Source organism: Camelina sativa, chromosome 5 (assembly GCF_030686135.1).
Source record: "Camelina sativa cultivar CO46 ecotype springtype chromosome 5, ASM3068613v1".
NCBI lineage: Eukaryota > Viridiplantae > Streptophyta > Magnoliopsida > Brassicales > Brassicaceae > Camelina > Camelina sativa.
The window spans coordinates 32,625,066-32,689,572 of record NC_141884.1 but is presented as its reverse complement, the minus strand read 5'-3'; the positions used below and the strand labels follow the sequence as shown (position 1 = coordinate 32,689,572).

Genomic DNA, 64,507 nt, shown 5'->3' with positions numbered 1-64,507 from the left:
AGAAAAAATAATATAGGAGGATCCTGGATAAACAAGATTCATGGTCTACTTCTGAAAATTAATTATCACAAATTTGAGCAAACAATAGAGTAAATGTTGCTGTCTCCAATGGTCTCCCAAACAGCAAAGAGCTCTTCTCTTGGTATCACCATGCTCCTCTCACTACCAACTTCAAAGCCAAAGATATTGGCTATCTTCTTCAATGAAAGCTCATACTTCTTTCCCTTGATAGTGAACTCACAATGACCAGGTCCAAACTCCTTATCCTTCTTTAGGTAGCAGTGCAACTTGATAGTGGCTAGAAACTCACAGCTTTCTTCTTTATACCCTTCCATGCAAAGCCCCATGAACTTACTTAGGCTGCACTTCTCAAAAAGAAATTCCACATCTTCATCAATGCCCAACCTCTCCATGGTTTCCTTGTGTGGGTATCTAGTCCCCAGGAACTGCATCCTCATGAAAGCTTCATAAAGCTGTCTTGGAGTTAAGCCACAAGATTCTTCTTCTCCATCATCTTCTCCCTCTTCTTCTTCATCTTCTTCTTCACTCTCATTTTCAACCTCTTCTTGTTCAACCTCAACTGCTGGCCTCTTCCCCTTTGCCTTGTTTATTCTCATGTGCTCCCTAAGAGTGAACTCCATCTCTTCTTCACTCTCAGTTCGCTCAGGGTCTTCCTCAGCTGACTGGTGTCTCTGACTCGGTACTCCACTCGACTGCTTACTCGAACCAGCACTCGGTCGAGTGACTGCTCAAGTAGGGGGTCAAGTGCTTCCGCCAGCTTCTTTTCTTGATGCAAGATGAGCATCACGACGATCTAGGGAGCTATCAGCAGGTTTTTGAGATTTCCTTGTTAACCTTGAAGACATTTTCAAATAGAACTGAAAGAAATAGACTCAAAACTTAAAGTTAATAGGTTAGTGACCTAAATACCAAAATAACTAAGCTTTGAGCAAAAAGATGAACTTGAGAGAGATTTTAAGCTAGATTTTAATTGTTTTGAGCAAATGAGAGAGTGTGAGAAGCATAGGATCGAGTTTAGCTTTATATAAAAAAGCTAAGGGGACAAGTAGACAAGGGTGGAGCATCCATACCATTCAAATTTGAAATGAGAATCTTTGACTTGCTTTTTCCTGCCACTCAACCCCACACTCGACTGCACGTGGTCGAGCTCCTTGACCAAAGTTTGAAATTCAATTTTTTTTTCTTTTTCTCCCCCACTCGATCATTCAAAAGAACTGGGAATCGAGTGGGCCTTAGTTTATTCACAACTCGGTCGAGTACCTCTCGTGGGCCGGTCGAGTGGTCTTGCGAGTCCACTTCCACAAGTCCAAATCTCTCAAAAACCATCTACACTTTCATTAAAAAGCATGCCCAACACAAACATAAAAGAAAAGAAATCAAAACTACAAAGAAAATTAAGCATATGTACAATGATACCTTAGGGACTTCCTCCCTAGTGAGCTTGTTTAAAGTCACTAAGCTTGACTTTTGATGCATTTTCAGGTTTGGTTTAAAGACCAAGGAAGTAATGAAATCCTCCCTGGTACCACTTGATCAATGTGAAAATGATCCTTGATCATTTCACCCTTCACACATAACCCTTGTTTCTTCTTAATCTTGAGCCTTGGTCTTGCCTTCTTCAAAGACCTCTTGTTTAGCTTGACTTGGAGATCCTTCACCATATCAGTCAACTCTTGAACTGAACCCTTGAGTTTTTCCACTGATTCCTCTTGAAGGGAGAGCTTAACTTTTGGAGTTGCCACTTCACTTGAGACATCATGACCACCTTTGCTTTTGATAGTAAAAGGTTGATCATCAATGGTAGGCAGGTTGGTTGGGTTATAGATGTCAAACTTCATGGTTAAACCCTCAGCAATGTTCAAGGTTACAAGACCTTTCTTGACATCTATAACAGCTCCAGCAGTGGCTAAGAATGGCCTCCCTAGAATGATAGGGTCTTCAAGCTCCTTATCCATCTCTATAACCACAAAGTCTATAGGAATTCTTGTCTTTCCTATCTTGACTGGAAGGTTTTCCAACTTACCAACCACCTCCTTGTTTGATCCATCAGCTAGACATATGTGAAAGTTGGTGGACTTGAATTCAGTGTGCCCAAGCTTTTGTGCTATAGAGTAAGGCATTACACTGATAGATGCTCCCAAGTCACATAAGCACTAGTTGTAGTGAAGATAGCTAAATGAGCAAGGCAGATAGAATGAACCTGGATCCTCAAGTTTAGTTGGGATGATAACTCCCTCAATCTCTTCAAGATCCTTCTTGTCTTGATTTGAGCCTTCTGCTTTGACATCTCAAGCAAAAAATCCTGATAGAGAGGATATGGAGCATACTGTTCCAAGGCAGGTCCTTTCTCTTCTTCTTGGTAAGCAATGATAACCTCTTGTATGGCCATCACTTCCTTATTCTCAATGACAGCTTCTTCCTTTAAAGCTTTCACTTCCTCTTGTTGCAAAGCCATCATTTCTTTTTTCTCAATGATTTCCCTTAGTTCCTTCAGCTTCTGTGCCTTGAAACGTCCTGGGAATGGTAGAGGCAGTTTGTAAGCAGGAGGAATGTACTTGACAGGCTTAACAACTTCAGATTCTTCAACTCGATCGACCACTCGAGCTGACACTCGGTCGAGTGCTAGCACGAGTATATGGTCGAGTGCGTTACCGGATTCAGTCTTCTTTGCACAATCTTCACTCTGGGCTTCAAGAAATGACCAATCCTCCCCAGCTTGAACTTCACTGTCCTCAGTGTCTTCTTCCTCATGGATATGAATGGCTTTTGCAGTGAACTCTCTTGGGTTTTGAACAGCTTTTCCAGAGAGTTGAGTAGTCTTAGGAGCTGAAGTAGAAGCAATGTTGCTCTCCATATACTTCACTCTAGAGTTGAGACCTTCAAACTTCATGTTGAGATCATTATACTGGGATGTTAGCCTTTGGTTCAACTTAGCAAACTGTTTTGCCTCCTCAATCTTTCCATTGGTTTGCCCAATCAACAGTTGTTGCATCATGGCTCTTAAGTCTTGTTCCTGGCCTTGGTAGGTTTGAAACCCTGGAGGGGGACACAATTGAGGCTGGAACACTTGATGTTGTTGCTTGGGTGCATAGTTGTTACCACGAAATTGGCAGGAAAAAGCAATTGAGGCTGGAACAGTTGTTCCATCAAGCTACGTTTCGTTGTAAGATTGCCAATGTCATGGACTTTCGATGCTATTTGGGTCATTGTGGACCGGTTGACTAAGTCAGCACATTTTCTGGCCATTAAGAAGACTGATGGAGCAGCGGTCTTGGTTAAGAAGTATGTGAGAGGGATAGTCAGCTTGCATGGGGTGCCAGCGAGCATTGTGTCTGACAGGGATTCTAAGTTCACTTCGGTGTTCTAGAAGGCATTTCAGGCAGAGATGGGCACTAAGGTGCATATGAGTACAGCTTATCATCCCTAGACCAATGGACAGTCAGATAGGACGATCCAGACGCTGGAGGATTTGCTGAGGATGTGTGTGTTGGATTGGGGTGGCCATTGGGCAGATCACATGAACCTGGTAGAGTTTGCTTACAACAACAACTATCAGGCGAGTATTAAGATGGCTCCTTATGAGGCTTTGTATGGGAGGCCATGCCGTACACTGTTATGCTGGACTCATGTGGGGGAGAGGAGCATGTTCGGGGCAGATTTTGTTTTGGAGACCTCAGAGAAGATTCAGGTTCTCAAGCTGAACATGGAGGAGGCTCAGGATAGGCAGAGGAGTTATGCTGATAAGATGAGGAGAGATCTTGAGTTTCAGGTAGGAGACAGAGTGTACCTCAAGATGGCCATGTTGCGGGGTCCGAACAGGTCATTGACAAAGACTAAGTTGAGTCCGGGGTTTATGGGTCCGTTCAGAGTGATTGAGCGGGTGGGACCGGTAGCATATAGACTGGAGTTGCCTGAGGTTATCCGTACGTTCCACAAGGTATTTCATATTTCTATGTTGCAGAAGTGTCTCCGTGAGGATGATCAGTTGTTGGCTAAGATTCCTGAAGATCTTCAGTATAACATGACTTTGGAGGCGAGACCAGTGAGGGTTCTCGAGAGAAGGATCAAGGACATTCGGAAAAAGAAGGTTCCTTTGATGAGAGTCCTTTGGGACTGTGATGGTGTGGAGGAGTAGACTTGGGAGCCTAAGGCGAGGATGAAGGCAAGGTTTAAGAAGTGGTATGAGAAGCAAGCCGCGACTTGAACTTGTCTAGCCTGGTCCCATCTGTAATCCATGGCTGGAGCGGTGATGGAGTATTTCAGCCCATCTCTCTTGTTTTCTCGGTCGCTTGGGGTGGTTGGTTGTGCGACTCAGTAACAAGATGATGTGGTGCTCGGGGTACAAAGTTTCTGTGAGGCGGACTTTTTGGGGAAAGTTTTTTGAAATAGAAGTTCCAAAAGTGGAAAGTTTCCAAAAATGGAAAGTGCTAAAAATGGAAAGTTTTATGTGAGTTAGAATTTGTCCATTTTAGTGGTGGAGAGCCTTTGAGGGGCTTGTGTGGCCTTAGTGTCAGACTTTTAAGTCATTGTGCCCGTGTGTGGCAGTCTTTTGAGAGATTATTTGGTCTTTGTGACGGTCCTAATTAGGACAGATTGTTTGGTTTTTGTGACGGTCCTGTTTAGGACAGATTGTTTGGCCTTGGTGGCGGTCCTGTTTAGGACATTTGTTTGGCCCTTGGGGCATGTATATGATCATTGTGTGGTCATGAGGTATTCCAGTGAGGGGATATGCGGTTGGTAGGACATTGAGATGTTTTGTGCGAGCTACTGGAAGGAAACCTGGATAGGGATAGGACTCAGACGTATTCCGAATTGTTTGCTCACGACTATTGGGGGACTTAGTTTCTCCTAGTACTGCCATATTCTGAGACTTTGTGGCTTGGGAGTATGGTTGGTATATCGACTTCGGATGACGATCCGGGGGCGCGCTGTAGGGTGGCAACCCGAGAGACGAGTATTGGATTTTCCTTATATATTATGGCATGCGGGCTTAGGTGTAACGCCCCCAAACCGTTCTATGACCACGAAGGCCATCGGACAGCCACGGGACGCCACTATGGGAACTATACCAAGGTGATCCAGTCGAGGGATGGAAGCTGCAGACTTCCCGACCGGTCCTTCTTAGCACAATTCCACCCGCAACCGAGACTACTTAGGCTTTGCAGCCCTTGCGGCCTGGTGTGTTGTGTTGGCCCGGACGAGGCTGAGTACCATTTGCAACTTGCCATGTTTTCTCCGAAAACCGAATATATTACTTTAATAAATTATTACATTGTAAATAAGTCATCAAAGCAATATACATAGATAGTCAGAAAAATTTTACAATAATCCTTTAGGAAAATATAGGTGTAAAACCCTATCCGGTACCCTAATGTTTGCTCCAGCTGTAGACTCACTTAAGCTTCCTGCAAGACAAAATAATATCATGAGTAACTTAAGATTACTCAGTGAGCCTGGGCACCTCTTTCTCCTAAACAGGATTCTACTTCCCAAACCCGACTACCCCGACAGGCAAAGAAAACAGGCAAGGCAAACTAGCAAGCAAGTAATCAAAGCAACGCAATAGAAGCAAAAGCGGAAGCAACTTAACAACAAAAAAGCGAGAGAGGTTAGATCAACGCGACTCGACTCGGACGATCTAGACTCGCTACTCACGGAGAAAGACGACTAAAGGGAACAAGGACTACTTGGACACTTTAGACTCTTAACTCTTACACGACTCGCAAGATGACTAGAATAAAACAAGGGGCACTTGAATACTCTAGACTCTTACCTTCTATCAAACAAACAAAGACATCTAGAATACAACAAGGAATACTTGAAATACCCTAGACTCTTTCACCTAAGGGCCCTCGATAATCTGTTCCATTCCACAACGTTTCCCATGTCGAGACCACCAAGGTAACCGGCATGAGCCCACATAAATGCTACATCGTCATGTAGCGGTCACACTAGTAGCTAGCTAATCGTGACATTGTCCTGCGCGAGTGGTCATCGGGAACTCTTGCGAGACAAACCGTATTTGGAACAGAAGATTGACTTTACTATTCTAGCTAAGACTCGAGAAACAAATTCAAGAGACCTTGCTAAAATACACACAACAACTCAAGCAAGAAGATCAAGTAAGACAAGCAAGAAATTACAAGCAAAAGAACATGCAACAATCAACAAGCAACAAGAATGATAATTCAAGCAACTTATGATTATTCTACATGCATGCAACCAATTATTCAACTTAAGCAAGTTAATGCAACAAGTTCATTTACGCATGCAAGCCAGTTTGATTTAACCGTTTAAATCCTTTAAGTTCAATTAAGCATGCAAGCTAACCTCATCCGATTTTAAGCAAGAAATAATGCTAGAAAAATCCGCTAAGTCTCAACATGCATGCAATCCTCTTAACCAAATTTTAAGCGATCCAAATTACTTAAAATGCATCCAAATTCATCTTGCATGGTGATTCCTAGCTCAAGTTTGATGTGCATTTAAACATGAACCTAGCACGAATCCTACCATATTTCGCATGCACCAAATTTAAACCGATTCTAACATAAATCAAGTCTACATGCAACAAACAAAAGGGAAACTTGCGAAGATCAAAAGATCGATGAAGCCCCTATATGCATTACCGCAGAACTCACCCATACGCAACCGATGATGATCGGACTCCACTGCACCACCGATAAGACAATCTTCTTCTTCTTCGCGTCTACAGTGTACCTCTCTTCGTCCGCAACCACCGTCTCTTCTCGATGATCTCTCGACACAATCACCGTCTTCTACTCGGTGATGATCTCTCCCTCGTCTTTCTCTTGGCGAAAACGGTATCTCTCGATGATCTCTCTCTCGTTTCTCTCTTGGCGATCTCTCTCTTGTTTCTCTCTCGGTGTTGAGAGAAACAAAACTTTTGTGTTTGAGTGTTTGAGAGGAATGAGAGAAAATGAACAATGAAGTCCCAAGCCCTCTATTTATAGGCTCGTCCTATCCCTCTTCTTCCTTAGTGCGATTTGACAAGTGGCTTGTTCCTTGTTTGCATGTGGCGGATGCATTGCACCCCCCCCCCAACCTCCATGCGATATTCCATCCTTAAACACAAAATCCTTTATGCATGTTGGGCATGTAATTTGATTGGTCAATTCTTCAAAGGAACAAAGATTTCCGCTTCTCTCGGCAAAACCCGTCTTCTCGTCCGATGCTCTCGACGTTCCTTGGCATTTCTTGGTCTTGCTCTAACACTCCTCTCGGTCATCGCTCGGACATTATCGGTCCTCTCGGCATTTCTCGGACAGTTCTCTCGGTCTATCAGAGACTATCGGTTTTCTCGTCAATACTCAGACAATTGTCTCGGTCTCTCGGACACTATCGGTCCTCTCGACAATACTCGGGCAATTCTCTCGGTCTCTCTGACAGTTTTCTCGATCACTTCCAAACATCTCGCAATTTCTTCGGACATCTCTCGGACAACTCGATCTTCTCTCGGACATCACCCGGACATCTCTCGGGCGTCTCGGTCTTCTCTCCCGGTACTTGACCGTCTCTTTCTTGGATGCCGTTTCCGCATAAACTGTTATTGATAGGTCTTCAGGCCTTGATCGCACCTCTAGTTACTTCGGTCTTGGCTCGGCCATCCTCCGACTCATGAATATTTCCTCGGACTTCCTTCGGTTGTTCTTCTTTGTTTTACTTCCTCTTCATTCTTAAGTCTTTTCCGGGCCATTTCTTTGAATTTTTATTTTGAGATTTTTGCCCTTAGTGAGGGTCATTACATTAGGCCTGATGAGGAGCCAACATTATGGCATGCAGACTTAGGTCTGATGAGGAGCCAATAAAAACTCAAGGTTTAGGCCTATGAGTAAAGGAAAGTCCAAAAGTCGAGAGCAAATAATGCCTGGAGCGTGAGTCTATCGCCTAGAGGTGACCTTCCGTACATCAGTCAGATGAGTGAGGGCCGTGGAAACGGTTGCACGGGAGTCCTTGGCTGACGGTTGTTCGAGATTTGAGGACGAATCTAGATTGGTGGGGGACAATTGTAACATCCGTGAACCGAAATCCTGGTTTAGGGGATTGCATTGGTCGATGCATATAGTGCATCGGTCAATGCAGGTTCAGTTTTCTGCGTTTTGACTTAAGTTAAACGCTGCATTTTGGGTTAGGAAAACCCTTAACAAGATTTTTGTCTCATTCGACTTGTTTTGGCCGTTTTGGAGAAATAGAAACAGAGAAAGAGTTTGTGAGAGTTCTTGAGCGTTTTTGGAGATTATTGGAGGTTTGTGGCGGTTTCTTGTGAGATCTGAGGTTTAGAACTTTGTAGGAGCTTCCTAGGAGCGTTGTTCTGCTTGTTAGGTTCAGAATCTTCTTGGCAAAGGTAAGTGCATGACCCTGGCTTATCTAAGCTAGAGATCTCTCTGATTTGCTTGTTATGTGTTGCTAGGCTTGTTGATTGATATTTGGGACATTAGGAAGCTTTCTTGTGGCTTGGGATCGAGTTTTGTGGTTGTAGGAACGAAGATCCGGCGAGAAGCTTTGGGGGAAAATGATGCTTGGTATTGCATCGGTTGATGCACTTTCTGCGTCGGTCGATGCAGATGCGAGGACGGCGCGTAAAACTCTAGGGTTTTCGTGCTATGTCGAGCATGTGTCGGTCGCAGATCTTGCGTCGGTCAACGCAACCCTCAACTGGTGTCGGTCGATGCATGCTTGATGTCGGTCGATGCAGTGTCCTGGTTTGTTATTCTTGATTGTTGATTGTTGATTGATGGTTAGAGATATCTCTATTGCTTGTGTGTATAGCCCAGTAGATGGGAGGATTGCCTTACTGAGTGTTTGTAAAATACTCATGCACTGCAATTTATGTTTGTGGTGCAGGTAAAGGCAAAGTGTGATCGTGGAATCAAGGCAATGAAGAGGAGGATGTTCTAGGGACTCGGTTGGTTGTTGTCTGGCATTGCTAGGTTGCTAGAGTTGAGTAATTAGAAACATTGCTAGGTTGCTGGTTATATGATTCATGTGGTTTGGTTATTGGTTATTGGTTATGTTTTAAATATTAGTTAATTATTATTGGATATCTAATGGTTATTGGTATTGTTTAATTCCGCTGTTGGTTGTGATTGTGATTAGGTGGCTAGTGGGTATGGGACCACTAGTTGTAGTTTATTATTATTAACCTTATGTAGTTGTAATACTTAAGGTGTAAATCCAGTTGGGAAACTTTACTAACAATTTAGATGCAATCAAGAAATCACAAGTCAAGCCAATTCAAAGAGAGTGTTTGTCTAACAGTCCTAGAATGATGACAATACAAAATGGAAATGAGTCACCGAACTAGAAAGGAGAATGCATGACGAGAAACTAAAATGAATGAAAACGGAGACGAGTCTAAGCATGAACTAAAAAGCAAGAAACGAAACAGTCTCAGGAATGTAATAAAATCAGAAAGAAAGAAGTCCTAAGGATGGGAGTCATTGATGTCGGTGGAGTATTCTAGTCTATAGAGTGTTTAACATGCCACAAGCAAACCATCCCACAACAATGAACATAACTTCTTAGCTAATCCAATCTCTTGACAAAAGCTACTCAAACTCAACCACTTCCAAACCTAGCTCTCGCTAGAGAAACATGATCAAGCATGGCATGAAAAATAAGTTCATTCACGTTCACAAACATCCTAAACAACTAATCTCTTAGGCTAGAAACGTAAGTCTCTAGCACTAGTTGGTCAAACATTTCATCGAACACCTTTTGGGTGCGGAAATGTCTAAAACCTAGTTCCAATTGATCAGAGAGAAACTAGTATTTCTAACTCTAGTCCAGAAGGGAATCATACAATCAAAGCTTAAACACTCTACATCCTAAAATCCTTCACCTAATCTATTCCATCCTCAAGGAACTACCACACTACTCAGATATGAAAATCATCATCAAGGATGCAAACACAGAAAACGTTGAAACAAGCATTATTAGGTAGATAAAAATAAGATGAACAACTTTGTAGAAGGAATCAAATGCAAAATCTGAATAAATCTCAAGGATATCGGAAACAAGTATCAGAACGTATTTTGTGGCTAGGTTAAAACCTTCTGGGAAAGAAAACAATACGAGATAAAAGATAAGATGTCTCAGCAAAGACTTAGTAAAATGTATATATAGTAGTCCAACATGGAAAGCCCTAAAACTTAAAACGACAAGGTAAAGTGTCGGTTCGGTAATCTCCTGAAGCGTATAAAACCAAACGTCTTTCTTCCGGACATGTGCGATCGAGTCCGTGCCCGTCGAATATAATGCAATGTCATCATGGCTCGGACGGACGCTGGGAATCATGGCTCGGACGGACGCTGGGGAGCATGGCTCGGACGGACGCTAGGGAACATGGCTCGGACGGATGCTAGAGAGCATGGCTCGGATGGATGCTGGGGAGCATGGCTCAGACGGATGCTGGGGAGCATGGCTCGGACAGATGCTGGGGAGCATGGCTTGGACGAATGTTGCGGAGCATGGCTCGGACGGACGCTGGAGAGCATGGCTCGGACAGACGCTAGGGAGCATGGCTAAGACGGATGCTGGGGAGCATGGCTCGGATGGATGCTGGGGTGTGTAGCAAGTGAGAGTGGCTCGGACAGATGGCTGGATTGTGTGGCGAGTGAGAGTGGCTCCAGCGTGGTGTATACGAATCCACTAAAACAATGATAACTCTTGAACCACACCTCCGATTGGCTTGAAATAAACGGCGTTGGAAAGATAACTCAATTTGCTACAACTTTGATAAAGACGTCAAAAGCTAAACCCGACTCGAGTGGAACGGATCGAACGGATTGCTCGATCGAGCGGATGGGACTGGCTCGAGAGAGGTGCTCGATCGGGGTTGTGAGATTGGCTCAAGAGAAGGTTACGGGAGTGTTGTGAGATTGGCTCGAGAGTCGGTTCCGGGAGTGTTGTGAGATTGGCTCGAGAGACAGTTCCAGGAGTGTCGTGAGATTGGCTCGAGAGACAGTTCCAGGAGTGTTGTGCAGCGGATGGGTCGAGCGATGCGTTCCCAACGTCTCCTAGATACCTGAAATACTCTGAAATGCACAATGTATTCAAGGATGATGCAATAACTACCTAGACATGCAAAGTGTATAGAAATAACTAGAAAATGAAGCAAAACAATGAGTTATCCGAGCTAAATGCATGATAAATATATGCTAGGGAGAGACAAAATATAGACATATCAACTCCCCCAAACTTAGTCTTTGCTTGCCCTCAAGCAAACGATCAAGAACAAAGTATGGACCAGAGGTGTGAAGATGGGGTCTCAGAACCTAAATCATGCTGAATAGAGTAGTTAGAATCAAGGTCCTTCTTTTTAGTTCTATGATTCATGGTGATGGAACTTTATTTCTTTAATCTATACATGCAATCCTATCAATCATTCCCTTTAACATTCATTAACTGAGAACCGTGAATCAAGCTAAGCAATGTCACTGAACTCATTTGGCTAGGGTAAAAGGTCAGAGACATAGATTGATGTGATCACGGGATCGGTCCTTCGGCCAAGAACACTCGCAGCCCTCGGACACTACCCGGCCACCACTCGGACGCCTCTCAAACTCTCGGACAACCTGCACTGGCGCCCAGGAGCTAGCGTAGGCGACCAAAGAGGCATCATTCAACCCCCAGGGATCATCAAGGCGGAGCAAAACAAGTCACCAAGGACATATCAACCCAAGCTCACCCCCCCCCCCCCAATGGCTCATGGCTAGCATCACCAATGAAGAGCATTGAGTCTTGACCAGCTTTGGGAAGCTTGATTCGCGTGTCTTCACCATCACACTAGTGTGAAGACACCCCTAAGCCATTAGAAGGAGCTGTACTCTTTTTCCTACTTTGGGTTTGTCCCAATGGGTTTACCAAAGAGGTTTTAACGAGGCAGCGACTCTAGTGCATCTCCACTTCGTTCCCACTTGGCTCGTGAACTTGAAACACCTAAAGAAAGACTTAGGAGCCAAGGAAGTGAAGATTCTTTCACCACGTCCCAGCCAATGACGTGGCGACCCTATCCCCTTCCTTTTGAATTTTGTCTAGATCTTTCTATGACGTTGTTTGGTCATTGCCCTTACTTTACTTTTGCTTTTGCTTTAGGATAAGTGTGTGGTTTAGATCAAGGCCACGTTTCTAGGGTTTTAGAGTCTCCCATTTGTAAGCCTTCCTATATAAAGGCCTCAACCCTCATTGTAAAACTTAGACCTGAAGTATTGAATTAAATTTCACAAGAGAGAATCTTGTTCTTGTCTCACCTCTCTCCTTAGTCCAAGTCCGGGACTTGACTACCGACAAACCCTAGCCGATCTCGAACCGGGTTCGACATCGACTAGTTGACCGTATCATGGGCCGAGCCATTTCCCGTGTGTAGTTGCATCAAACCACCTTCGCGTCCATCTCTACCGTATCACGTCCGGTTCCTGCCGTTCGTTGTACTTCAGTTTTGACCCCACCTGCCATAGTGAATCGAGGTCGAGTTTCTCACCTCTATTCATCACTCCATCTCGTTCGCTTCCATCATCGCTTCATTTCGTAAACCCATTCTTCGTTTCCGCAACCTTATCGCATCACCAAGAATCCTTACCCCATCACCGAGGATTCTTATCGCATCACCGAGAACCACATCCGTGTTGCCGAGAGCCGTTTCCGCAGTTTACCTTTAAACTCTGGAAACCGACTTCCGCATCGTCCGTACCGCATCGCGACCGAGGCTGCTCGACCGAAGCCGAGACCAACGGCTGGATCTTCCGATCCGCTCGTCTGTTTACCGTCAAACTCAGGTTCCATCGTTTGTTTCCTCTCTAGACTCGAGTCACCGAGCCTTGTCCGAGGAAAACCGCTTCTAGTCCGACTTGGCCGAAGACGTTTGGTTCTGTCCGAGCCGCATCGCGTCCGCCGGTCACATCAGCTTGGTATCAGAGCTCTAAAAGCTCCTGACTCAAAGGTTGTGTCAGCTTGCTTTTTGTGCGTGAGTTTGCTTTTAGGCGCATGTAGTCTCTTTTTGTTAGTCTTAGGTTGTCGTTTTTGCCTTGCTGTCCTCAATCATTGACTGCCTAGAAAATATCTTATCTGCTTGTTTTGGACGCGTTTTTGCTCACGAATATTCGCTTTTGTTTTGACGAGGTACCATTGCCACGTCACGACCGATCCACCGATCGAGCTATCCGCGTATCACCGTCCAGCGCACGTATCATCTCCCGCGTATCATCGACCAAGCTCTTATCGCGTATTGCGTATCATCGTCCGAACACCATCGAGTCACCGGACGAGACATCGACCTAGCTGTCCTTACCGACGACCGCAGATCATCGTCTGTCTGTAACGACGACCGCAGATCATCAGCTTTCCCTACCATTGCCGCACCAGCCGACTGTATCATCGACCGACCCCCGTCGGCAGTCTGTACATGATCGGCCATCTGTATCAGCCGATCGCACCGGCTATCTGTGCCGTCATCCGAACATCGTCAGCTGCCGTACCAGCCGTCCGTCTCAATCGTCAGTACCGACGTCCGACCATCGTTGGCCATCCTTACCAGCCGTTTGTACCAGCCATCCATCGCATCGGTCGACCATACCTCGTATCATCGTCCGTATCCGCCGTCTGTACCATCGACTGTACCGAGTTCCAAGTCCGCGATCGATAGCCAATGCTTGAATCACCTTGATCAAGTATGCAGCATGACGATCCTTATTCCAAGGATGAGCCATGGTACGACGAACACTATGGAGCCGATCCGGAACCAGCGGCTACCGAAAGCGAATCATGGTACGCCGAGGATTATGAAGAAGGCCCGGAACCAGAGGGACACGAGCATGGATCATCGGACTATTACTGGCCGTCTACTTCACAAACCGCACTTCATCGCGAGCCATGGCCAGCTAGTGACAAAGACTCCGATGGAAACCACTTGGGACGTTACTACGCACCACCCCGGTATCACCGAGAGCAGCCGAGAAATACCCGAGTCGCACCCATGGATTTCCGACCTGGCCACCGTATGCATCGACGAGAAAGACAAGCGCCTACCGCACTCGGAACCAAAGTCTTCCGAGCTGGTCACCACGCGCATCACAGAGTCCCAGGTCAAGTCGTGGTCAAGACAATGCCAAGGCAAGCCACGTGGAATCACGGACCAAGTCAAGAGAGCGAGCCGCAAGAAAACCAACGCATTCTCCCGGAGCACCAAGTTTCACGGACAAGTTGACCGGTATTCAAGCTCAACTCCGACACCTTGGAGAACTGTTGGACCAAGTCGAGTCATCTTACACGCAAGGAGAGTCATTGCGGCAGCAACATGCGGCCTTTGTGATGACGCCAACGCCGGAACCGCGAGCTCATCATCGGCCGGAGCAAGATGAGATGACAAAGGATAGGCCGAGGCATAAGGTGATTAAGACCGACGCACAATTGGCGCAAGCAGACCCGGAGCTGAGCATAGGACTAGAATTCGATCATCAAATCGGTTCTAAGGGAGTCATTGGCCTGGGAGGGATCGTAGAGAAGCCAGCCGAGCCTCCAGACCAACAAGTTCATACACTCGGAGGTACAAGTTCGAGGTCTCAGGCGGTTCACGATCAATTCCTTACCGTTCCCGATCAAAACCGAGCCGACACTCAGACGCAATGCTCGGATCATTGCACTGTGCGCGAGTCCTCACCCGATACGCGTACCAAGGCATTAGGCGAAGTCAATAAAGTGTCTTCCCGCGCGATCAACTTCTTACCCGGAGTTTGCTCGGTAATGGGGAGTTTCAAGCAAGCTAGGCCACAGGAGATGGCCATTGATGGATATTCTCACTCGGTATTATTCATGACTACTTCAAGTAGTAAGCTCCAGCTGGGAGTCGCCTATACCAAGCCATCCTTCTCCACTCTTAGCGCCAAGACCTTTACCGCACATGGTCCTATGGCGACGTGTTTGTTCAACATTGATGCGGATCAAACCTTTGTGTGGCATCCTGGAGAGCTTCGACAACCAACCACGGTTCATGAAGGGATCGCAGAGCTCAATGCCACTGGCCTTACCGGGGAAGTCTTATCCTTTTCTCTTAAGGCCTTACTGTTTCCTTTTGATCCCGGTAAAATTAAACCGTGGTTGAACTTTTGATGCTGCTGATTTTTGGGTTTTTCCTTTTTGATCTAGGTAATGAGCACAGTTTTGAGGACAAAACTTCTATAAGAGGGAGGGAATAATGTGATCACGGGATGGGTCCTTCGGCCAAGAACACTCGCAAACCTCGGACACTACCCGGCCACCACTCGGACGCCTCCCAAACTCTCGGACAACCTGCACTGGCGACCAGGAGCTAGCGTAGGCGACCAACGAGGCATCATTCAACCCCCAAGGATCATCAAGGCGGAGCAAGACAAGTCACCAAGGACATTTCAACCCAAGCTCACCCCCCCCCCCAATGGCCCATGGCTAGCATCACCAATGAAGAGCCTTGAGGCTTGCTTTGGGAAGCTTGATTCGCGTGTCTTCACCATCACACTAGTGTGAAGACACCCCTAAGCCATTAGAAGGAGCTGTACTCTTTTTCCTACTTTGGGTTTGTCCCAATGGGTTTACCAAAGAGGTTTTAATGAGGCAGTGACTCTAGTGCATCTCCACTTCGTTCCCTCTTTTCTCGTGATCTTGAAACACCTAAAGAAAGACTTAGGAGCCAAGGAAGTGAAGATTATTTCATCACGTCCCAGCCAATGACGTGACGACCCTATCCCTTCCTTTTGAATTTCGTCTAGATCTTTCTATGACCGTTGTTTGGTCATTGCCCTTACTTTACTTTTGCTTTTGCTTTAGGACAAGTGTGTGGTTTAGATCAAGGCCACGTTTCTAGGGTTTTAGAGTCTCCCATTTGTAAGCCTTCCTATATAAAGGCCTCAACCCTCATTGTAAAACTCAGACTTGAAGTATTGAATTAAATTTCACAAGAGAGAATCTTATTCTTGTCTCACCTCTCTCCTTAGTCCAAGTCCGGGACTTGACTACCGAGAAACCCTAGCCGATCTCGAACCAGGTTCGACATCGACTAGTTGACCGTATCACGGGCCGAGCCATTTCCCGTGTGTCGTCGCATCAAACCACCTTCGCGTCCATCTCTACCGTATCACGTCCGGTTCCTGCCATTCGTTGTACTTCCGTTTTGACCCCACCTTCCCTAGTGAATCGAGGTCGAGTTTCTCACCTCTATTCATCACTCCATCTCGTTTGCTTCCATTATCGCTTCATTTCGTAAACCCATTCTTCGTTTCCGCAACCCTATCGCATCACCGAGAATTCTTACCCCATCACCGAGGATTCTTACCGCATCACCGAGAACCAGATCCGCGTTGCCGAGAGCCGTTTCCGCAGTTTACCTTCAAACTTCGGAAACCGACTTCCGCATTGTCCGTATCGCATCGCGACCGAGGCCGCTCGACCAAAGCCGAGACCAACGGCCGGATCTTCCGATCCGCTCGTCTGTTTACCGTCAAACTCGGGTTCCATCGTTTGTTTCCTCTCTAGACTCGAGTCAGCGAGCCTTGTCCGAGGAAAACTGCTTCTAGTCCGACTTGGCCGAAGACGTTCGGTTCTATCCGAGCCGCATCGCGTCCGCCGGTCACATCATAGATGGTCTCCTTCTCAAGTGGTTTTATCAATACAGAACAAGGTTCTCTCACGAAAAGGAGTTGAGCTTAAAAGAAGGCTAAAGGTTGAAACCAACTGATACATACAAGAGCAGCGCCCTGTCTACCCAAAGAACATTCCAAACCGAAGTTGGTCCTTTCTCTACCCTTCATCAGAAACTTCATCTCAAACCCATTCATTCAAACTTTAGACTTGGTCTTAGGAGGAGTTCACTTCTTACCATTCTAGCGGATTGGGAAATCCTTATTATCAGTAAGGTTCTTTTTCTTTTCTTCTAAGGACTCTAGACATCTTAAACATTTTACTTTATTTTCTTTGTCTCATCTTTTCATTTTGTGCCCAGAACCAACAACTCATTATTTTGCTCAACCCAAATCTTTTACTAGACTTGTAAACTTTGAAAACACATCCCACTCCTAAAGACTTTCTACCCTTTACTGTCTTTTTACATTTCACATTTCTGTACAAATCAATACCCAATGCCCAAAATCGGGTTCTCACCTAGTCCTTCCTACTCTTGTCGGTTTGAACCTAACACTTTCTAACAAGCTCAACTCGGAAAAAGGCCTGACACTCAAGAATACAATGGGCTTGAAAGAAGGGTTGGTTAAGGGTGCAGGGAACTGTTCCAAAGATGAGAATCAGCTACTTGGATTGACAAGGGTGGTAAAAATGTGAAAGACAATCCAAGTATGTATATGGTATCCATGAGTTCAACTTCAATGCATAACAGGATAATTGCAAGTCAGGATTAGGTTTAGGTAGATAGGGAATGATATCAATTCAAAACATGCTTCAATCAAGACTAGAATGCAATTTCGAGAATTCAAAATCTGGTTCAGTCTTACATTTCAAGTTCAATTAACTAGCATCAAAGAACTAAGAACAAGGGCCTTGATCCTATCCTATTGAATCCAGCATGCTAACAAGGTTACAATCATCATCAACGCCTATGCTAAATCCAACAACCCTATATGAATAAACCTAGACTCAATCCTAATATGCAAGTGCAAACTACATGAACACTCTGTTTTTTGTGAAAAATTTTCGATTTTTTTTTTTTGTCAAATGTTTTGGTTTTTCTATGCAAGTAGATGGATGCAAACTCAAACATGATATTATGCAAAATTTTGAAATAAGAATCACAAAACACAACATCAGATACATCATCTCAAACCCTCCCCCAAACTTAAATTACACAGTCTCCTGTGTAAGAAAAATTTGCAAAAGGATTTAAGAATCACAACACAAACAATGCATGAATGAAATGGTATAGACAAAGGGAAGGTAGGCGTACCTCAGTAGTAGAAGAAGGAGTCTGTGCTCGCCCAAGGAGGAGTGTGAAACTGACTATGTCCTTTGCCTTGTTCGGGATCCGCGGGAGTGACCTCAGCTGGTTGGTCAACGTGCTGCTCAACCACTTGCGTATTCTGGTACATGTTTGGCTGCTCGTCACACTGCATGTCATCGACTCTGGACTCACCATGGTCCGATACCAATACAACAACCTCCGTAGGTTGATAATCACCATGAGCTTCAACTCGCTGCTCAACCTCAACCTCATGCTCATCTCGAGCTGCAAAACGACGCTCTGACCGACGACTTGAGGAGGCTCTGGAACCACGCGAACCTTGTCTCCTTCTCTTCCTGGACTCATGTGACGAGTGGCGTGAAGGAGCGGGTGAAGTCTGACGCTCCCGTGGCACATATGAAGATTGACGTGTTGGGGAGAGAACCAGAGAGAGTGTTCTCTGACGTGTTGGCTCGATGGAGACTTCGTGTGTGGCTCGAGAGAGGGGCTCGATCGGGTGTTGGTTTGAGTGGCTCGAGTGTGGTAATTGGAGCGTGTACGGAGTGAGATTGGCTCGAGTGTGACAGCGGAGGCGTGGCTCGAACGAGTGCAGAGTGATGAACCTCTCAGGATGGGTTGAGTCTGATTCCACGCCGTTGGTTGGATCTTGCTCGAGTCAATGATGGTTGAGAACGCACGGTGGTGGTTGAACTCTCTAGGTTGCGTCGCAGCGCCTTCTTTTGACTTATACTTTCACCTTTTTTTTTTGTTGCCCATACTCCCTTCTGCAGATTCCTGAACACCAAAAAACTAAAAACAAAAATCAAAAACACAAGGATCCTAAAAAATATTTATGGTGATACCTTTGGGACTTCCTCCCAAGTGAGTTTGTTTAAAGTCTCTGAGCTTGACTTTGCATAATCCTTATGCTTTGGGAGGTTCATAGAGAGGCTTCAGAGACCCCTTTAGAATGTCTTGTCTAGCCAGATACTCTTTAACATTTTGCCCAGGTTCAACAACAAATGAACTGCTCTTCTTCATTATCCCAAACCTCTTCCTTAATTTCCTTGGAGGAGAACTTCTCATTGTACCTTGGAGCTTCTTAATTTACCCACTCATCTCCTTCACCATAGCTGTTAACTCTTTCACTGAATCCCTTAAAATATGAGTATTTTGGAGTTCATACAAACTGTCAAGCGCGGGAGGACTTGACTCTTGCAGTTGGTGAGGTTTAGGAAGCAGATCTTGACACTTAGGGAGGGTAACGACTGCACTCGACTTGGAGAATGGTCGAGGGACACTTTGAGTTTTCTCTATGGTTACCAAAACCTTAGTTTCTGCCTCATTCACACTCTCAAAGATGTCAAACCAAGCTCTATGATCTTTCTCTTCAATCACGAAGGTCTGCCCATCAATAGTTGGTTTCTTATTAGAATCCTTGATGTCAAACTTCATCTTGAAGTTTTTACCCAGATTGAGATCAATCATCCATTTCTTGACATCAATAACTGCTCCAGCTGTAGCTAAGAAAGGTCTTCCCAGGACTAGTGGATCTTTAGGCTCTTCATTCATTCCCAGCACCACAAAGTCAGTAGGAATCTCAGCTTGTCCAATTTTGATGGGTAAGTTCTCTAGTAGACCATGAGGCAATATAGTAGTCCTATCAGCCAATATTAAGCGGAGGTTGCATGACTTGTATTCATTAAATCCTAGCCTATGAGCTACAAATAGTGGCATGAGGCTTACTGAAGCACCAAGGTCACATAGGCACTTTTTGAAGGCCAACGGACCTAGAGAACAAGGCAAGGTGAAAGAACTAGGGTCATCTAGCTTCTTTGGGATAATCATCTTCTGAATAACAGTTTTGCATTCATGAATAACCCCACCTATGTCATGCACTACCCTCTCATCTTCCAGAGCCTTAGCTTGAGCTCCTTTAGCTATCTCCTCCTTCTCTTTGGTCCTTTATGTTACCAAATCAGTTAAAAACTTTTGATATTGAGGCACAAGTGCAAATGCATCAAGCAAAGGCATCCTATGTTCAATCTCCTTGACTTGGTTTTTGAACAGAGTTTTATACTTCTTAGTAAGCTGCTTCTTAAACCTCACTGGAAATGGTAGAGGTGGCTTGTATGGTGGATCCTTTATCTGAACTTCATATTGAAGAAAATCCTGCCCATCTAAACTCTCAATGTCCTCAGTGAGCCGTACATCTACAGCTTGGGTGGTGATGGCATGGATAGTAGCATAGTCCTTGGGGTTTTGAACTACTTTTCCAGGTAGTTAGCCAGTTGTTGGGGTAGAAGTAGAAACAGTCTTGCCTTCCATATACTTCATCTTGGAGTTAAGAGCTTCAAACTTGACATTCAGATCATTGTAAGAACATTCCATCCGCTGACTAAGTTCAGCAAACTTCTTAGCAGTATCCATAGAACCACTAGCTTGACCTTGAAGAAGTTGTTACAGCATGTGCTTCATTTCTTGATCTGGAGCTTGAGTAGGTTGAACTTGTTGAGGTGAAAATCCTGGTGGTGGTCCGGAAGGAGCGTGAGAACCTTGCTGGAACTGTTGCTTAGGCACGAATCTTAGATTGTAAGGAACAAAAGGTTTTTGCGGACCTTGTTGTTGCTGCTGAGAAGGGGTACACCTGATCATGTGGATTTGCAACATTGGTGCTCTGGTAAGACAAATTGGGGTTTGTCTTGTAGGGGTTATAACCCTTGTTGTATCCACCTTGATTCTAGACGTAGTTGATTGCTTCAGACTGCTCACCCTTCCCATCCTGAACTTGAAAAGGGTCATCCTAAGATACGAAATGGACCGTATGCTGCTGACTTAGCAAGAGGTCGTCAAGCTTGTCATTGACATTCTTAAGGTCCCTCTTGTACTTCCCCTCAGACCCATAGTCACCTCTAACTGTGTGGTCGTAGTCTTCATTGTAGTTACCGTCAGACTGGGCGAGATTCTCAACCAGTTGCCATCCTTCATCAATGTCTTTGTTCAGGAAGTTACCGTTAGAAGCAGTGTCAAGCAGCATACGTATCTTTGGTAGTACACCACGGTAGAGAGTGCTCAGCAGTGACTCGTTGCTGAAACCATGGTGTGGACACTGGCTGTGGTAACCCTTGAAACGCTCCCATGCTTCACAGAATGATTCTGAGTTCTTCTGAGTAAAGCTAAAAATCTCATTCCTAAAACGTGATGTTCTGGAGTTGGAGAAGAACTTGGCCAAGAATGCTTTCTTGCAACCATCCCAGGTGGTGATTGATCCCTTGGGAAGGTTTTCCTCCCATTGATGAGCTTTGTCTCCCAGGGAGAATGGGAAGAGGCGCAACTTGTAACCATCCTCACTTACGCCGTTGATCTTGGTGAGACTGCACAAACGGTCGAACTCGTCCAAGTGGTCGAGTGGATCCTCCATAGGCAACCTGTGAAACTTGTTTCCTTGGATCATGGAGATCAGACCACTTTTGATTTCGAAGTTGTTGTTCTGCACGGCGGGAGGGACGATTCCAGCACGCTGAGTATGAGTATTCGGTGCATCCCTAGCACCAATGTTTCGCAGTCTCGGATTTGGTTCATTATGTTGTTCCATAGTGACTAGTGCGGGATGATCAGTGAGTTGTCGAGCTTGTCGTGGTCTTTGTAACCGATTGATGTCGTCGATAGCAGGAAGGAGGTTCTGATGTCCTCTTGATCTGGTGAGCATGCAACGTTGCAATCAACAGGTTCCTGAGATGCAAAACAAACAAGCAAACAACCAAAACAAGTCAGTACTCAGAATGATAAGTGTAATAGAACTTGATCTTGCAAAACTTGAAATCTTAAATGTAGCAAAATGAATCCCAAATGGCAACGGCGCCAAATTGATACTAGGATTTTGTATGTCCTAGCAGGTTCAATTAACCTTATGCAGTTGTAATACTTAAGGTGTCAATCCAGTTGGGAAACTTTACTAACAATTGAGATGCAATCAAGAAATCACAAGTCAAGCCAATTCAAAGAGAGTGTTTGTCTAACAGTCCTAGAATGATGACAATACAAAACAGAAATGAGTCACAGAACTAGAAACGAGAATGCATGATGAGAAACTAAAATGAATGAAAACGGAGACGAGTCTAAGCATGAACTAAAAAGCAAGAAACGAAACAGTCTCAGGTTTGTAATAAAAATTAGAAAGAAAGAAGTCCTAAGGATGGGAGTAATTGATGTTGGTGGAGTACCCTAGTCTATTGAGTGTTTAACATGCCACAAGCAAACCATCCCACAACAATGAACATCACTTCTTAGCTAATTCAATCTCTTGACAAAAGCTACTCAAACTCAACCACTTCAAAACCTAGCTCTCACTAGAGAAACATGATCAAGCATGGTATGAAAAACAAGTTCATTCACGTCAACAAACATCCTAGAAAACTAATCTCTTAGGCTAGGAACGTAAGTCTCTGGCACTAGTTGGTCAGACATTTCATCAAACACCTTTTGGGTGCGGAAATGTCTAAAACCTAGTTCCAATTGATCAGAGAGAAACTAGTATTTCCAACTCTAGTCCAGAAGGGAATCATACAATCAAGGCTTAAACACTCTACATCCTAAGATCCTTCACCTAATCTATCCCATCCTCAAGAACTACCACACTACTCAGATCCGAAAATCATCATCAAGGATGCAAACACATAAAACATTGAAACAAACATTATTAGGTAGATAAAAATAAGATGAACAACTTTGTAGAAGGAATCAAATGCAAAATCTGAATAAATCTCAAGGATATCGGAAACAAGTCTCAGAACGTATTTTGTGGCTAGGTTGAAACCTTTCTGGGAAAGAAAACAATAAGAGATAAAAGATAAGATGTCTCAGCAAAGACTTAACAAAATGTATATATAGTAGTCCAACATGGAAAGCCCTAAAACTTAAAACGATAAGGTAAAGCGTCGGTTCGGTAATCTCCTGAAGCGTGTGAAACCAAATGTCTTTCTTCCTGACATGTGCGATTGAGTCTGTGCACGTAGAATATAATGCAATATCATCATGGCTCGGACGGACGCTGGGAAGCATGGCTCGGATGGACGTTGGGGAGCATGGCTCGGACGGACGCTGGAGAGCATGGCTCGGACGGATGTTGGGGAGCATGGCTCGGACGGATGCTAGGGAGCATGGCTCGGACGGATGCTGGGGAGCATGGCTTGGACGAATGCTGGGGAGCATGGCTTGGACGGATGCTGGGGAGCATGGCTCGGACGGACGCTGGGGAGCATGGCTTGGACAGACGCTGGGGAGCATGGCACGGACGGATACTGGGGAGCATGGCTTAGACGGATGATGGGGTGCGTGGCGAGTGAGAGTGGCTCGGACAGATGGCTGGATTGTGTGGCGAGTGAGAGTGGCTCGAGCATGGTGTATACGCATCCACTAAAACGATGATAACTCTTGAATCACACCTCCGATTGGCTTGAACTAAACGGTGTTGGAAAGATAACTCAATTCCCTACAACTTTGATTAAGGACGTTGAAAGCTAAATCCCACTCGAGTGGAACGGCTCGAACGGATGGCTCGATCGAGCGGATGGGACTGGCTCGAGAGAGGGGCTCGATCGGGGTTGTGAGATTGGCTCGAGAGAAGGTTCTAGGAGTGTTGTGAGATTGGCTTGAGAGACGGTTCTGGGAGTGTTGTGAGATTGGCTCGAGAGACGGTTCCAGGAGTGTTGTGAGATTGGCTCGAGAGACGGTTCCAGGAATGTTGTGCAGTGGATGGGTCAAGCGATGTGTTCTCGACGTCTCCTAGATACCTGAAATACTCCGAAATGCACAATGTATGCAAGGATGATGCAATAACTACCTAGACATGCAAATTGTATAGAAAAGACTAGAAAATGAAGCAAAACAATGAGTTATCCTAGCTAAAAGCATGATAAATATATGCTACGGAGAGACAAAATATAGACATATCAATTATCTATCCTTCTAAAACAATTTCTAATAAACAATACTTGTAAGTTGTTAGAAAACTCTTCCTAAGCTTCCTTGATCTTCCTTTTTCTTGATAAGCATATGAGAGATTAAGTCATGAATCCAATTAATATTCTTTCCTTCTTCTTTCTATCAATTTAAGAAGAAGAAGAATATTAGTCACAAACGTTATATTATTTTTGTTTTAAAATTAACATAATTATAATTAAAATTCTTTCTTCTTTCTATGTATTTTAAAAGGAAAAAATTATTAGACACAAATATTATATTATTATTGAATTAAGCAAACAGAATTTAAACTATTTGTAGACAGAAGAAAATCAAAGTTTTTAAAAAATTACCAAAAAAATTCCATCAGAAGAATCCACCATAAATTGGATTGTTCTTCTCCGTGTCGTGATGATTGAGTTGAAATTCTGTCCTGTATGACTTATAGTGTTAGTCGGTTTGTTTTACGTACGTACTAATATTGAATATATATGTACTACTTTTGAGAGTTTCTTTACACTATTACACATCTGAGCTCTTGGAACGAAATTCATCTCAGAGTTTACAGAATATATATTTCATTATGATCACTTGAAGATTATATAGCACAAAAGGTTAATAAAACAGAGAAGATATTATCAATCTTACGATACAAAATTATGCCATATATATAGAAGAAATAAATCAACCAACCAACCACCAACCAATCACGCCTCTAAAAAACCTGTTCTAACCGGCCAATCTGATAAGCACCTTCAACGTTTCAAGCTGACTTTTTCTCCCAGGCACGAATTTTGCGGAAAATCAAAAGAAGCATTGAGTGTCCCATGAACTAGATCTCACCAACCTCCTTTTCCTAAAAGAAGCAATATCCATCAGACCGTTGGTAGGAATGTCAAAACCCACTAGTCCGTCAAACTCTCCAATCAACGTCCAACCTCTCGCCTTGCCGCTAAACTCTGTCTTTCTAGTCAACAAGGAAGCACGCTGGTAATCTCTCAACTTTCTTGTTTAAGCCTTGTTCACCTTTGTTAACCCCTTGAATCCCTCCTTCAACCGGTTAAATCGCCTGAAAACCCGTATCCTCCCAAGTTGTACTACCTTTAAGCCTGAACCTGCAAACCCACAATGACCAACTGTTACTCATCCCTCCAAAAAGGGAAAGGCCTGGAAAGAGGCTACTCTCCTCCTCCCCGAAAACGCATCAGAGCCCCAGTGAAAGACCCGACCCGTTTTTTTTTTTAATAAATAATAATAATAATAATAATCTAAGCTAGTGGTCCCATACCCACTAGTCCTAATTACACACAACCAACAGCGGAAATAAGAATATCAATAAATAACCAATAACCAATATCATATAACAGTATTAATTCCAAAACCATAAACTAATATTCCAATCAACATGAATCATAGAACCAGCAACCTAAATCACATTCTAATGACTCAACTCTAGCAACCTAGCAAGCCAGACAACATCCAATCGAGTCCCTAGAACATCCTCCTCTTCATTGCCTTGATTCCACGATCACACTTTGCCTTTACCTGCACCACAAACACTCAATAAGGCAATTCTCCCATCTAATGGGTTATACACATAAGCAATAGAGACATCTCTAACCATCAAACAACAATCAACAATAACAAACCAGGACTCTGCATTGACCGACACCAAGCAGGCATCGACCGACACCAAAAGGGGTTGCATCGACCGATGCAAGATTGCATCGACCGATACAAGCTACATTGCATCGACCGATACTCCAACTGCATCGACCGACGCATGCTCGATATAGCACGAAAACCATAGGTTTTACGCGCCATCCTCGCATTTGCACCGACGGATGCACATGTCGAGCATCGCTATTCCCCGAAGCTTCTTGCCGGATCTTCGTTCCTACAACCACAAAACTCGATCCCAAGCCACAAGAAAGCTTCCTAACGTCCCAAATAACAATCTAAGAAGCCACACAACACATAACAAACAGATTAGAGAAATCTCCAGCTTAGATAAGCCATGGTCATGCACTTACCTTTGCCAAGAAGTTTCTGAACCTTAAATAAGCAAGAACACGCTCCTAGGAAGCTTCTACAACGACCTCAGCTACATATCTCTACAGGAAACGCCTCCAATCACCAAAAATCACCAAGAACACTCAAGAGCCAAAAACTCGAGTAAAGGGTTTTCCTAACCCAAAATGCAGCATTTAACTTAACTCGTCCGCATAAAACCAACCTTGCATCGACCGATGCAATCCCTAAACCAGGATTCGATTCGTGGATGTTACAATTCTCCCCCACAAACCTAGATTCATCCTCGAATCTCGAACAACCATCAGCCAAGGACTCCCGTGCTACCGTCTCCACGGCCCGCACCACTTCTACCGATCTACGGAAGGTCACCTCTAGGCGATAGACCCACGTTCCAGGCATTATTTGCTCTCGACTTTTGGACTTTCCTTAATTCATAGGTCTCAACCTTGAATTTTTATTGGCTCCTCATCAGACCTAAGTCTGCATTCCATAATGTTGGCTCCTCATCGGGCCTAAGCCCGCATGCCATTTATATAAGGAAGTCCAATATTCGTCTCTTAGGTTGCCACCCTACAGCGCGCCCCCGGATCGTCATCCGAAGTCGATATACCAACCATACTCTCAAGCCACAAAGTCTCAGAATATGGTAGTACTAGGAGAACCAAAGTCCCCCAAGAGTCGCGAGCAAACAATTCTGAACACGTCTGAGTCCTATCCCTATCCAGGTTTCCTTCCCGTGGCTCGCGTAAACATCACAATGTCATAACAACCACATATCCCCTCACTGGAATACCTCATGACCACCCAAGGATCATATACATTCCACGAGGGCCAAAAAAATGTCCTAAACAGGACCGCCACCAAGGCCTAACAAATGTCCTAAACAGGACCGCCACCAAGGCCTAACAAATGTCCTAAACAGGACCGCCACAAAGGCCTAACAAATGTCCTCAACAGGACCGCCACCAAGGCCAAACAAATTTCCTCAACATGACCACCACCAAGGCCACCTGTCCCAAAGGACCGTCACAAAGACCATACATCCTGAAGGATCGCCTCAACAGGCACATTGGCTAAACAGCCTGCCACAAAGGCCTATTTCAGGAAACTTTCCTCAAAAACCCTGCTTCACGAAAACTCTGTACCCCGAGAACCACCTCATCTTGTTACTTAGTCATATAACCAACCACCCCTAAGCGACCAAGTAAACAAGAGAGATGGGTTGGAATACTCCAGCCACGGATTACATATGGGCCCAGGATAGACAAGCTCAAGTCGCGGCTCGCTTCTCATATCACTTCTTAAAACTTGCCTTCATCCTCGCCTCAGGCTCCCAAGTCAGCTACTCCACACCATCACAGTCCCAAAGGACTCTCATCAAAGGAATCTTCTTCTTCCGAAGTTCATTGATCCTCCTCCCGATAATCCTCATTGGTCTCGCCTCCAAAGTCATGTTAGGCTGTAGATCCTCAGGAATCTTAGCCAACAGCTGATCATCCTCACGTAGACACTTCCGCAACATAGAAATATGGAAAACCTTGTGGAACGCACACATAACCTCAGGCAACTCCAGCCTATATGCTACCGGTCCCACCCGCTCAATCACTCTGAGTGGACCCATAAACCTTGGACTAAACTTAGTCTCTGACAATGACCTATTCGGACCCCGCAACATAGCCATCTTGAGGTACCCTCTGTCTCCTACCTGAAACTCAAGATCTCTCCTCCTCCTATCAGCATAACTCCTCTGCCTATCCTAAGTCTCTTTTATGTTCAGCTTGAGAGCCTGAATCTTTTCGGAGGTCTCCTGAACAAAAATAGAACCAAACATGCTCCTCTCCCCCACTTTTGTCCAGCATAACGGTGTACAACATGACCTCCCATACAAAGCCTCATAAGGAGCCATCTTAATACTCGCCTGATAGCTATTGTTGTAATCAAACTATACTAGGTTCAGGTGATCTGCCCAATGGCCACCCCAATCCAACACACACATCCTCAGCAAATCATCCAGCATTTGGATGGTCCTCTCTAACTGTTCATCTATCTGGGGATGATAACCTGTACTCATATGCACCTTAGTGCCCATCTGTGCCTGAAATGCCTTCCAGAACACTGAAGTGAACTTAGAATCCCTATCAGACACAATGCTCGCTAGCACCCCATATAACTTGACTATCTTCTTCACATACTTCTTAGCCAAGACCGCTGCTCCATCAGTCTTCTTAATGGTCAGAAAATGTGCTGACTTAGTCAACCAGTCCACAATGACCCAGATAACATCAAAAGTCCGAGACACAGGCAATCCTACCACAAAATCCATCGTGATCATATCCACTTCCACTCAGAAATGGGTAGACTCTTCAGTAACCCGCCAGGAACCTGATGCTCAGCCTTCACTAGCTGACACACATCGCACCTAGCTGACACACATCACATCTTGCAACCCAACTAGCTACATCCTTCTTCATCCCGACCTAGTGATAGTACCTCTTGAGATCACGGTACAACTTAGTCGCTCCTGGATGAATAGAAAACTTGCTCGCATGAGCCTCTCCCAGGATCTTCTGCCTCAACTCCTCATCCTTGGGCACACAAATCCGACCATGCACCAAGATAGTACCATTATCTGAGACCTGATACTCTGAATCCACGTCCTTTGAGGCATTCACCAGCCCCAAATACTTCTCCTGAGCCAACCGCATCCTACTCAGAAGATCTGCTCTATCAACTGCCTCCAAACCCAACGGTTCCTGTGAAACGACACACAACCTCAAAGCACTAATCTCTCCCACCAGAGACTCCATCTCCTGCTCCTGAGCCAAAGCTACCCTCTTCCGACTCAGAGCATCTGCAACCAAGTTAGCCTTACCAGGGTGATAAGCTATCTCCAAATCATAATCTGCCACAAGCTCCATCCACCGCCTCTGTCTCAAATTGAGCTCAGGCTGAGTGAATATATACTTCATGCTCTTATGATCTGTAAACACCTACACCTTTGCACCATAAAGATAAAATCTCCAAATCGTTAGGGCAAAAACTACAGCAACCATCTCCAAATCATGAGCAGGATATTTGCCCTCATGCTTCCATAACTGCCGCGAAGCATAGGCAATCACCTTCCCATGCAGCAACAGCACACACCCCAAACCAACTCTAGATGCATCAGTCTAAACCACATAGGGTTCTCCCTGCTCAGGCAATGCCAAAACTGGCATAGTAGTCAACATCTCCTTAAGACTTGCAAAGCCCTCCTCACACTCCTTTGACCAAACAAAAAGAACATCCTTCCATGTCAACTTAGTCATAGGGTGTGCCCTACTTGCAAAACCCTGTACAAACCTCCTGTAGTAACCTACCAAACCAAGGAAACTCCTGATCTATGTGGCATTCTACGGTCTAGGCCAATCCATGAAAGCCTGAATCTTCTCCGGATCTACATAAACCCCCTCTTCAGAAACAATGTGACCCAGAAAACCCATCTCACGCTGCCAAAAACTGCACTTGCTCAACTTAGCAAACAACTTATGCTCCCGCAGCTTCTCCAGAATGGCCCTCAAATGCACTGCATGCTCCTCGGGACTCTTAGAATATACCAGGATGTCATCGATGAAAATGATGACAGACACGTCTAGAAACTCCTGAAACACACTGTTCATCAATCTCACCACAAACTCATAATGCCCATACCTCGTTCTAAAAACCGTCTTCCTCACATCTGCCTCATCTGTCGGTATCTGATGATAATCTGACGCCAGATCTACCTTGGAAAACCAAGTAGCACCCCACAACTGATCCAACAACTCATCGATCCTGGGAAGACGGTACTTGTTCTTCACAGTGACCCAGTTCAAACCCAGATAATCAATACATATCCGAAAACTACCATCCTTCTTCTTCACAAATAACACCGGCGCTCTCCACGGTGATACACTAGGACAGATGAATCCCTTACTCAACAAATCCTCTAACTGCTTCTTCAACTCTGCCATCTCTGCTGGAGCCATTCTGTAAGGAGCCTTGGATAACGGCGTCGTCCCCGGTTCTAGTTCAATAGTTAAAAGATTATACCGAGATGGTGGTAATCCCTGCAATGACTTAAACACATCCTAAAACTCCTCAGAACCCTGAATACCGCTAACCGTAGACTTCCCTACTGACTCTGGCATTGATATAGTAACCAAATAAGCCTCACGGCCCTTCTCGATCATCTTCCCAACCTGAATAGCTGTGATCAAGAGACTCCCTGAAGTCGGTATAATACCCTGAAACCCCAACTTCCCTCCTGGATGCTCTAACTCAACTCTACCCCGATGGCAATCCAAATGCACCATATGCCGATGCAACCAATCCATCCCGAGAATAACATCATACAACTCCACTGGACTGATTAGCAAATCCGCTGGCTACGACTCTCATGCGATCTGAATATTTAACTCCTCTAACCCGTCCAATAACTCTCAGGAACTTGCCTCCCGCAACTCTAACAACTCCTGTACGTTCTCCGGGATCCCCTCTGATTCCCGCGCTCTCTACACACTCCGGAGTAATGAAGCTATGAGATGCTTCAGAATCAAACATAACGTGGGACTTAAACCCGCCCAACAACAAGGTCCCTACACAAACCTCATGTGTTGAGAACCTAACACTTTATCACAGGAAAAACATAAAATCTGAACCTACTGAAATTCATAAAGTTTAAGTACCATAAATTATACATGTGATCGCCCCGGCACTGGTTCCACCAGTCTCTGCAGTCGTGTACACCTGTGGCGCCTGCTCAATCCATGCCATATGCTGCCCTCCCGGCTGCACCTGCTGCAACGCTGCCACCGCCACTGGCTGCAACTTGGAACATAAGGGGCTGATGTGCCCTGGCTCCCTACAATGATAGCATACACGAGCCGCTGCCGTTGGAGCACTCCTCTTAGTACAGCTAGCAACCTTGTGATCCTTGCTCCCACACCCAAAGCAACTCGCACCACTCGTCCTCTGCATAGCCTCCCACTTCCTCTTGGTTCCCTGCGCAAGCTTGCCGCCCCTGCTTGAACCTTCATGATTCTGAGCCTTACTAGGCTGAACTGCTGGACTAACCGCCACTGTATGTGCCTGGATGTCCTCCTCGATCTTTGAAGCAGTCTTAACCAGCTATGCACGCGTAGCATAGCTCTGCCCTCTACAATAAACCCTCAAATCATCACGTAGGGCCCTCAAAAACCTCCTGATCTGAGCCTCCTCAGACTCCATAGCCCGACTCCCATAAGATAGAAGTTGACTGAACTCCAAGTCCAGCTCCCGCACTGACCGCGTTCCCTGAGATAACTGAAGAAACTGCACCTCCAACCGGTCCATTGCCTCTCTCGAAAGTACTTGTAGTTGAACTCCCCCACGAAGTCAGCCTAAGTCATCTCCCTCTGCACTCTCCTAGCAGCCATTGATCTTCACCACACTTGAGCATCACCAATCAAGTGGTGGACCCCTATGTCCACCCAAAACTCCTCAGGACATCTCAGAGTCTGGAAGCTATGTTCCACACTCTTCCTCCACGCATCTGCAGTAGTAGGATCTGTACCACCCGAAAACCACACATTCTCGATGCTCTTCATCTCCTTGAGCATGAACAAATAACGTCCATGTGCTCCTTCATCCGCAGCCACTGGCTGCCGCTCCTCCGCCACCACTGGTGGAACTACCTGAGCCTGAGCCGGTACCACTGCTGGCAACCGCTCCAACAACTGTATTAGCAAAGCCGCAAAATCCACACCAGGGACTCCACCCGCTGGGACTCCCAAACTCGGGACCCTAGCATCACTGGCCACTGGAGCATCAACACCGCCTCCTCTGGCCACACTCATGGAATCCTCCTGGACACCCTACGACTCGCCAACACCCTCAGCTGTCACACACTTCCGCAGTCTCACTCACTGTTGGGCCTCTGCCCCCTACCACGACCACGTCTGTGTCCATGACCACGTCCGCGTCCACGACCAGCAATATCACCATCTCTAGCCATCTGCACTACCATGAACAGAAGACTAAGCAAACAATTTATATTATAGCACAAAAACATAAACTCACCGTGGAATCAAATAGTAGTCTCGAAGAGGATGTTCTAGAACTCCATGCCACACACAATTGACTAGCTCACATAATAAATCAAAGCATGAAAATCCCAAACATCTACAACACAAAGCCTAGTGAACCCAAACCTAGAACCGTAAGGGCTCTGATACCAAACTGAAAAGACCCGACCCGTTTTTTTTTCTTAAATAAATAATAATAATAATAATAATAATGATAATAATAATAATAATAATAATTATAATTATAATTATAATCATAAATAATAATAATAATCATAATAATAATAATAATAATAATAATAATAATAATAATAATAATAATAATAATAATAATAATAATAATAATAATAATAATAATAATAATAATAATAATAATAATAATAATAATAATAATAATAATAATAATAATAATCATAATCTAAGCTAGTGGTCCCATACCTACTAGCCCTAACCACACACACAACCAACAGAGGAAATAAAAATATCAATAAATAACCAATAACCAATATCATATAACAATATTAATTCCAAAACCATAAACTAATATTCCAAACAACATGAATCATAGAACCAACAACCTAAATCACATTCTAATGACTCAACTCTAGCAACCTAGCAAGCCAGATAACATCCAGTTGAGTCCCTAGAACATCCTCCTCTTCATTGCCTTGATTCTACAATCACACTTTGCCTTTACATGCACCACAAACACAAATTGCAATGCATGAGTATTTTATAAACACTCAGTAAAGCAATCCTCCCATCTACTGGGCTATACACATAAGCAATAGAGACATCTCTAAGCAATCAAACAACAATCAACAATCAACAATAACAAACCAGGACTCTGCATCGACTGACACCAAGCAAGCATCGACCGACACCAAAAGGGGTTGCATCGACCGACACCAAAAGGGGTTGCATCGACCGACACCAAAAGGGGTTGCATCGACCGACGCAAGATTGCATATCGACCGATACAAGCTACACTTGCATCAACCGACGCATGCTCGACATAGCACGAAAACCTTAGGTTTTACGCGCCATCCTCGCATTTGCATCGACGGATGCACATGTCGAGCATCGCTATTCCCCGAAGCTTCTTGCCGGATCTTCGTTCCTACAACCACAAAACTCGATCCCAAGCCACAAGAAAGCTTCCTAACGTCCCAAATAACAATCTAACAAGACACACAACACATAACAAGCAGATTAGAGAAATCTCCAGCTTAGAAAAGCCATGGTCATGCATTTACCTTTGCCAAGAAGTTTCTGAACCTTAAACAAGAAAGACACGCTCCTAGGAAGCTCCTACAACGACCTCAACTACAGATCTCAATAGGAAACGCCTCTAATCACCAGAAATCACCAAGAACACTCAAGAACATTTAGGGAACTTTTTCTCTCTTTTGTTTTCTCGGCTAAACACGACTAATGAGACAAAAAATCAAGTTAAGGGTTTTCCTAACCCAAAACGCAGGGTTTAACTTAACTCGTCCGCAGAAAACCAACCTTGCATCGACCGATGCAATCCCTAACCCGGGATTTCGGTTCGCGTATGTTACACCCAGAACTCGACACTTCAGATCTGATTGCTGAGAATTCTCTTACTATTATGGGGGAGACTGACAAATCCCTCTGTCCAAAGGCTATACGCTCTGTTTCCTTTCCTCACTAACAGGTTTCATCTTACTCTAAGAGAAAAAGCTACAGGTTCGGACTTGGGTAGAGGCTGCTTCCAATTCAAATTTGAACAAGAGGAAGACCTGCAAAAAGTTCTTGACAACAGACCATATCAATTTGCCCAATGGATGGTCATTCTCCAGAAGTGGGAACCGGTGATCTCTGACACCTTCCCGTCTCTAATCCCGTTCTGGATAGAAGTCCAAGGCCTACCAAAACATTTATGGCAGAGAGAAATGCTGCAAACCATTGGAGACGAGTTAGGAGAAGTTATGAAGATCGATATAACAAGTGCGAGTGTTAAAATTAAAGTCCTGGTTAACGGCCTCCAACCTTTAATCAAAAAGACTGTGGTTGAATTTGCGGATGGCAATGAAGCTCTGGTCCACCTGGAGTACAAAAATCTGAAAACTCACTGCACTCACTGCCAAAGACTAACCCACAATGAGAGAACGTGCCCGGGTCTCCAAGGAAAAGAGCCGGAACCCCTTTAACTCAGCCACTCCCGGCTGCCAACCCTACAAAAGTACAAAGAAACTATTATACACCGGAAGACAACTTCAGAGCTCCCTCACAATCAAGATCGCTCGACAACCCAGTAGCGAGCTTTGGTAACAGAACTAACAGAGGAAGAACTAATCACCTCTCGTCCTCCCAAACCAGAACACTTGTGTCACAGAGCTACCACTCGGGAAGTAAGAGGAAATATATCGAAAAAGAGCCTATAGAAAGCAGTGGCCACAGGTCAAGATCTTATGAGCCAAGGGCTTATACACATAGAAGATCCCCCCAAGGTCAGCAGATCTTCACAGAAGAGAAACCTCAAGAAAAGCCACCCGCTTCTCCCACGGATCTCAATCCCACTCCCTTCAATGGCGAGAGAAGTAAACCCCAAGAGAATTAAACTGGTCTGAGTCATCTGAAACCCCCAGAACCAGAAGACCCCCTTTAGAGCGAATCCCAATCCAGGATGCACCGTCACCTGGCCCCACCGCTATACCTACATTTGAGGAGGTTATGGGAGAACTTAGATAAGTTACCATCCAATACACTACCTGTGCGGACCCGACTAAATGTCTGGCAAGGAAGCATAGAGTCATTCAGGGGGAGAACAAAGGGATGATGATAGAAACCGCATCAGGAATCATTGCGGCAGCTACGCAAGCAAGCACTCCTCCCCTGATACAACTACCTGAACCTCGGGGTACCCTAGAGCTGTCTCCAGACCTTCCCCCACATCCTGTTGATATCAATACACAAGCAACCTCAACAAGAAAGAAAAGAGGTTGCCTCTCTCTGAACAAAACTGCAAATAGAAGCCCTTTAAACCTAAGGGGAGCAAAACCTAGCAAAAGAAACAAGGCTCCAAATCAAAGTTCCCCCAAAAGACGTCATACCTCTGGAAGATTGAGCCAGTCAAGAGTCCCAACTGCATCATCAAACACCATTGCTCAAGTGGAAGCAGGTGATCTCTCCAGACACGGGGCTGGACCTTCATCCTCTCGAGATCCACCCCAGGCTACCATCATTCCGGCTATTGTGAAGCCCACACGGGATTTTCACAAAGGCCCATCCTTAAAAATAGCAAGATGGAATTGTTGTGGGCTGGGGAACCCCACAACAATCCGGCATTTAAAGGAGATAAACCGACAGGTCTCTCCAGATATTATGTTCCTCATGGAAACAAAAAACCCAGATAACACTGTTCTCACAACCACTCAGCCTTTAGGATTCACTAAGATGCAACTTGTTTCACCCCACAGCATAAGAGGGGGATGTTTAGCTCTGCTATGGCAAGAACATATTGAGATCCAAGTGCTATCCGCTACCCAAAACTTCATAGACACTCGAGTTAGGGCTGAAGGACGAAGCTTCTTTGCAACCTTTATCTATGCAGAACCTAATAAAACAAAGAGAAAAGGTATTTGGGATCAGATCTCAGCCATAGGACAAACCAGATCAGAAGCATGGTTCTTAACAGGAGAATTTAATGATATTGTTGACTCATTTGCGAAGTCTGGAGGACCAGTACGCCCTGAAGGTTCTTTCATCGATCTCAGAACCTTCATGTCGGAATGTGATCTCTTTGACTTACGTCACTCAGGCAACTTTCTATCGTGGAGGGGTAAGAGACACGACCACCTGGTTTTCTGCCAACTGGACCAAGCAATGTCCAACAGTGAATGAGCAACTTATTACCCATCTGGTAGAAGCGACTACTTGCGCTTCGAAGGCTCTGATCACAGACCACTCATCACCTACTTCGACCTTAAAAGGAAAAAAGGCAAAGGACTATTTCGCTATGATAGGAGATTGAGATCAAATGAGGGAGTCTCCAAGTTGGTTGAGGATAATTGGGATCCTCCGACGAATGAAGAGGTAGACCAGAAAATAAGTAGAGTCAGACGAGCCTCAATTGCTTGGTCCATAGAAAAGCACACCAATAGCCAACAGAGAATAAACGAGTGTAAGGCAAAATTGGACCTAACCATGAATGGTGCATATACGACTCAAGAGATACTTACCAAGATTACAGAGGATCTAGCTAAGGCCTATGGTGAGGAAGAGGAATTCTGGAAACAAAGAAGCCGCCAACTCTGGCTCACCCTGGGGGATAGAAACTCAGGTTATTTCCACGCTATTACCAAAAGGGAGAAGAACTGTCAACAAATTTGATATTCTAGAAGATGACATGGGACAAGCACATTATGAAGAAAACAAAGTCCTCAAAGTCATCTTGGAATACTATCAAACCTTGTTCACTTCCGATGGTGGCGACGGTTGCATGGTCTGTATTCTCAGAAGCTCTACATCCATGTATATCCGATGAGACAAATGAAAAGCTTATTGCCATACCTTCCAAAGCTGAAATCAAACAGACATGTTTTTCCAGACATCCTGATAAAGCCCCAGGGCCAGATGGATTCTCAGCAAGTTTCTTCCAATCAAACTGGACCACAGTTGAAACCCAAATTACACAGGAGATGCAAAGCTTCTTCACTTCTGGGATCCTACCAAAAAAGATAAATGAGACTCATGTCAGAATCATACCAAAGATATAGAGCCTTAAAACTATGAAGGACTATAGGCCAATTGCCCTTTGCTCGGTCTACTACAAAATCATAGCAAAGATACTTACTAAGAGACTCCAGCCAGTTCTCCCAAACCTGATCTGAAAACCAGTCAGCTTTCGTGCCAAAGAGAGCAATTGCAGACAATGTACTAATCACACATGAAATGCTGCACTGCCTACATACATCAAAATCAAAAAAGAAAGTGTTAATGTCAGTCAAAACTGATATGACAAAGGCATACGACCGTGTGGAATTGGGATTCATCAGGATGGTAATGGAAAGAATGGGATTCCACTCCCTATGGATAAATTGGATTATGCAGTGTATCACCACCGTAACCTATTCTTACCTCCTGAATGAAGCAGCGAAGGGATCAGTAGTTCCTCAACGTGGCATCAGACAAGGTGACCATATCTCACCTTTCATCTTCATACTCTGCAGTGAGGTCCTCTCAAGACTATGCCTTAAAGCGTAATATGATGGTAAACTGACTAGTATCAAAGTGGGAAAAGAAAGCCCTAGAATCAACCACCTTCTGTTTGTGGACGACACCATGTTCTTCTGACACTGAGGAATGTGCTACCCTCCTTGACATTCTGCACAAATATGAAATCGCATCGGGACAAAGGATTAACCCACATAAATCAACAATCACCTTTTCTGCAAAAATTGATGTTGCTGTTAGAGCAAGAGTGAAAAGCCAACTGGGAATCCAAAAAGAGGGAGGGCTGGAAAAGTACCTGGGACTACCTGAACTCTTTGGAAGGAAAAAGAGGGATCTCTTCACCAGTATAGTGGACAAAATACGACAAAAAGCTTGCAGCTGGTCCTCACGTTTCCTATCGTCTGCTGGAAAGCTAGTCATGTTCAAATCGGTGCTTGCTGCGATGCCAACATACACCATGTCATGTTTCAAGATCCCAAATTCCCTCTGCAAGCGGATATAATCCGTTCTAACAAGATTCTGGTGGGACAAGAGTGCGGCAAAAAAGAGTATGTCGTGGATATCTTGGAAGAATCTGACTAAATCAAAAGACAACGGGGGACTTGGGTTCAGAGATATCCATTGCTTCAGTGATGCTCTTCTGGCCAAAGTAAATATGCGGATTTTAACTAACCCCTCATGCCTGCTTGCACGAACTCTGGTGGGCAAATATTGCCACAACACGTCCTTTCTAGAATGCCAACCACCAAGCTCCACCTCCAATGGCTGGCGAGGGATCTGTATTGGCAGAGACCTCATTAAGCAACACTTAGGCAAGGTGATATGTACTGGAAACAAAACCTCCCTTTGGTATGAACCTTTGATCTCTCCAGTCACCCCTATAGGACCACTGTCGGAAGGATCCCAACATCTCCTTGTGTCCAATCTTCTCCTCCCCCCAGGGGAATGGGATCTTCCTCTAATACGACAACTTCTTCCGATGTATAAACAGGAGATTTTACAGCTCCGACCCAGTAAACTAGGCGCCCCTGATTCATATGTTTGGCTCCCAACGAAGACTGGAGAATACTCGGTTAAGTAAGGCTATCACACGAGGTTAGGTGCAGAATCAAACCATAACCTGCAAACACAACTAAATGAGGGCTTCAATTGGAAAAGAGAGATTTGGGACCTAAAAACGTCACCCAAAACTAAGTTTTTCCTATGGAAAGCTATGAGTGGAGCCTTACCTCTAGGATCAGAGTTGATACACCGAAACATCAATCCGACGGCACAATGTTCCTTTTTGTGGAGAGGAGGAAACAGCTCTATACCTTTTTCTCAAATGCTCGTTTGCCAAACAGATCTGGGAATTTTCCCCTTTCAAGAACCCACCTGATCCAAACCGTCTACCCTCCTTCCGAGCACTTGTGGAACTCACCAAAAGCCTCACTTGCCTTCCCCCTAATGGACTCAGCCAAGGACCTCTTTTACCCTGGATCGTGTGGTCAATCTGGATCGCCAGAAACAAAAGAATCTTCACGGAGTACATCTCCAACCAATCGAAGTCCAATCGCAAGCCATTTCTGCGGCGCGAGAATGGAATTAGCACAACTGAGCACCCCCAAGCCCCAAACAATGAAGATCCAACCCCCTGCTCGTAGATCTAACATAGATATGATCATTTGCAATACTGACGCTGCCTGGAATGGCGATCAACACACTGCAGGGTTGGGATGATTTATCTCTGCCGATAGAAGATACTCCTCCCAAGGATCTGTATACGCTCCACACACACGATCTCCATTGGTTGCAGAAGCTTCGGCCATCCTACATGCTATCCAAGCCGCACTGGATCTAGGCTTTTCTAGTCTCCACATCGCTTCTGATGCTAAGCAAGTAATAGAAGCCATAAACTCGGAGTCTCCTTCCAAGGAACTCCACAGGATGCATCACGACATCCTCTCTCTATCTTAAAATTTTCAGAAAATCTGTTTCTATTTCGTTTCTCGGACCCTTAATAGAGAAGCTGATGCGATTGCAAAGCTCGTTCTAAACCGTAGTACTGTAAACCCGGTTTAGTTTAATAAAAATCACCTTTTGAACAAAAAAAAAAATTGGCCAATCTAGCCGGTTTAGATTATCGGACTTGGAAGTTTCCGTGTTTTTTTGTAGTTTACAATTTTTTCATATCTACCATTCTCTCCCTATATTTTAGTTATTTACATTATCCTCCCCACTATTTTTTTATGATTCACATAACAGAACACCCATGTGGATTCTCATCACTAAACAACTCAGATGCATGCATGTGACCATAAGGATCTGCGTAACCTTGGTGGTTCATATATGGTGGCAGTGGTGCTTCTTGTCCATACCCTTGACCGTAACCTTGGTTTGCATATGATTCGTGTACGTATCCTTGGTTTGTATACGGTTCTTGTACATACGATTGAGACGATTGGCCTTGCACCATCTAATGCTGTTGTTGACCATATACTTGTCCTGGTGGGTAGTAATAGGCTGTGGAGGATAACTGTAACCGTTATACTCCGATTTCTTCACATCCACCATAGCACCACCGTCTCCTCTGATGGCAACTTCTTTGTTCTTTTCAACGCCACCGTCGACTTTCTTTTCTCCGACATCTTTAATAATCTCTTTCTTTTCACCAGCAGCTTTGTCCTTCTTCTCACCACCAGCTAGAGCTGCCACAGGTGGTGATCCGTCGTCTTTTTTCGCTGAAATAAATTTGACGGTGTGTTTAAGATTCTCGTTAAGATAAGGAGTGAGCTGTTTCACGTTAATAATCCCCTTAACTATAACCAAATCCGTGGCGCTATCAATGGAGACTGAATTCACCCCTTTAAATAAAAAAATTCAAAGATAAATTATTTAAATAAAAAATAAGTAAATTAATAGAATAATTAAGCTAAGAGATTAGGCTAACCCCTTTTTAGTGGACCATATAATATTTTTTCTTGAATTTTGTTAAAGTCAATTTTTTAGATCCACAATTATGATAATCCATGAATTCACCTTCTTTCTGTTAATTTAAAAGAAAAATATTTATTATGTACAAACATTAAATTTTTGAAAAAGGCACAAACATTATATTATTATTCAAGAAAAATAGAATTAAAATTTAAATCTATTTGTAAAAATAAAGAAATCCAAGATTTTAGAATACTACCATAATTGTTTTATGAATAGATACCACCATAATTTTTCTGCAACTATAATCATTACAAAAAACATTAGCAACAATATTATTTTAGAAAATTAAAGATTCGAGTTAGCAAAAATTAATATCTGAATTTCATTATATTCAATTTTGTAGATCAACAACTATGATCAATGATCATCCATGAATTCAACTGAAACAAAAAAAAAATTATGTATTAGGTTACATATAAATAGAAGTCTAATTTAAATATATTTGTAAAGAAATTATAATAGGCTACTTCACCGATTTGATTTTTTTGCTTGCTTCATCAACTCGTTCGTCCAATCTTTTGTTTTTGATATACAACAAAACACCAATTGTCTGTGACAGGTAAACCTAAAACACAATCAAACAATACAAAATCAATAAAACTTTTGATAAGATTCAATATAATAATTAAAAATTATAGTAGCATGAAATTTAATTCAAGCAAAGCATATTAATAGTACATCAACATGAAAAAAATAATCAAAATCATACAATAGTAAAGCTTATTCATTAGAACCAAAATAATACAAAAAAAAAAATATTCTCAAAACTATATGTTTCGCTTAATGAATCCGACTTCTACTGTTTTGGCTGAGCTTCTATATATATATCTTATAAGGAAAATTGTCATAATTATCTTTACCATTTTAATATTTTTAAAAATATAAATTTTCTTTAAATGAATATTCGTAATATATTCTAATATTTATCTTCCATTTTTTAAAGAGAGATATTGCATAAATATATTAGATTTTCGATTTTGTAAAATAAATTTTGTTTTTAATTTATTTTTCGTTTTTTTTTTAAAGAAAACTTACAAAAATGATAAAAATGTCCAGAATTGATTTTTATTAATGGCAAAAGAGTAGTCTCAGGTCAAAGGATGAATGTGGTGCGTTTCTGCAACCTAAATAGTCAAAAAAGCTTGTCCGAAATATTTTAAAGGGCAATTTTCATTAAGAGCAAGGGAAGTCATTTTTTGTGAGATTGCTTGTGAGCTCTTTCGACTACTCCTATAATAGATTAGATAATTAGTTTGGTGGTTTAGAGTATTAGTTAGGAGTGGAGACTTCAGTTTAAGTTTTGGTTCGGTTTGTTCGTTTTGGTAAAACTCTAACCAAAGTTGACCAAAGTTAGTTTGGTTTGGTTTGTGTTCAGGTCGGATTATCTTCGGTTCGATTTAGTTTGATTTGATTTTAGTTTGGTTCTGTTTTAATTTGGTTTACGAATCAATTAATGTAACAAAATAAATTTGATTATGGTTTTTTTTTTTTTGACAACAAAATGATCAGCTTATATTAGCCAATTGGTAGGAAAATTGTTTACAAACAAAACAGGATGCGGAGATATACGCGCTTGGCATGCCAAAGAATTTGCACTTACATTTGCACTTCTTGAAACTAGAGATAAAGAGAAAGAAGAAAACTCCTCCTTGTCTACCTTGATATCCTCGAGATAAGTCTTAAAAGCCGGCCAGTCTTGAGGTAATAACACCATCTTCACCAAGTCTGAACAATCTGAGTAAAAACGCCACCTCCCTATAGTCATGTCCAATCATGCAACGCATAGCCCAAACAAAATCTTTGACTTCAGCATGTAGTGGGGAAAGACTTTGACGGAAATTGGCAGCTCCCATGGACATCAACATTTCATTAGGGGATGAACACACCCATCCTGCACCCGCGAAAGCGTCACCTGCTTTCCATGATCCATCAACGAAACACCGATAACCTGAAAAAAGAGTAGGAAGGTGGCTTGTAGACCCCCATACTTGAGGACTAGAAGCGTTAGGTAGAGGGAAAGATCCCTCAACCTCATCTTCAGCTTGTGCTTGCAACCATGAAGACGCCTCACCGACCGCTAACTTTACAACCTCCTCCGGCTTCTCCATTTGATTCTCAAAAACTTGAGCATTTCTTGCTTTCCATATATACCACATGAGCCAAGGAAAAGAAAACACCTGAGCCCCCGGATTGGAAGAACCCAAAAAATGATCCACATTGGCATACACATAATCCGTTGGAAAGGAAACTGATCCGATAGACACATGAGCTAATGCCCATGTCTGCCGAGCTGGTGGACTCCGGAAGATGGCATGATTAACGGATTCCTCATCTGCCCCACATCGTGCACAAACCGAATCACATGCAATCCCCCATCGCCGCAAATTTGCCGAGACCGAGATGCATCCTGACAAAACCTGCCACATGAAATGCTTAATCTTTGGGGGACATGGCACCCCCCCCCCCCAAAACCCCGCCAGGAGGGGAGTAATATCTGGCCCATACCGAGGAACCTGAGAAGCCCTTATTTTCACAGCCCGTTCCGTAGCATATCCTGATTTTACTGTATACTTCCCAGATATTGTAAAATGCCAGCCTAGTGTATCCTCCAACTGAGAACTATCCAATGGCAAAGCCCCTATCAAGGCAACATCTTCCGAATCAAAATGTTCATGGAGCACATCCAGACGCCATGAATTTGTTTGGCGATCGATTAAGTGAGAGATTTTTAAAGAAGGGTCCTTAAAAGGCCCCTTACTCAAAGCTGGTCTTAAGGATTGAGCTGGTATCCATGGATCATTCCATATAGAAATGGACTCTCCGGAGCCAACTCGTATAATCAGTCATTTATTTACCAAAGATCTAGCTGAGACAATACTCCGCCACCCATAAGATGGAGAGTAAGATCGTATCAGTTCCATAGGATTCGAATTTCGATAATACCTTCCCTTGAAAACCCGAGCAAACAGAGAATCAGGGGCCTCAATCAGCCGCCATAACTGTTTCGCCAACAAAGCTGAGTTAAAGTCATCGACATTCCGAAACTCCAGCCCACCTAATTGTTTACTACCACATAACTTCTCCCAAGCTAACCAATGCAAACCCCGAGACTGACCCGAACTCCACCAAAAATTTGCCACAACACTAATAAGTTTGGATGTGACAGTTTTTGGCAGACGAAAGCACGACATGACAAATGTTGGTACCGCAGTGGCAACGAACTTTATCATAACCTCTTTGCCCCCTTTTGAAAGCTGTTTCACCGTCCACCCATTTGATTATGGTTTTATAATAGTTAATTAATCAAATAAGTTAGAAAAAATTAAAAAATTAAAATTCATATCTAATATAAATATTAAATCTATATTTTATATTTAGTTAATTTTATTAGAAAAATTAAAATAATGTAAAATGGAAACCAAATGCAAGTGGTAAAGATAAGATCATATGTTTGTAATTTTAATAATACTAGATTCAGACCCGCACGTATGTGCGGGATTAATTTCAAAAACTAAGTTTGCTATTAGATTTATAATATATTACATATATGTGGAGTTATGTTTGTAGACATTATTTTTTTAGGAATGTTAACATTCATATAACCGAACTCATACCAGGTAAGTACTCGATTTGTTTATAATTTGGTTTAGACTAAAAAAGTGATCAGTTTGTCTTTTATTATACGTAAAGATAATTACATTCAAAAAACAATAAGAAATAGACGGTACATCTATTTCAGGACAGAAAATAAACAAAAGTAGTATATCCCGTCCCATATATGATTTTTCATCTCATAACTGTGGTTATAATAATAATCTACACATTTCAAATTATATATTTTAGCTTATCAGATAAGGAAATAAGTAAGTGTTTTGGATCACATATGTGTGGGTATGTGGGTTTTATTTGTAGATATATTTAGTTGTGTAAGATCTATAACATAAAATTATATTAGTTTGCTCTAAAAGTGTGAGAATGAAATAATAATCCTTTGACCATTGAATTTATTAGAATCGTAGCAGTAATGATATTAATCTACAAAAACTATTTTTAACTGTTTAAAATTATTATTTTTTCCACTTATAAACTAAAATCGGCAAAAGTTTCAACATTGTATATATTTTGAATTAATATTTTGGAAATCGATAATATTTTAATTTTTTGAGATACTGATGAATCTAGAATCCAAAATTTATATAAAGGATATAATATTTTATAAAATAGGAAATTGTGGTTAAATTATATACTACAAATATAGTAACTGTTTTCATAATTGGAAAAAAAAATATAATTAAAAATTCATTTTTTTGTTTTAATCTATTAATTATAATCAGAATTAATTAGTACTTTTGTTAAACTTTTTTTTTTGAAATAAAAAATAAATGATGATTTTTATGGAACATATTAAATTAGATGGCCTTTGACCTTTGACCCTGCATAAACACAACCAAATTATTAGCTAATTTTAAAACCATTTAAAATTAACAACAATTAGAATCATAATGTTTGTGTATTACATACCTATGAGTTTGATTCCCAAGTCCAAAATATCGAACCAATGTTTGTCATCTACAAAAACAAAGCACACAAATTAATTATACACAAAACCACCTTCAAACTCAATACTAACTACAAAATTACACCATTTTTTAACAAAAATAATTACAGCTCGATGAGTTGCTTTGAGGATCCATGTTCTATGAACAACTCTTCCTGCTCTTCTTAATATCCTGATAATATTTTTTGATGATTTAATAAAGGGAAATCAATTTATAAACTCTTCTAATCAAAGGGTGTGTCATCCTAAATGAAGATCAAACTTAACATAATATAAAATCCACAGTCAACAAACTAAGTAATATTCAAAAGTAAATAGATCAAAGTACCATAATTTTTAAGAGATACTAACACACAAGGTGGAGAAACAATTGTATCCCTGCTCCATTCGAACGTTGATCCATTCGAACACTGAAATCAAGAATAATAATAAAATTCAAAATTAGATTCTACATCAGTTAGCAAATAGAACAAAAAAATATATGTGCTATCGAAATTGAACACTAAAAAAGGATAATCTAGGATTTAAACACAAATACTTCATTATATATATAAGAAAATGGTATGACATAAGTTAAATATCTGTTTGTGATTTTTTATTTATTGTTAAGATATTTTTTTCCCAAAACATTGTATAAATTTCCTAATTGTTCGTCATATTTAGTAGATCTGCTATTTAACTAAACATTAAATATTCCATAATTTTTTTTAAAATAATTTATTTTTATCTATAAGCTGAATATATTTTTGAAATACTTTTTTATTGATCATTTTGAAATCAATAGAAAAGAACATATTCCGGTTATAAATATTTTTCATTGGTTATTGTCATCTTGTTTGTAATTATTGTTTTAATTCATAAAAGTAATTTTAGTTTTTTTGAACAAATCTAATTAAGTAACGTTATTTATTTTCATTTTGGATAATCCAAAATTTTTTTCTTTAATTAACCACATTATTTATGTTAACAAATTAATCTGGACTATTTCTTACTCAATTAAATAGTTATCATTATATTAAAATTAAATAGTTGTTTCCAGAAATATTTCAAAATATATTAAAAATTAAATATATTTACATATATGTAATTTCGGATTTAAGAGTCCAATTTTTATGGCAACAAATTTAAATTCTTTCCGTAAATAATAGGTAATTATTATTATTTTTAATTTAATTTCCATAAACATTAGATAATTATTAACTTGTTGATTGGATATTTCTATAAACAGATTGACGTCTATTCAATTTCCATAAACAGATTGATGTCTATTAAATATCAATATGTTTGGATACATGATTTATAAATATCTTTATTCTGTTTTCAATGGCATTTGATGTAATAATCTCTTAATCTATGTCTACTTATTAAAAATGCTTCCCTTTTAATAGTATAGATTATTAATTAATTTAAGAAATATATTGGGTTACTGGTTCAAACCAAACCGAACCGAATCATTTGGATTGAGAAGAAACATAACCGGAATACTTGGAGTGTAGGATTGGGTTTGGTTTGGGTCAGTTTGAGTTTGGTTGGTTCAGTTTGGTTTGGTTCGGTTCGGTTTAAATGTCCATCCCTAGTATTAGTATAATACTTATCAGGTTACCTTTTCCTAGTAAGATTATTCCCTAGAATCCAAAATACTTTTCTTCAACAATTTCTTTCACATAAGTGAAAGAGAAAAAAAAATATTAAAAAAAAATTCAACGCTTTCTCAAATCGAGGATCCTAGACGTAACCAACGCTCTCTTAACCACTTCACTAGGACAATAAATCAATTAATTTGTCTTACTGTATTTTTTTTCTTAACCAATCATTAAATTAAATTAAAGAGAACTCCAAGATTGGTTGCCCAAACAGGAGGATAAGAGTTTACAAAAAAAAAATTCAGAAATTAAAGATCTCAAAGAACGAGAAAGACAATCTGCCCTTATATTAGACTCACGTGGAATCTTAGAAAGGGAGAAGGAAGGGAAAGATAATCTGAGCAGAGAGAAATCATCCAACAGATTTGAAAAACTGGGTCAATCATCATCCGGTTACCGTATTGTATATACCTATATAAACTCGCATGGTTAGATCAGCCGGTAAATGATACTTGGCGTTTGTAAACGACTATTAAGTTACGGTTTCGAATCTAACAAAAATTTAAAGATTAAGTATTTTTTTCAACCTAAAAAATGAGGTATTTGACGTCCAAATAAAAAATAAATAAAATATTTTTTGTTTTTTTCGCTAAAATTAAAGCTCCGATTAGTGAAGGCTTTTAAGTCTTTAAAAACATTTAAAAGTCTTAAAAGTATTTTATTTGCCAATCAGGCTTTTATAACTTTCTATTTTTTAAGTTTCAAAAGCCACTTTAGTTTTTTTTCTTCTTTATTTCTTTTTCTTTTTTAAAGCTTCAAAATGATAATGTCAAACCAACAATATTTTTTAAAAAATTCTTCCTCCATCATAATTAAAAATTCGATATAAATTTATATATGTTTTTGCAAAAACCATTTTTTATAGATTAGATATCAGCATTTTTTGTCTTTTCTTTTGACATCCACATCTCTTCACAAATTTATTATTTTTATCATCACCTGTGTATTTTCTTAAAATTTTGTTATTAATAAAATTACAGTCACAAAGATGATAGTTTATTTTTTTGTAAGGTAGATAAGGAGCAATGTGGAGCTATCTTGGATATCCTAAATAATTATGAGGCTGCTTTGGGGCAGCAAATCAATTTTGCAAAATCCTCAATTCAGTTTGGTCATACAGTGGATGAGGCGGTCAGGACAAAGATGCAGGGGGTTCTTGGGATTACAAACGTGGGTCGTATGGGCTAATACCTTGGGTTACCAAAGAGTCTTGGTGTTTATATAACGAAGGTCTTCTATTTTGTTCGAGATAGACTGCAAAGTCAGAGAAATGGTTGGACGGCAAAGTTGCTTTCCAAAGGGGGGAAGGAGGTGATGATTAACTCAGTTGCAATAGCTGTACCGATGTTTATGATGTCTTGTTTTCGGTAACCGAAAATGGTCACCACTAAACTATCTAGTGCAATAACAAATTTTTGGTGGAGTGCTAATGGTTAGTCCGGAGGTATGCATTGGCTGGCTTGAGATAAATTATGTTGTAGTAAGCAGATGGGCGGTCTGGAGTTCAGGAACGTTGATGCATTTTATTCGATCGTATTGGCTAAACAATTATGGCGACTAATTGAAGCTCCGAACTCACTGTTTGTCAGGGTTTTCGAGGGTATAAATTATCGCAATTCAAACCCAATGGAACCTATGAGGTCAAACTCTCCATCGTATGGCTGGCGGAGTATTGTGTCTGCTAGATCTTTGGTAATCCATTTCTATATGGACTGATCCCTCGAATCTAGCTCAATCCCTGAGACCAGATTTTAGTAGGGGTCCATTTAAGGACCCTGCTATACAAATCTCTCATTTAATTGATCATCAACCTAATTCATGGCGTATGGATATGCTCCAAGAGCATTTTGGCTTTTTCTTGGCTTATGTGGTATATTTGGAAAGCAAGGAATGAACGTGTTTTCGACAATATGGCTGAGCGGTCGAACGTGATTGTGCAGGTAGCGGAAGATGAGGCGCTAGCATGGCAGAAGGCTCAGGTGGAGGGTGAGGATGAGAATCTCCCATCAACGCCTTTAGGGTCCAACCCTCCAAGGAGGATGGGAGGAGCTCCCGGCCCCTTCCCATGAGCTACTTAGGTCATCAGTGTTTAGTCGATGGCTCATGGCGAGCGGGTGATAAGTTTGCAGGCGCAGGTTGGTATTGTACTTCTTTTGAGGATCCTTTGTCAATTATGGGATCCTCCAATTTCCGGTGTAGCCTCTCCCCCTTACATGCTGAAATAGAAGCTTTCATTTGGGCTATGCGGTGCATGATCGGACACGATTTTTGGAATGTGGCTTTCTTTACAGACTGTTCAGACTTGGTGATGATGGTATCTTTTCCTCTAGACTGGCCGGTATTCTCAACATACCTCGACGCTATCAAGATCAACATGGAGGAGTTTTCTTCTTTCTCTTTATCTTTTGTTTTTCGAAATGATAATGTAAATGCGGATTTCTTGGTACGCCACCCGTGTACATCTTCACATAATATTTTATTTGTAAACAATTTTTCATACAATTAGCTCGTTTGAGCTAATTTTTTATTGTCAAAAAAAAAATTACAATCACAACTTTTAAAGTTTTTTTTTAACAATTAGATTTTAACAGTTAAAGTATCTACACTCTACATCCAAATTATAGACAACCATATTTTTACAGTCAAAATCTTTACAGTCACAAATAACAATCATTACCAATCAGAGCCTAAATCACTTGTTATAATTCTTTAAATTTGTTCTTACGAAATTTTTCTTGCAAATCTTCAAAAAAATCCTATAAAACCTTTAATAAATTGTTTAGAGAAATTAAAATGAGAAACCGTTGAGTTGGAAAATGTTCAAAAGGCGGAAGACGTAAAAAATGCTCAAGAAACAAAGTTCAATATACGTCCAAATGACCATTTTACTCCCCAAGTATTTGTAATTGACACTTTTATTCCCCAACTTATACGTGAACACATTAATCCCTTAATTTATATTTGATTTAACAATATTAGACGAGAAAACAATCAACGTTAATTAATTAACGGAGACGTTAAGAAGTCGACAAAAACCTAATGAACTCATAAACCTAGGGTTCTTAAGCGATTAAAGAACTGAGATAAGAGAGATTGAGATCGATTTCATATATCTTAAAGAGAAAATCATGACTACAAAAAGGCGTAAACTTCAAATTCGAAGAGAACCACAAGCCCAAATCGTAGCCGAAGTTGCAGGGAAGAGAGTTGAAGCCGACATTGTAGACGAGAGAGTAGAGGCCGAAGTTGAAGACGACATAGTAGAATCTCATTATTCAAGTGTTGACAAAGATGATTGTCCAGTTATCGTCGAAGACAGCCGAGGATATACATAGGTGGATCTATGTTTTGCTGGAAATGAAGAGGAAAAAGATGATGAGCTCGTCGATGTTGTAATCTGCAACAACTTAGAAGACCATTTTGGGTCTGATGCATGTGAAGATGCAACAAATGGTAATGATTCTGATGATAGTGGGGATGACATTTGGGACGACGAGAAGATTCTGGATCCATTATCTGATGATGACGAAGAGGAAGCTGAGAGACCATTCACTCATGAAGATCGACCTGATGATTATTTAGCATTGTATAAGACATTCAACAATGCATATGAATTCAAGTATGCACTCCTCAGGTATTTTCTAAAAACTCAATACGATATCAGAATGTATAAGTCATCATCTAACAGGCTTGGGGCAAAGTGCACACAACACATCAAAGATAATTGTCCATGGAAAGTGTATTGTTCTTTTGAGAAGAGGAAAAAAAATCTTATGATAAATCTCTATCAGAATGAGCATGTTTGTGTAAGATCTGGTCACACAAAGTTGTTAAAAAGTGGAACCATTTCATAACTGTATGAGGAAAGGCTGCGAGTGAACCCTAAGATTAAATCTCAGGAGATGGTAGATGAAATCAAAAGAGAGTATAATATGATAGTTAGTGTGCATCAGTGTAGGAGAGCTAAGAAGCTGTTGAAACTTAAAAGAAGGGCCAGCCATGAATCCCATTTTGCTAGAATATGGGATTATCAAGAAGAGATACGTACCTCTAATGATGGTTCAACTATGGAGATTGTGACGGTTCCTGGGCCAGTTCCTGGTAGCTTGCAAAGATTTTACCGTCTCTATGTATGTTTTGAAGCATTGAAAACATCTTGGAAGCAGTCATGTTGACCTATTATTGGATTAGATGCTGCATTTATGAAATGGAATATCAAAGGTCAAATGTTAGCTGCAGTTGGTAGAGATGGTGATAATAGAATATTTCCAATTGCTTGGGCTGTGGTAGAGGTGGAGGATATAGATAATTGGGTGTGGTTTGTGAAACTTCTAAAAACGGATTTGACACTTGAAGATGGAGCTGACATTACCATCATTTCAGATAAACATCATGTAAAATTTCTGTTAAGTTGTTACTTATAAGATTGATGATAACTTGTAATATTTTTTATAAGGTTTACATGTGGTGACACGGTTTGCTAAATGCAGTTCATGATGAGATTCCCAAAGCTGAACATAGATTTTGTGCTAGACACATTTTGGAAAACCGGAAGAAAACAAACAAAGATATTGAGCTTGAGCGTATGTTTTGGAAAATAGCAAGGAGTTATACAGCGGCATCTTTTGGTACTAATTTAGAAATACTAAAGAGGTACAACCAAGGTGCTTATGACTCACTACAACGCACTGCACCAACAACATGGTCTCGGGCTTTCTTCAAACTTGGATCTTGTTGCAATGATAATCTCAACAACCTGTCAGAGTCTTTCAATAGGAATGTGAGGGAATCAAGAAGGAAGCCATTACTTGATTTTTTAACAGAAGTAAGGAGGAAATGTATGGAGAGGAATGCAAAGAGGACAATTATAACTAAAAGGTGGAAGAAGAGGTTCACACCAAGAGCAGATAAGGAGATTGAACTAAATAGGCAAAAATCTAAGGATTGCAAAAGGTACATGACCAAAGGAAACTTGCATGAGATTGAGTATGGAGTTGATGTTTGTTGTGTTGATATGGAAAAAAAACTTGTGGTTGTGGCTATTGGCAATTGAATGGAATACTTTGTATGCATGCAATGTGTGTCATCACAACCACAAAGTTAAATCTTAATGATTATGTCTCGGATTACTACTTGACTTCAAGATGGCGTTTATTGTATGAGAAAGGAATAAAACCAGTCCAAGGCATAAATCTGTGGCGACGGTTAGGTCGGTTGCCTGTTCTACCACCATCAGCTAGATTTAATAGAGGACGACCACATGATCGGGCTAGGAGAAAGTCTCCTCATGAGTCTTCATCTAATAAGTACAGGTTAACTTGCCATGGTCGTATTGGAACATGTTCAAAATGTAGAAAAGAAGGACATAATAAGACTAGGTGTCCTAATCCAGCTGCACCTCCTCCATCAAAACGGCCAAGAGGTCGTCCAAGAAAAGAGCAGGTTGTTTATATATTTAAGTAGTTTGTAAATTATTGATGATTTTTTTTAATTGTTTGGTGGTCTAATGATATGTTTGATTCAAGGGAGGTTCATCTCATGTTGGAGCTTCTCAAGAAGAATATTCTCAAGCTGGATCATCACAAGGAGGCTCTTCTCAAGTAAGAGCTTCACAAGGTGGATCATCACAAGGAAGATTTGGGTTCTCTCTCTAGTCCATGCAGTTTCTGTTTTAGACTTGGATTATGTGTTTTTGTAAGACTTCATGTACGGTTCACAGTTTGTTCCATTTTTTTTTCATATACCAAAATCTTATTATGAGATAAGTCTTACATTCATAACGTTTCTGGAAAAAGATTTTTGTTCTTTGTGTTCTTCATGGCTTCGAGTTGTTGTCGAATTGTCAGGAAATCTATCTTGGTCTCAATTTATGTAAATAGCCTACAAACCCATAAGTTTCAACTTGGGAGAAAGTTTTTTGTGGTTTTTTCTGGGTTCATTACGTTTCAACCACTTCTTAACGACTCTGTTAATTAATTAACGTGGACTATTTTCTGGTCTAAAACTGTTAAGTCAAATACGAATTGGGGAATTAATGTGTTCATGTGTAAGTTGGAGAATAAAAGTGTTAATTGCAAATACTTGGGGAATTAAATAGCCATTTTCCCAATTTTAGCCAGACATTTTACTATAAAGCAGGCTCGGCTCAAACACTCAATTGACCCTAAATATACACAAAAAATCAACTTAAAGAAAATTACATTTATTGGTTCTGTTCAAAAAGCTTCTAACATTGGCAATTAAAAAAAAAAACAGAGGACAAAAAAGAAGAAGAAACTATTGGGCCTACAGAAAACTTAAAGATGAATATTTTTTTTGGTCTTTGGACCTGTGCTATTGCACCGCTCGCACATGTCCAGAGCTGGAATTGCTATAAAAATAGAGTGCTTCACACAGACAAAAGAACACAACAAACACCAATACATATGCTTTTGAACTTATACGCCAGATTATATCATTTATATGCTGCATTTATTTTTAAACCTAATTTGGCAGGGTCTATAGGCTAGCCCATCAGCCTCACCAATAAAGGTAGAAAAATCTGTGGATTTTAAACTTCTCATGTGAGAATTGGTAACCTGTGGATTTTGCCACTATACTATGATAGTTTTCTCGAGTTCAGAATTTAAATTATCTTTTATATGTAATTCTTATAATTAGTCGATGCTCTTATAGGTTCCATAAGGTACAGTCTGATTTCAATACTGATAGAAATATTTACGTATAAAAATTAATACTCGGTAAATTAATAATCTCTATAAATTAATAAATTATTCCGGTCCCAAGTTGGGACTAGTGTAATTTTGGACACTATTCGATAATATAATAAAATAATAATTTTTTTGAAACTCCTTTGTAAATATATGGTTCCATCAATAATATAAATTAATACTTATATAAAATTATCTAAATATATGTATATATCTACACATTAATATTTATTAGAGTTTATTTTTAATATTTTTACTATATAAAAATCTTTGAGTGCTATCTTCAATACATGATAATTGTTACTTTCATTGTAATTTATTTTATAATACTATTAGTTATAAAGATTCTGTAACATCCGTGAACCGGAATCCCGGTTTGGGATGTGCATCGATCGATGCAGTAGGAGCATCGGTCGATGCTGGCTCAATTCTCTGCGTTTTGACTTAAGTCAAACGCTGCATTTTGGGCAAAAAGAGAAAAGAAAACCCTTAGGGTCGTTCCTTTGGTCTCATTAGACGTGTGTGGCCGTTTTTGAGATAAAAGAGAAGGGAGAAAGAGTTCTTGAAAGTTCTTGGTGATTTCTGGAGATTTGAGGCGTTTCTTGGTGAGATCTGTAGCTGGGATCGTTGTAGGAGCTTCCTAGAGGCTTGTTCTTGTTTGTTTAAGGCTTAGATTCTTCTGTGGCAAAGGTAAGTGCATGACCATGGCTTATCTAAGCTAGAGAACTCATTAATCTTCATGTTGTGTGTTGTTAGACGTATTAGGATGTTGCTATGGACGTTAGGAAGCTTTCTTGTGGCTTGGGATCGAGTTTTGTGGTTGTAGGAACGAAGATCCGGCGAGAAGCTTCGGGGAAATCACGGTGCTCAACGTTGCGTCGATCGATGCATATCTTTCATCGGTCGATGCAAGTGCGAGGACGGCGCGTAAACTCTAGGGTTTTCGTGTTACATCGAGCATGCGTCGGTCGATGCAGACTGGGTATCGGTCGATGCAGCTTCTGTGTCGATCGATGCTTCCCCATTTGGCATCGGTCGATGCATGTGTGGTGTCGGTCGATGCTAAGTCCTGGTTTGTTATTGTCGTTTGTTGATTGTTGTGTGTTGGTTATTGATACTCTATTTCTTGTGTGTATAGCCCAGTAGATGGGAGGATTGCCTTACTGAGTGTTTATAAAATACTCATGCATTGCAATATGTGTTTGTGGTGCAGGTAAAGGCAAAGTGTGATCGTGGAATCCAGGCAATGAAGAGGAGGATGTTCTAGGGACTCGGTTTTATGTTGTCTGGCTTTGCTAGGTTGCTAGAGTTGGGTCATTAAAACATTGCTAGGTTGCTGGTTCTATGATTCCTGTTGTTTTGGATATTGATTATGTTGGAATATGGTTATATTTTATTATTGGATTATTATTGAATATTGGTTGGTTAATTCCGCTGTTGATTGTGTTTGTGGTTAGGTGGCTAGTGGATATGGGACCACTAGTTGTAGTTTATTTTATTATATTATATTTATTATTTATTAAAAAAAAAAGGTCGGTCGTTTCAGATTCAATCTTATTTTTAATATTTTTTTACCAAATTAGGAAAGTCTCTCTATAAATTAATAATTATTAATTTATCGATAAATTAAAATCTCTATAAATTAATAAAATTTCATGGTCCCGTTTTTATTAATTTATAGAGTTTTTACTGTACATATATACTTTTGTTATTATTAATTTATAGAGTTTTAATTTACTCTATAAATTAATAGAGTTTTTACTGTACATATATACTTTTGTTATTATTAATTTATAGAGTTTTTACTCTTGTTAACGATCAAGAGTTAACGATTGATGATCGGAGTTCAAGCTTTCTTACGTATCAATGGATCGAAAGAGAGTGTAACTGTAACACCCGTACCGTCGCAAAAGACGGAACAACATGTAATCCATCTGGTCTGGCCAAAAACGTTTCTTTCTTTAAAATTCACCAACGAACAAACTTCAAGATGCAACTCTTGAGACTTACTAACCTGGTAAAAAGGGAAAAAAAGGGGTGAGTAAACAAGTTTACTCAGTGAGGAGATCAAACTCTGCCCACTGGACATACAGTAAAAACGTTCCAAATATTATCAACAACTATTACTTAGCATAGATTCAGAATGTTTATCAATCAAACAAACAAGCAAGCTTCTTATTTCTCCTCAATAACTTTCACCTTAGTTTATTCATTTCTGTGGCAACTACCACATTCAAACATTTCTGTTTCTTTACAATACTTAATAAGTTTTACTTTCCTTATAGGTTTGGCCATTATCACTTTTTCTGGCTCACAAACCCCATTCCTGGAAGACCACGGCCCATAGCTCGATTCTTCCCGTACTGCTCGTCAGCGGTTTATGACCTGCAATGAACCCGTCGGTCCATTACAGTCCAACATCCTCAAGTATCTTTTCTTTTCTCATTCTCATTCTCATTCTCATGTATGTTCATAATTATATTTATAATATACTATATAAGTTAATTCATAACATCAAATCATGTAGTTAATGTGTTTCACATATATCATGTTACTAACAACCTATTTTACCATGCACACAAATCCACGCAAACACATTTAATTAACAAACAATTCTTGAGTCTATACTCAGCAACTATCGAAGAGTACATAAGGAAATAGGTTACTGTTATCCGCAAATACCACCCTCACCTTAGCTATTGGATTGAATCCATGGATTAGAAATAGCAACACTCCTCAATCTGCAACGGTTGAGATTAACCGATCGATGATTATTTCCAAACAATAATCCATGACTTTAATCTAATATCCAAACCAACTTTTAAGTCTTGATAAACTGGTATTCCTCCGATTAAATTAATTAGAATGATTTAATAATTAAACTAAACCAAAACTAACAATTTAATATTAACCACCACAAGACGTAATGCTACACCAATTCCATAAACCAATTCACTTGACCACGTATTACATGCTTTCAGGTTCGACAATCCCATATAACACTAATCACACACACCACAAACCATTTCCTTCGTTCATGATAATTAAGTCTCGGTTCAGGAATTAAACTACTCTAAGGATCTCTTGGTTTAGGCAGGTTTAGTTTTCGGTTCAATAATCAACAAAACAACACAACACAAACATGCACGAGACTAAGCTTCGCCGTTTACCTCTCTCTCCAACTTTTCTCGGCGGATCTCCTCGAAGGCTTCACGTGACGGTTTAGTCACACGGTGGCTACTTCCTCATTCCCATGGCTCAGCAACATACATCACAAGCAAGCAACAAATCAAGGATTTGGTCTACAACATTCAGTAACTTACAGCCCAAGTTATAAAACAAATCTAGGTTTCCTTACTTATAATGGCCTCGACGATGGGCTATGGCTGCTCCGGTGTCAGCGGGTGACATCTCCGGTGAAAGATGATGGTTGACTGACCAACGGTGGTGATCAGTGGTGACCGACGGAGGCCAACGAGAACAACAGACCTTTACCTACGCTTCTCCTCCACGAGACTCACGGAAACAGTAGAGGACCACGACGGCTACAACAATCTCACTCTTATTGACTTAGGGTTTTGCTCAAGATCTCTTCCCTTTGTAAAAACAGCGACGGCGATAGATGCGTATACATACCTATGTATCCACGAGCACACACAAAATACACATATAATCTTGTCGTTTTGATCAACTTAATTAGGTCTTAAGGGCTAAATTTAATAACAAAACAACCCGGCCCAATTAGAGTTAAGAAATTGGGGTGTTACAATTCTCCCCCGCTTAAAATAAATTCGTCCTCGAATTTGTGAATTAATGTCTCCCCCACTTAGTTTTCATCCCAACTCAGGAATATCTTACTCTTTGATCTTTAGCGTTTTAGATTATCCAATCCAATTTGGAGTGTCCTTCTCCTATATGTTTATTTTGACTTCTTTCCAAACTTTTCCGATCACCAATGAACCGCAAGTTTTCACTTAGTTATCTTGTAACCACTCTTGTTTCCATTTACTAGAAATAATCCCTTCATGCTTCTCATTTTCAGCTTTTTAACCAAGACAAAACTAATTCTTCCATTACTACGATTAGTTCCGACGTTTAGCAGTATTACAACATGGGACGTCAAGTGTCATAATTCCTTTAACTTTCCATCGCTTAGACATAATACACATCCTTCAAATAAGATCTAAAATTTAAATAGAATACTCCAATTTCCAACAAAAGGTCTTTCCATTATTTTGATTTGGTGTTTGAGTTATGTAGAATGGTCATTGTGTGGCGAATGAGGATTATAAATGTAACACCCGTACCGTCGCAAAAGACGGAACAACATGTAATCCATCCTGTCTGGCCAAAAACGTTTCTTTCTTTAAAATTCACCAACGAACAAACTTCAAGATGCAACTCTTGAGACTTACTAACCTGGTAAAAAGGGAAAAAAAAGGGTGAGTAAACAAGTTTACTCAGTGAGGAGATCAAACTCTGCCCACTGGACATACAGTAAAAACGTTCCAAATATAATCAACAACTATTACTTAGCATAGATTTAGAATGTTTATCAATCAAACAAACAAGCAAGCTTCTTATTTCTCCTCAATAACTTTCACCTTAGTTTATTCATTTCTGTGGCAACTACCACATTCAAACATTTCTGTTTCTTTACAATACTTAATAAGTTTTACTTTCCTTATAGGTTTGGCCATTATCACTTTTTCTGGCTCACAAACCCCATTCCTGGAAGACCACGGCCCATAGCTCGATTCTTCCCGTACTGCTCGTCAGCGGTTTATGACCTGCAATGAACCCGTCGGTCCATTACAGTCCAACATCCTCAAGTATCTTTTCTTTTCTCATTCTCATTCTCATTCTCATGTATGTTTATAATTATATTTATAATATAATATATAAGTTAATTCATAACATCAAATCATGTAGTTAATGTGTTTCACATATATCATGTTACTAACAACCTATTTTACCATGCACACAAATCCACGCAAACACATTTAATTAACAAACAATTCTTGAGTCTATACTCAGCAACTATCGAAGAGTACATAAGGAAAGAGGTTACTGTTATCCGCAAATACCACCCTCACCTTAGCTATTGGATTGAATCCACGGATTAGAAATAGCAACACTCCTCAATCTGCAACGGTTGAGATTAACCGATCGATGATTATTTCCAAACAATAATCCATGACTTTAATCTAATATCCAAACCAACTTTTAAGTCTTGATAAACTGGTATTCCTCCGATTAAATTAATTAGAATGATTTAATAATTAAACTAAACCAAAACTAACAATTTAATATTAACCACCACAAGACGTAATGCTACACCAATTCCATAAACCAATTCACTTGACCACGTATTACATGCTTTCAGGTTCGACAATCCCATATAACACTAATCACACACACCACAAACCATTTCCTTCGTTCATGATAATTAAGTCTCGGTTCAGGGAATTAAACTACTCTAAGGATCTCTTGGTTTAGGCAGGTTTAGTTTTCGGTTCAATAATCAACAAAACAACACAACACAAACATGCACGAGACTAAGCTTCGCCGTTTACCTCTCTCTCCAACTTTTCTCGGCGGATCTCCTCGAAGGCTTCACGTGACGGTTTAGTCAATCTGTGGCTACTTCCTCATTCCCATGGCTCAGCAACATACATCACAAGCAAGCAACAAATCAAGGATTTGGTCTACAACATTCAGTAACTTACAGCCCAAGTTATAAAACAAATCTAGGTTTCCTTACTTATAATGGCCTCGACGATGGGCTATGGCTGCTCCGGTGTCAGCGGGTGACATCTCCGGTGAAAGATGATGGTTGACTGACCAACGGTGGTGATCAGTGGTGACCGACGGAGACCAACGAGAACAACAGACCTTTACCTACGCTTCTCCTCCACGAGACTCACGGAAACAGTAGAGGACCACGACGGCTACAACAATCTCACTCTTATTGACTTAGGGTTTTGCTCAAGATCTCTTCCCTTTGTAAAAACAGCGACGGCAATAGATGCGTATACATACCTATGTATCCACGAGCACACACAAAATACACATATAATCTTGTCGTTTTGATCAACTTAATTAGGTCTTAAGGGCTAAATTTAATAACAAAACAACCCGGCCCAATTAGAGTTAAGAAATTGGGGTGTTACAGTAACGCCCTGACCGCCACTTCTCAGTGGGCCCCATGTCCAGTCCCAGTCTATAGGTCTACCTTTTTTAATGGACTTCACGTCTTCTCACTAGGCCTGTGAGCCCATCCATATTTGATGGCCGGTTTGCTACGTCCGGGAGGTTTAAAAGACTTGTTACTATCCCTACAAATTACCACATGATCTTTTCCTGTGTTTTGTCCTTACTCGCACTGTTCCGATAGTCAGTTCCCGAAAGGTCACCCATCCTGAAACTACTCCAGCTCAAGCACGCTTAACTCTGGAGTTCTCTCATATTCATTGATCAAAAAGATAATTACACTTCAGTGACATAAGTGGTCAAATCAATTCTCTTAAACCTTTCCGCAAGTCTCTAAAACCGGGATGTCACAGAGAGTTGAATTCAAAGACTTTGGTTTGAGAAAAGCCTTTTCTTTTTATTAAAATCAAATAACCACCAATTACGATAAATGACTAATTAAGAGTATACTCCTCTGAATAATAAACCCTAGAAGTCTAAGTTTGACCATCAAGCAATGTTCAAATCGATTATCCTTAAAAACCAAACGTGATTAATAAAAAGCCCAACAAGAAAATAAGTTAACATAGATAAATGAAAAATAAGAAGATAGTAGATGGTGCTGCATAAAAAGCATAAGGGACAAGACATAGGAGGTCATAAATGAATAAACACGTTACAAGTAAAAGCATAATTAGGAGGAACACATAGAGAGAGAATTGTTTGCTTGAAGAAAAGAATCGTCTGCTTGCTCGTTTGGCGGCAAGTAAATTTTCTATAAAAGACATGATCTCATCAAAGCAGTAAGGTTGTATTTGTGATATTATTGAGTCAGCATGCAAAATTCCAATTTTTGTGCCTTTCTTCTATTCTTTCTTGATTTTCATTTTTGGACACATCCAACAGACATTTTTCTTTTTTTCTACTTACTGTCAATGATATTTTCTTTCAAATTTACACAATTTAGTTATGTTTCCTAAGTAATATCTTATGTCGACCTAATTATACAATAGAATCATCAGGAAAAAAAAAGAAAAAAAAAAGACGTTTATGGAACCTAAATTTACATGTTAAGATTGTATAATATATAAAATACTATATTAAAATAATATATTAAACTATTGATTTATATTTTCTGAAAGTGGAAAGTAAATTTGCAATAATGGCGACTACAAGAAAGTATTTTCAAGAGAAGATCTTATGCTAATCCAACATAATTTTAATATTCGAATAACCATTTTTTTTTATATAGGTCAATTTTAAATGTCAATAAAAACAAGCATATATATATGACATTGCTCTTAATTTAGTACTACTGCTGCACTTGTTCGCATTTCTAATTAAACCCTTTAATCTCTCTTTCGTTGTCTTCTGCAACAAGACAAGTTTGTCACCACAACCCATGACAGTGACCCTGCCGTCCTTCAATGCCAAATCCAACAACAACCTAATGGTAGGTACATCCAATTGGAGGCACACTACTCACCAATATCGGGATCAAAACAATGATACTGAATTTCAAGTTTAAATAAGAATTCTATATTCTATCACAGTTATTTTCTTTTACAAATAGCATGAAAAATCTGTCATAAATTTTCTACGCATATATACAAAGACAATTCTCAAAAATATTATTAAGATAAACTTTTTCTAAAATACTGTTGTTAGTTTTTTTTTAAAATACCATTAATAAATATTTTTCAAAAATACAAAAAGACTAAAACTTAACTTTCAACATTCAAAACTAAACTCTAAATCAAACAACTAAACTTTACCCACGAAAAACTATATTCTGAATATAAAAGTGTCATCCCAAAGAAAAATAAATTGTAAACCTTTATAATCAACTTTTTTGACTGTAGTATTTTTGGAAAGTAAATTTTTATTGTAGTTTTAGATAAATAAATTTTTGAACAAACTCAAATTATAATATTTGGAGGAATTGTTAAAAAAAAAAAAAATTTCTCTCTCTCACGAGCGATTTCTCCCAATGCGTCTCTTTGATAAGAAACCTCCGCTTTTTGCTTTCTCCGGCCGGCACTGATTTTCCGGCGTCGGTTGGCTTCTTCCTTTCTATTTAATTTGTTTCACTTCCTTCTCTATATTGTTTTTGGTAATAGTTACGAAAATTTCTAATCGAAATATGCCTTTGTTCTTCACGATGATGAATCTGAAAAGTCAGATTTCAATGTCTCTAATCTTTTGTACGGACTGGTTTTTGTCCTCAATTGCATATTGGGTGGTGTCGGGTTCGTGCGAGGCTGGATTTGTCTCATTGTATCGATGTTGGGGTTGTCGTCTTTTTCAGATTCGCGTCGGTTCGGTGTCGATTCAATGGAATCGTGTTGTCTTCCTTTACGCAAGGTTTGTTTCCGGTGGACTCTCACACCAGCGTTATCTCCGGTTATCAGCCGATGAATCTTCTACTAAGCAAAGATTTGAATATCTCATTTGGGTTTTTGATCCCGGAATTATTGTACTATCCTTTCCACTTAAAGGTATTGACTCACGCGATAACCTCCTCTTCTTAAGGCCACAGTCCAATGATGGTGATCTTGCTGTCCCTCTGTTACAAACTACAGGTCTTATGAATGGGGAATCCATGGTCGCTAACCGGCATTGTGTTTGGCGTTTTGGAAGGCATGTTTCAAAACCATCACAAACAACATATCAAATTTTTCGTTCAGTTATGGTAATGCAGAAAGCATTTAGGAGTTTCATCTATAAGATGTTAGCCTTTGACGAGTATATGAAGAGGGGACTTAACAGATTTTTTCTGTTGCCCGTAAGGCTTTCGTTTAGAATGCAGAGTTACTTCCACTTCTTCATCGAAATTGTGTTCAATTTCCTATATTTATTTCAATGGTTGTATTTGATTGGTTTTATGTATCATGGTATAATATAATTGATTTGGTGTTAAAAAAAAATATATATATATTTGGAGGAATTCCTCTTTACAAATAATTTCTACAGAGTTTTAATTGTATATTATTTATGAAAATTACCGGATCCAATCTATCCAATTTTTTCATAATTTAACTTAGAAAACGGTATTCTGTATATCCTAGAAATTCTTTACGTCTCAAAGATGACAAATTATATATGTCCCCTTATCTATTTTTTTTGCTAAAGATATAACTATTTTTATTACTTGTAGCGAAAATATATACAAGGTTATAAACACAAACTTTCATTTTATTTTACATTACTATGTATTGTCTAGAGTCTTGTCCCAGGTCCCAGTAATTTGTGGTATATATATATATATATAGTAATTTGTGGTATATATATATATATATATATATATATATATATATATATATATTAGCTTCAAATAATACAGGTACAAACGTAATTATCCTTTTTTAGTGATAAACATTAAAGTGTAAATTAACTTTTAATGATAAACAGTACAGATAATCTGATAATGCATGCGTGACCACATTGTGGTAAAATAAATTAATTTTTACAATGCAAATATTTATAGATTAACGTGTTGCAAGTCTCGTGTGCATGCAGTCGTTCATGAAACTGAATGAATTAGATCATCACATATAGGAGAAAAGAATAATAAGAGGAAGCTGGAGTAATTGGTGATCTGGTTCTGCTAATGTTTATTTTAGAAAAAAAGTTTTCTACTATAATTAAAAACAGAAAAAAAATCTTTAAGAACCAAAAATAAAAGGCGTAGGAATCTGTCTAACATCCCAGGTTCGAATCTTATTTTTGTACGTCATGGGTGTTTTGTAGCAGGTTCGAATCTGCCTGCTCGTTTGTCGGCAAGAAAATTTTCTATAAAAGACATGATCTCATAAAAGCAGCAAGGTTGTATTGTGTGATATTATTTAGTCAGCATACAAAAGTCCAATTTTTGTCCATTTCTTCTATTCTTTCTTGATTTTCATTTTTGGACACATCTAAGAGACATTTTTCTTTATTTCTACTTACTGTCAATGATATTTTCTTTCAAATTTTCACAATTTAGTTATATTTCCTAAGTACCTAATTATACGATAGAATCATCAGAAAAAAAAAGCGTTTGTTGGAGAAGTAGTACACTTTTCAAACTTATTAGGTGTTTTAGTACGTTTACTATTCATAATTGGTAAAATAAATGTGTAGTAGAGTGAGTGATGAGAGATGTGTGTAATAATGTGATAAGAGACAGAGAATAGTGTATGACCCATTTGTGTGAGATAAAAAATTGTGAGAGAGAGGAGAATTGGTGTCACTGTAGTTTTTTTTTTCTTTTTCATAACACCCCATGTCTAGTTATTCAAATATTAGATAATATAATTTTTTATTTTATTTTTTTCAGATATAAAAATGTTATGTTTTTTTTCTTTATAATTTGGTATGCATTTTGTTTTAGTTATTTCAAATATTTTTATATCAAAAGTGATATATGTAATGGTTATATACATCTATACAGACATATGAAAACCTAAGAATTAAACAAATTACATCTACATACTTAATAATATGTACAAATATATGTACACATTACAATGTGTAAAGACTTATAATGTGTACAGACATTTGTAAGACTGTACATATTGTAATGTGTACAGATATTTGTAAGGTGTACGGATACAAAATTTGTAAGAAATATTTAATATTATCAAATAAAATCATAAAAAATATATATCAAATTATAAAAAAAACATAGAATTTTTGTATCTTAAAAAATTTTAGAAAAAATGATATAGTCTAATATTTGAGTGATTAAACATGAGGGAAGTGATAAAAAAAAGTGCTACAATCTCACGTTGCTATAGTGAGAGACCGATTATGTGTATAGTTATGAATAGAAACATATTAGTTTGGCTATTACATTCCATAAACATACTAAAAACTCAAATATCTAAAAAGAAAAACGTTTAGGTTTCTTGTTCACAGAAAGTTACAAAATTGTCTTTGGGTATATGAAATATATATTCAAAATAACCAAATAATTATTATGATTGTTTTAAGAGCATCATCCGACAAATTAAAGTTCACAAACAAAATAATTTTTTTTCCCTATAGTTTTGTTATTTATCTTGTCAAATCTTTGTGGCCTAAAATTGAAGTGCGGCAGAAGGATTATATAGAATCAGAAAATGAGTTTTACCTACAAAGTTCTGATCCCAAAATATTCTAGTTTTTTGAAGTATTGGTGTACAGTTATACTCTTACGCAGTGGCAAA

The 64,507-nt window shown here is 40.4% G+C and overlaps 1 protein-coding gene, 1 long non-coding RNA gene, 1 other non-coding gene and 1 pseudogene across 3 annotated transcripts; 2 read left to right on the top strand and 2 right to left on the bottom strand.

Moving 5' to 3' along the window:
- The first annotated feature begins 21,051 nt into the window (after positions 1-21,051).
- LOC147944637 (small nucleolar RNA R71) lies at positions 21,052-21,159 on the top strand. The gene has a single exon (XR_015558722.1). It is a non-coding gene; the product is annotated as a small nucleolar RNA R71 (small nucleolar RNA).
- A 12,689-nt stretch (positions 21,160-33,848) lies between these two features.
- LOC147944636 (uncharacterized protein At4g02000-like) lies at positions 33,849-34,214 on the top strand. Its single transcript, XM_087512667.1, has one exon. The coding sequence runs from the start codon at positions 33,849-33,851 to the stop codon at positions 34,212-34,214; it is 366 nt and encodes a 121-aa protein (XP_087368793.1).
- A 5,258-nt stretch (positions 34,215-39,472) lies between these two features.
- LOC147944635 (heavy metal-associated isoprenylated plant protein 6-like) lies at positions 39,473-43,062 on the bottom strand (annotated as a pseudogene).
- A 1,364-nt stretch (positions 43,063-44,426) lies between these two features.
- LOC147944634 (uncharacterized) lies at positions 44,427-45,277 on the bottom strand. Its single transcript, XR_015558581.1, has 4 exons — positions 45,102-45,277; positions 44,882-44,945; positions 44,737-44,784; positions 44,427-44,648 (listed from the first exon to the last, which is right to left on the bottom strand). It is a non-coding gene; the product is annotated as an uncharacterized LOC147944634 (long non-coding RNA).
- Between the last annotated feature and the right edge of the window lie 19,230 nt (positions 45,278-64,507).

Bases quoted from the DNA above. Each gene is read 5' to 3' on its own strand.
- LOC147944636 (XM_087512667.1), top strand. From the start codon at position 33,849: ATGGTCATTCTCCAGAAGTGGGAACCGGTGATCTCTGACACCTTCCCG.